The sequence below is a fragment of the Lactuca sativa genome, chromosome 9, assembly GCF_002870075.4.
Source record: "Lactuca sativa cultivar Salinas chromosome 9, Lsat_Salinas_v11, whole genome shotgun sequence".
In the NCBI taxonomy this organism is placed as follows: Eukaryota; Viridiplantae; Streptophyta; class Magnoliopsida; order Asterales; family Asteraceae; genus Lactuca; species Lactuca sativa.
The window spans coordinates 130,925,499-130,997,587 of record NC_056631.2 but is presented as its reverse complement, the minus strand read 5'-3'; the positions used below and the strand labels follow the sequence as shown (position 1 = coordinate 130,997,587).

Below are 72,089 nucleotides of genomic sequence, written 5' to 3'. Positions count from 1 at the left end.
TGGGCTCGCCAAGTCCAGACGCGAACCCGCGTACAAAACCGCGATCCTACTCGACGAGTTTGGACTCCAACTCGCCGAGTCTCTTCACAATCACCCAAAAATAAAGAATAAAATAATACTTGGGAATCCGGGCTGTTACATTCGTCTTATCTCGTGCGTTAAGGCACAGAAGTATCTACAAAAGAAGGACTTGGCGTTTCTGGCTCACATAGTGGATAAGTCCAAGGAAGAGGTCAATATTTGAGACATCCCAGTGGCTTGCGACTTCCTGGATGTCTTTCCTGAAAATCTTCCGAAGGTACCCCCAGAAAGACAAGTCGAGTTCCGAATTGACCTGGTGCTGGGAGCTACGCCCATTGCCAAATCACCCTATAGGTTGGCTCCTGCGGAAATGAAAGAATTGTCAAGCCAACTTAGCGAACTCTTGAGTAAAGGATTCATCCGACCTAGCTTCTCACCCTGGGGAGCTCCGGTCCTTTTTGTTAAGAAAAAGGATAGATCCTTTAGGATGTGTATTGATTACAGAGAATTGAACAAGCTCACTATCAAAAATCGCTACCCACTTCCACAAATCAACGATCTATTCGACCAGCTCCAAGGAGCAAGTTACTTCTCTAAGATAGATCTACAATCCGGATACCACAAACTCAAAGTCCGGGAAGAAGATATCCCCAAAACCGCTTTCCGAACTCGCTATGGACATTATGAATTTGTTGTAAAGCCCTTCAGTTTAACGAATGCCCCTGCCGCATTCATGGACCCGATGAATCGAATTTGCCGACCATTCCTAGACAATTTTGTCATTATTTTCATCGACAATATCCTAGTCTATTATCGAAGCGAAGAGGAGCATGGCCGACATCTCCAGCAAATCTTAGAAACCCTATGAACCAAAACGTTATACGCAAAACTCTCTAAGTGTGAGTTTTGGCTCCGTAGTGTGAACATTTTAGGTCATATTGTCAGTCAAGAAGGGATACATGTGGAACCTTCTTAGGTCAAATCCATTAAAGGATGGGCAGTCCCAACGACCCCCACAGAAATTCGTCAATTTTTAGGTCTCGCAGGCTATTACAGGAGATTCATTCAGAACTTCTCCAAAACAGCCAAGCCACTTGTCACAACTAGAAATTTTGTGTCTTGTAATCACAACACTCAAGTAAAATGTTGAATCAAAAACTTAAGAGCATGTATGATGCTTACTCTATGACAACAAAATTTCAATCCAATACACCATACAAGTATTACAAATGGTCAATAAGCAATTGGAAACCCTAAAAGTTCTTGCTTAGGTCCATTTTGGACTAGGACTTCCTTATTGGGCCCAATGGACCAATAAGCTTCCAATTTGACCATCTTCGGTTTAGAACTCTTAAATGAACTCTAATTGGACCCATTTCCATTTAATTCAATATTTCGGGCCATATTGGGCCTAGAATGAAATAAAATACCCTAATGGACCTTATTGGGTCACAACAAATTTATATAGCCCTAATGGATCATAAAAATCATTCCTTGATTTATTCAGGCCGAAAAATTACATAATTAAGTCATAATATGGGCTTAAACATAAGAAGCCCAATATTCTTCCTTTCCTTTCTCCTCTTCTCGGCCCAATAACCCAACATGGAAGAGGGTTGACTTTCATTTGCCACCTCTTTATTACCTCTTGGATCTCCATGCACTAACTCATGTTTCCATGCACACATCACTTCACTCACTTCTCTTCCCCCTCCCTCTTTTTCCTTTGGCCGAGAGTCTCCCAAACACACACACTTCACCACAAAACTCTCTCTAAATCACTCAAGACTCATCGCTTCTTCTTCATCCAGAAATCTCGGAATTTTGCTTGTGTTTCAAGAGGATTTCACAAGATAATCATCATCCTTTGGTAAGTTTTCACATGTCTAAGTTACAAAACTCCTCTCTCATGTAAGATCACTTATTCTAAACAAGTTTTGGTGATCATACTCCTAGAAAACTCCTTAAGTTCGAGATCTTCCAAGGAGGCTTGCTAGGATCAAGTTTTCTTCATATCTTCCTTCTAAACCGAAAACAACAAGCAAATGTGAGCTTCATACCCCCTATTTTTCAGTTTTTATCAGTTTTGTGGGGGGAGAATACAAGCAAATGTGTAGATCTATGAGTATATGTATGCTTTGTGTGATTTCTATGTTTATTTACATGTTCTTTTGTGATTATGGTGTTGAATCTAGTAAAATAAAAAGGAACTCAAAACTGAGATCTACATTATGTTGAATGAAATAAGTATAAATAATATTATTTCCTACAAATCAACTCTAGAAAAATAACAAAGTTGGGTAATATGAACTCCTTTGGGCTAAAATCCCATTTTAAAAAAATGTATTTTTCTTGAAAATTACTCTTTTGATGGGCTAAAATGGAAAATTTTAAACCTAATGGGCCAAAAATGCACTTTTCGGCCCAATAAGGCCCAAATTGCGAGATTTTCAAACTAGAGGGGCTGAATCTGTATTTTTCTATAAAACAGAGGACTACTAGTGCTCCAAGTCCATTTCCAGGGTCAAAAATGATTTTCATATTCAAAAGGGACTAAAGATGCAAAAAAATTCTATTTTTGGCCAAAAATGTAAAAATTGCGAAAATTGAGGTTTCAGCCGAGAAAACTTCATCTTGAGGGACTAAAACTGTTTTTCAAATAAACTTGAGCTGAAAAATACCCTATCAATAAGTTTTGATATTAAAGTGTCAAGAAAAATGGTTTAAGGACCAAAACGAAAATTCTTTTATGCAAAGGGCCAAAATTGTAAATTTATCCAAAAGAGAGGGGCTGCAAAAGAAAAATTCCAGTGATTTTAAACAATAAATCTGTTAGGATGGAATACTAGTACCACGACTATCGACGAAATATAATACACCTACAACACCAAAAATCGTTATCAAACGAACTGATTCGGTCCCGAATCAATAACGAATCCGAACTTAATAACACGACGCTATTTCAATACACATGCGGAAATTTAGGGAAGTCAATACACACGTGGGGAATACACCAGACGTCGATACACCATCTTTGGGCCCGAAAGTTTCAAATCGTGCTTGTTGGGCCTAGCTAGCCCAATGACATGATCTTTAGGCCCGAAGGAAACTCGCTTACATGTAGTTGGGTCTTATATGACCTAATTCCGTGTAAAAGGACTTTCAATGGCTTTTGTGCTATTGGGCCCCAAGGGTCCTTTGGTACTGCTAGCGAAGTCGAGAATTCACCAATGCGAATCGGGCTAAGGGCCCTTCGCATTCACAATAGCCTTGAACGACTTATGGAAATATCGAGGGCTTCGCACCCTCTTTTCCTCCTCGGTTGTGAGGCTATGAGAAGTCAGGGTGATTGGATTAAGTGAATAGTGCGAACGACACCTAAGGGATCGTTTGTATAGTTGTAAACTAGTCATTTTCATTAATGTGTGTTTATAACAATTCACAATCCACAAATTAATCCAATGTCACCGGGACTCAACGAATACACACGTCGCAACGAAATAACAAAATAAAAAACGCTTGATTCAAAGTATTAGGAAAACATCGGGTTTTCGTAGGGTTTCCAGTTCATACACCTACGAGATGCATACCAAGTTTAACAAATTGTATTTTTACATTTATAGAAACAAACAAGCATACTTACGGATCTTCACACTTTTTATACTATGCTCTTTTCAGAAAATATCAGATTTTCTGGTGGTTTTCAAAACAATACAAAACATTATATTTCAAACATTACTTATGAACTCACCAACATTTCATATGTTGACGTTTTTCAAAATACTTGTATTCTCAGGTAATAGGTAAATCGAAAAGGAAAAATGTACTCAGTAACGTTTTGCTGTTTGTTTAATTAGTATCGCACAATTTACTTTTGGGCATGTAATATTATGGATCAATGTACTGAATGTAAACGCTACCAGTTGTAATATTTCAATGCTTTGTGATGTATAATGTTATGTTTCATGTATATTCATTGTGATGGTATTCAATTGAGTCACAATAACTCTCGGACGTTTCCGTCGTCTGGTTCGGGGGTGTGACAGGTTGGTATCAGAGCTCTATTTATAGTGAACTAGCATATCTAACCATACATTGATATGCAACTATAAACCAAAAGAGGGACTAACACAACTCTGAACAAAACAAGTAAAACACAACAATAAAACACCCTTGCTTGCATTAGGAATAAGAAACATAACGCCGAACCAAACAAGATAATGCTAGTATCTCGGTTAATTCAGGACTGTTCTTAGTGTTACCAAGGAGTGGATGTAGCCTGATCAACTACATTCTCTCCAAAGTATAACTAACACATGTTCCGATGAGATCGCGATAGCTAGGGAACCTAAAAACAAACCCCTTTATCACCAAAAAGAGAACGTCTGTTTAGTATATATCATAGTCATGGGAGTGACGATAGTTTATACTTTCCCCCAGTCGTCATGGAGGGAGATCAACCGGGTATCCAGTTTCATCAAGTCCTAGTGGCTCACGGGATGCTTAAAGATGAACCAGAAGGGAATCTAGAGGAAGCACACGACGTCGGACCTGACGAATACATAGACACCGACTACGAGTTTGGAGAGACCGACGATGACGTCGAGGAAGGGCAAGATCGGGACAAGGATCACGTCACGTCGTGTGTGGACGAGGCACAACCAGACCACCCCGCTCCACCAATGAACCCCCCAAGGGAGAACTGTTCTCCCGAAGCCGAGATCACCGCACTGTGACAACAGCTGTATGCTATGGAGGCCCGGGCAGTGCGAGCTGAGCATGAGAGGGATGAGGTTATTGGAGACATGACGGAGATGGCTCAGTTGCTGGCACAACATTTCGGCATATGACCCCGCCACTACGTAGCACACAGCTCATCGTGGTTAGGGATAGACTTATCTTACTAGGTCATTAAGAACTATGCTATGTACCCTGACTCTATGTTTAAGTGACCACACTACTCATAGAGCCGTTATGCTGTCGAACTAGTGTCACTCATGTATGCTCTGTCACACCCCAAAACCGAGAACGGCGGAAACGTTCTGGGGCGGAGGACGTCATGTATAATATCAACAACAATGTAAAGTAGTAAACAAGCAACAACATCATCCATTGCATTAATAAAATAATTATTATACAATTGTATTCTGACAAATTTTGATAAACACTAAAGCATAAATCAAAATGAAAGATAAGTCTTGAATAAGCTCCATCTTCCGTTTTCCTTGCATCGGTACCTGTCTATGATGACCTGAGGATACAAGTAATTTTGAAAGCGAGTATCAGCTATAAAGCTGGTGAGATCATAAGTATTAAGGTGTCTTAATTTGTGAAAACTTATAATTTCTAAGACTTGACATTACTTTGAAAGAAAACGAGTATAAGTATGAAAATATTTGTAGCTCAACTATATATGTTTGAAAATCCCTAGAAATCCCTATGATTCCTATTAGTAACAAAAGGAGTCTTCTACCAAGACTTAACTGTTCTGTGTGTGTGTGTTTCTTGTAAGAGTATGTATTTTTCCAAAGTATAACTATTATTACTCAAAATATAGATTGTATATTTATGTTTAAGTGAGGTTATCACTGAAATATGTACTGGAAAAATTAACGTAGTACTAAATCGTAGCTCTAAAAGGGCTACTATTTATCAACAGATAGCATCTACATTACCGCACTTCCTATGAAATATTCGCGAAGTGAATGTAATGGGAAGGAGATGGTACTATGGTGTAGTGTCGAACTACAACCGTACCTATTACCTTAAATCTAGGGTAATAATACCAAGTACCACAGTATTTTGGATATATATAGGTATATATATCAATACACCGATACTCAACTTGCCTTATTTGATGGATAAGGTATAATGTGATGTCTAGATCCCAGACTGTTTCGCTCCCCTATCAGAGGGATTTTAGGACCCACACACGACCCCTGCATGAAGGCAAGCCGTGAGCACCACATTACCTGCGATCATGTATACTCGATATAACAATCACAATCGTAGTGTGTTTTATCAGTATAGTTAGATCCTAAACTGGTTCTGAGCTATAGCCCCTAATGACGTCTATCCTATGTATATGAAAGCGTACTCATGTAAGTGTGATCACGTAATTGTACTTATGGTGTACTGAAATGTTCTACGTGTGCTAGCTGTAATGTGTGATCTCTTTATCTAGCAAGTATTGTCATGTAAGTGTTCTAGTATAATTGTATATGTTCTCGTCCTAATATAGATGTATATGCATTGCACAGCAACGTTCTAGAAAGTATTGACTCATGAATGAACTGACTCGTTGTATGATATCGTGTTCTAGTAATAGTTCTAGTATCTTCCTGAACTACCCAAATGGTAGCTTACTAGTAATCTAAGTGGTACGTATGGACGTGGATGTATACCCTTGCTACCCAAGGGCATAGGATGAACTGGAAGAACCTTTTATGACTTTATATGTACACATGATATATAACTAATATTTAAACGACCTTCGGACGAGTATCCAATATCCCACCAGACCACATCTCAAGGCGCAAAAAGGAAATAGGGTGGATAGCCTTCCTAAGTCCTTTAAACATTTTCTTATATAACTATACATATAGAGGCATGCAATTTATAATATAAAAACATAAATAAGTTTGGTAAAACATTTGAAACATAAATATTAGTTTAAGGAAAGATCGACTTGATGTCAATCTATAAAACTATTTTGAAGGCATAAGTTTGATAAAACAATATAAGTATAAGGAACATTTGTTTGAAACACAGTTGTAAATAAGTTTGAAATATGATAAACAGAGTAAGAGGTACAGTGTAATAAGGAGTTTAAAACATATAAAATGTTTATAAAAATCATTTGAAGGAAACTGTTTGGTAAAACGGCTAATGAGTAGCCAAATCTTTTGAATGTTGTATATTAATCACATGTGATTGATGTAACAAGTAATATACTCCTACTTACTAATCACATGCCATTGACATAATAAGTAGCATGATTCTACTTGTATCCCCCCCATAAAGCATTTAAAAGTAGTTTAAAACATTATTTAAGGGGTATGAACTCACATGAAAGCTTGAAGATAGCGAGATGGAAAACCGGGCAGAGTTTCGTCTCGGGAAACGGATTTTCCTCGGGATTCTCGGGAATCTCGGGAGTAAAATCGACCCTCGGGACTTGAGCAAAAAGACCAGAGCTTCGGGTTATAACGGTCACGGAAAACGAAGCAAGATCGAGAGAGAAATGAGAGAATTGAGCAACTTTTTCGGAAAGCCTCGCATCCTATTTATAGGAAGGCTGAACCGCCTCCGTACGCGGGGCGTACGCTCGTACGCAGCGCGTACGCGTACGTCATGCGTGACCGAAGCCTCGACTGCCTCGGTTCGGATAGGACGGGTTGCTGGGTACGCGGGTCGGATGGGACGGCGGGTCGGACGGGACAGCGGGTCGGACGGGTCGGAGCTTCGGACGGGTCGGACGGGTCGGATTCCTCGGATATTGGCGACGTGGACGATCCGAAGCCCTTGATCTCAGTACGCGGGGCGTACGAAGGTACGCAGGGCGTACTTCGGACCTATCCGATGACTCCCCTTCGGATAATACCAGGAATTTACAATTAAATTTATATTTATTTTAATTAAACTTCTAAAATTCATATCTCCCTCATACGAACTCCGTTTTTGACGTTCTTTATATCCACGCGAAGGTGAGACCATGATCTACAACTTTCGTTTAGATTCCGTTGGCAAATTCCGAAATTATTTTTATTATTTATTTATTAAAATGACGTGATTAAGGAATTTCTTCTAAAATTCATAACTTTCACATCCGAAGTCAGATTTGGACGTTCTTTTTATGCACAATCATAGATTGAGGTTGTCTATAACTTCCATTTAGATACTTAAGGCTAAAAACTATTGCATCGAGATTTCGCGTTTTACGATTAATCGCTGATGCCGGTTTTTCCGAGAATCTTCGGTTGGTCATAACTTCTTCATTATAACTCGGATTTTAGGGTTCTTTATATGTACGAAAACCTTGATACGGTTCCTACTACTTTAATTAGCCCAAATAAGATTTTAGGAAAGTTATATTTTGACCTAAATTTGATTGGTTTTACATTACATTGTCTCGAAATATCGGGTTGTCACATCATCCCCCCGTTAAAGGGAATTTCGTCCCGAAATTAGAATTTAAGCAAGGAAGTATGCACGAATAATCGAGTCGTGAGGAGGAAACTTCCTAATCGATTGGTTCTAACGCACCTAAGTGATAACGGGTTCTCGGTTGGCATTCCAACGAACCTTCACTAACTGGCGATGGCGTTTCTTCGTCCGCTTGACCTCTCGGTCGAGGGTCACTACGGTTCTAATACGAAGTTGAGGATCTCGAAGAGTGGACTTGCAAGAGTCCTAACGGAAAGGTATGGTTTCACGATCGAGATGCGAAGAGTAGAAAGTACGTTACTGAGTTCGTGGAGTAGGTCTTGTTTGTGAGAGGCACAGGACCGATTCTGATAAGAATCTCGGAGGTCCTGTCTAACTTGGATTTAGATTTCCACGCTTTACGAAGCGTATTAAGCCATTCCCAGAGTGAGTTATCCTAAAGAACTTGGTCACTCACTTGGAATCTCAAAGGTTCCTTTTCTTACGTAACTTCCCAGTCAAAGGCCACCCCTTGCTGGGTCAAATTCGTACGAGTTTTTGTAGCTTGCGAGGAGTTCCGAATGAACTAATGCGGTGGGTCGGTAAGACCTAGAATCTGGTGAAAAACTGTCGGCGTCTCTGGTGTCGATAATGCTCAACGGTTTTGTCAAATTGAAAGAGTACCCAAAATTTCACACATTACTATCAGTGTGTCCTAGAAATTTTACTCTTCAATTTCAAAACTCGTGCCTAGAGAACTTTGCTAAAAGTTCCACTGTAGGATTGTTACCATGGGCTTTCTTCTTACTACGAGGGTGGATAAGTAAGTCATCTCATGGGGAAAATGACGAATTGATCCAAGTAAGAAAGACGTAACCCTTCATTTAACTCATGAAAACCATGGGCGTATTGGTCCTATCCGAAAGGTATCACTACGAACTCGAAGTGTCCGTATCGGGTTCAGGAGATAGTCTTCCGGACATCCTCCCCTAACACTCGAACTGGTGATATTCGGATTCCAGATCCATTCCTGGAAGTAGATTCTTTCCTTACGTTTGCTCAACCATTTTTTTTTTTTTTTATGTGAGGTAGAGATAACGATTTCTATGAAAATCTTGACGGACTCCTCGATAACCGAGGCACATACGATGCGATCCATCGATCTCTGGAAGAATCTGACCGGGGTTCTCTAGGGTGAGAAACCTAGTCTTCTAATTCTGTTACTGTGTGGTTCGCCAAGTTGCTCGTGCTGTTCTTGTATCTCTGTGGGTGTTTAAACTATAGGGTGATCTGTTTTCGGGAGTTGTACTGGGTTCTAAGTCTATGACGATGTGATTACTCATATACTTAGGCAGTTTCTCCGTCCTGAAGTCCATTTGAGAATTCATACAGGGCTTCACGATCACCATTTCGTGTATACGAGGCGTATATAATTAAGATTGAAAAGGTAGTCGAATAACTGATTCTTCCTTACCCTCACATCCCAAGGAGGAAAAGAGTTAAGGCGAAATCATTAATTCTAAACCTGTAGAACCTTGATTATATAACACTCTTATGTATACCTTCCTCAGTGATAGATCATCCGTATGAATTTTCCTAGATTGCACTTGACGTACTGCACGAGTGGTACATCGAGGATATCTTTGGAAAGAAACTATCTAAGAGGTAATCCTGGAATGAGCACTTCGGCGTTCTGATAAGACGGCTTCGCTGAAAAAGTGATCTAGAAGAAAGAGATGTACGCATGAAGCTGTTTTCGCGTCGATCAAATTGAATCTGATTGTATGATAATGTCGGAATCATACAGAAACTTTAAAGACATTAGAATTAAACATAGACGATTACAGACAAAACACAACTGTGCAACCATGAACAGAGTTACAGTACTTTAGATTTACCACTAGACTATTGCTGCGAATAAGATATACTACAAAAGACAAGTATACGCAGCACGAGAATTCCTATTCAGACAGGATCTCGCAAAAGGTAAGACTCTAGTTGCACTAGTTCTAAATAGTTTATAAGTCTGTTACAACGAAACGCCTTAAATACATTAACGTGGTTCCTGAGCAGGCTCTCCTGCAGCTGTGATCCTGGGAATCTTCCCGTCTGCGCCAGGGTTCTGCGTTATCGGGCAATCCTTCTTGAAGTGCCCTAACTCACCACAGTTATAGCAATTTAGGCTGGCCCTAGTGGTGAAGGTAGCTTTACAGAAACGGGCGATGTGTCCTTTCTTGTTGCAGTTCACGCACTGCAAGACGCGGCACATTCCCTCGTGGTGGAAATTGCACCGGTCGCACTTCGGGAGTGTTCCCTTATATGGTCTGCTCGGTACTGGGATGGCAGAGGTTTGTGGCTGCTGTCTGGCAATTTTCTGAAACCGTTTGCGTTCCACTTTGGCTTGACATTTTCTTTTCTTGTTCTCTGCTTTCTGGCTTTGCGAGTCTGTGGATGTTACTGTTGGATGACTTCCTGGATGGATATTGCGATTGGAAACTTTATTCCCATTAGCAGCATTGACTGTGCTGTTAGCGCTACGGTGCGCCATGACCGCGGTTACGGCCGCCACTACGGCAGCTGTAACTGTCGTTTGAAAGGTGGCGGCGTCCATCGGAAAAGTAGAGGTCTCGTTGCTTGGCTGGTTGTTTCCGGACGACGCCATGATTCTGTAACATGAAAGAGTAAAGATTTGTAAGCGATTATGGTTGACCCTGATGTACTTAGATTGTTCATGAAAAGAGTAAGAGTATGATCTCTAAAGTTTGACCTACATCCCTATGATGCAGTCCTAGTACGGAATGGAAGTATGATCGTAGAATGGTCACAAGACGTTTGTCGTTCGAGCTGAGGTATCGTGGGTTGGTGAATAACAAGATCCAACCACTGAAGGAGACTTGGAAGTGTCTCCTGAATAAATCACCATAGTCCAATGACTTGACTAAAGCACGTTTCAGATAGACTCGAATGAAGGTAAGATAAAAGTACTTGAATGAAGAATGACACAGAAGTTAGCCGGCTGTCAATATCTTTGATATTCACGATGTAAGGGTTTTGGAAAACGGCCTTTTAAAGGTCTCACATCATATCCCCAGAAGATAGTTCCTGACATCATAAAGACCTAACTAAAGCTCGTACTGAACAAGATAATTTCATGGAAAATACCACATCGGGCATAGACAGAAAACACGGTTTCTTGTTATAAGGGAAATAAAGTAAAGCGTCTACTACGGGCGACGGTCATCCCTCTGGTGCACTCTTAGTTCAACCAATTGACGTTCCATTGTCAAGTAGGTGTCTTTCGCACACCATTTGGCGTACTCGGAGTCCTATGACTTCGGCTTGTGATTCAGCTAGTGCTTGTAGCCGGGTTTCATGGTTTCTCTCCGATCTCTCGTGAGCATCCTCTAGAAGAAGGGTGTGGAGGGTATGCATTCTAGCATAGGCGACTTCTTCTGAAATCTGATGTAGGGCTGTCCTGCCTTGAATCTCATTTATGGCCTCTCTGCGGACCAAGATTGGCAAGACTATATCTGCTAAGCCCTCATTGCTCAAGTCGTAAAAGTTTCGGTTGCCAATAAATGGCATGGGCTGATCTTGTTCTTGGCTCCATGTTTCCAAGCATTCCACTTACTCAGGGTCAGGCCATGAAAAGCCGGAAGAGGGTTAGGAATTTGAAACGGGAGCTACTCGGGGTAGGTTCTCAACCTCTGGCTCGGGGTTAGCATCGTACGAAAAGTCTTCATTACGGTGATCATCCAAGGGGATAGGATGATCATTCCCTGGTTCTTCTCCAAACCAACCAGCTATGACTTCATTCGGAAGGTACTGGTTGTCAAGGGAATGGAGTCCAGCTATGATTTTTATGCGAGAATTTAGGGTAAGAGGATAATTATTAGACGAACTATCTAGATAATTATGTAGAAAACCTTCATTAGTTACATCGCTAATTGTGAAGTGCATACCAGCTATGTGTAATCTAAACAGGATAGACCTTCGAATAAGTGACCTTAGTTCCAAATTCACACAGAATAGGGGTAAGGCAAAATTACCACTGATTCTAAGTCTATAACATCCTAATTACATGTAGCCTTAGTGTATCCACTTAGCAACTATCAACTTAGTAATGAGGATTCCGTTTTAATTCTCAAGTATAAAGTACTTATAGTAACACCAAATACTCCTATAGTATTTTAAATTTTTATGTTATGTTCTATTGTTCTCATTGTGGTAGGATTGGTAAGATTTTAGCATTGTTGCAACCACACACTTAAACTTAGGCACATGCTAGTCAACCCTCGGATAATATAGGCGATCAGGCTATATCTTCCCAGTTTTGACCATATGTCTCTAAGCACACTTGTGTTGCCCAACAATCGTAATTCTTTTGTACTGTCCTAGTGACATTGATTTTAGTATGAATGCAGGCACGTATACTTACTTAAATATTTTATTATTTAAAGTATAAACTCTAAATCAGAGTATTTTTAATCCCATTGTATTTATAGTTAGTATATCTTTTATGGGTTGATATACTCAATTCACTATAAACAATGCTCTGATACCAATCTGTCACACCCCAAAACCGAGAACGGCGGAAACGTTCTGGGGCGGAGGACGTCATGTATAATATCAACAACAATGTAAAGTAGTAAACAAGCAACAACATCATCCATTGCATTAATAAAATAATTATTATACAATTGTATTCTGACAAATTTTGATAAACACTAAAGCATAAATCAAAATGAAAGATAAGTCTTGAATAAGCTCCATCTTCCGTTTTCCTTGCATCGGTACCTGTCTATGATGACCTGAGGATACAAGTAATTTTGAAAGCGAGTATCAGCTATAAAGCTGGTGAGATCATAAGTATTAAGGTGTCTTAATTTGTGAAAACTTATAATTTCTAAGACTTGACATTACTTTGAAAGAAAACGAGTATAAGTATGAAAATATTTGTAGCTCAACTATATATGTTTGAAAATCCCTAGAAATCCCTATGATTCCTATTAGTAACAAAAGGAGTCTTCTACCAAGACTTAACTGTTCTGTGTGTGTGTGTTTCTTGTAAGAGTATGTATTTTTCCAAAGTATAACTATTATTACTCAAAATATAGATTGTATATTTATGTTTAAGTGAGGTTATCACTGAAATATGTACTGGAAAAATTAACGTAGTACTAAATCGTAGCTCTAAAAGGGCTACTATTTATCAACAAATAGCATCTACATTACCGCACTTCCTATGAAATATTCGCGAAGTGAATGTAATGGGAAGGAGATGGTACTATGGTGTAGTGTCGAACTACAACCGTACCTATTACCTTAAATCTAGGGTAATAATACCAAGTACCACAGTATTTTGGATATATATAGGTATATATATCAATACACCGATACTCAACTTGCCTTATTTGATGGATAAGGTATAATGTGATGTCTAGATCCCAGACTGTTTCGCTCCCCTATCAGAGGGATTTTAGGACCCACACACGACCCCTGCATGAAGGCAAGCCGTGAGCACCACATTACCTGCGATCATGTATACTCGATATAACAATCACAATCGTAGTGTGTTTTATCAGTATAGTTAGATCCTAAACTGGTTCTGAGCTATAGCCCCTAATGACGTCTATCCTATGTATATGAAAGCGTACTCATGTAAGTGTGATCACGTAATTGTACTTATGGTGTACTGAAATGTTCTACGTGTGCTAGCTGTAATGTGTGATCTCTTTATCTAGAAAGTATTGTCATGTAAGTGTTCTAGTATAATTGTATATGTTCTCGTCCTAATATAGATGTATATGCATTGCACAGCAACGTTCTAGAAAGTATTGACTCATGAATGAACTGACTCGTTGTATGATATCGTGTTCTAGTAATAGTTCTAGTATCTTCCTGAACTACCCAAATGGTAGCTTACTAGTAATCTAAGTGGTACGTATGGACGTGGATGTATACCCTTGCTACCCAAGGGCATAGGATGAACTGGAAGAACCTTTTATGACTTTATATGTACACATGATATATAACTAATATTTAAACGACCTTCGGACGAGTATCCAATATCCCACCAGACCACATCTCAAGGCGCGAAAAGGAAATAGGGTGGATAGCCTTCCTAAGTCCTTTAAACATTTCTTATATAACTATACATATAGAGGCATGCAATTTATAATATAAAAACATAAATAAGTTTGGTAAAACATTTGAAACATAAATATTAGTTTAAGGAAAGATCGACTTGATGTCAATCTATAAAACTATTTTGAAGGCATAAGTTTGATAAAACAATATAAGTATAAGGAACATTTGTTTGAAACACAGTTGTAAATAAGTTTGAAATATGATAAACAGAGTAAGAGGTACAGTGTAATAAGGAGTTTAAAACATATAAAATGTTTATAAAAATCATTTGAAGGAAACTGTTTGGTAAAACGGCTAATGAGTAGCCAAATCTTTTGAATGTTGTATATTAATCACATGTGATTGATGTAATAAGTAATATACTCCTACTTACTAATCACATGCCATTGACATAATAAGTAGCATGATTCTACTTGTATCCCCCCCATAAAGCATTTAAAAGTAGTTTAAAACATTATTTAAGGGGTATGAACTCACATGAAAGCTTGAAGATAGCGAGATGGAAAACCGGGCAGAGTTTCGTCTCGGGAAACGGATTTTCCTCGGGATTCTCGGGAATCTCGGGAGTAAAATCGACCCTCGGGACTTGAGCAAAAAGACCAGAGCTTCGGGTTATAACGGGCACGGAAAACGAAGCAAGATCGAGAGAGAAATGAGAGAATTGAGCAACTTTTTCGGAAAGCCTCGCATCCTATTTATAGGAAGGCTGAACCGCCTCCGTACGCGGGGCGTACGCTCGTACGCAGCGCGTACGCGTACGTCATGCGTGACCGAAGCCTCGACTGCCTCGGTTCGGATGGGACGGGTTGCTGGGTACGCGGGTCGGATGGGACGGCGGGTCGGACGGGACAGCGGGTCGGACGGGTCGGAGCTTCGGACGGGTCGGACGGGTCGGATTCCTCGGATATTGGCGACGTGGACGATCCGAAGCCCTTGATCTCAGTACGCGGGGCGTACGAAGGTACGCAGGGCGTACTTCGGACCTATCCGATGACTCCCCTTCGGATAATACCAGGAATTTACAATTAAATTTATATTTATTTTAATTAAACTTCTAAAATTCATATCTCCCTCATACGAACTCCGTTTTTGACGTTCTTTATATCCACGCGAAGGTGAGACCATGATCTACAACTTTCGTTTAGATTCCGTTGGCAAATTCCGAAATTATTTTTATTATTTATTTATTAAAATGACGTGATTAAGGAATTTCTTCTAAAATTCATAACTTTCACATCCGAAGTCAGATTTGGACGTTCTTTTTATGCACAATCATAGATTGAGGTTGCCTATAACTTCCATTTAGATACTTAAGGCTAAAAACTATTGCATCGAGATTTCGCGTTTTACGATTAATCGCTGATGCCGGTTTTTCCGAGAATCTTCGGTTGGTCATAACTTCTTCATTATAACTCGGATTTTAGGGTTCTTTATATGTACGAAAACCTTGATACGGTTCCTACTACTTTAATTAGCCCAAATAAGATTTTAGGAAAGTTATATTTTGACCTAAATTTGATTGGTTTTACATTACATTGTCTCGAAATATCGGGTTGTCACATGCTCCTACGAGCAAAATTTTCATGTATTAAATTCATATAATATTAGTAAACTTTTGCGTGTTTTATTATGACATTACAAATTGCTATGTGTTGAGAATCTATGATTGTATGCTAAATGGTAGAAGTGTTTAAGTTCGTACCATGCACCTAGTCAGTAGGATCACAACCTCACAGAAACCCCAAACACTCAACATCCTTCTGTTTCATGACAAAAAGATGTCTCGCCGACCTACACGTGGAAACCCTGGACCAACCCCACCCGAAGTTGACTCCACTGCATTCCAGGTGGCCGTGTCTGCTGCGGTCACCGCAGTCATGGCAGAAATTCACCAAGGGAACAACGAAGGAGGCAACAGGCAAGGGGTCGGGAGTTTGAACAACGGGATGAATCAAGGACCCACCAAAACATGTACCTACAAGGACTTCACAAACGCCAAACCACGAACTTTTAACGGAACTGGAGGGGTGATCACTCTGAAGCAATGGATCGAGAAGGTGGAATCGGTATTCGAGATATGCGATTGTCCTGAGGAGATGAAGGTGAAGTTCGCAGCCTGCACTTTTGTTGATCAAGCGCTCACTTGGTGGAACGGACACGTGGAAGCCATGACACTCCCTGTAGCCAACTCCATGCCGTTGTCGGAAATGAAAGAAATGTTGATGGCTGAATACTGCCCACGAGGTGAGATTCAGAAAATGGAGCAAGAGCTGTGGAACCTCACTATGCAGAATGCGAATATCGATGCCTACATATCGAGATTTAGTGAACTATCTCTGTTATGCCCGGGTATGATCACCATGGAAGGAAAGAAGATTGAGCGATTCATCTGGGGACTAACATCACCAATCCAAGGAAATGTGATAGCTGCAAACCCCGAAACATTTGACAGTGCAAAAAGATTGGCGAAGAAGTTGTATGACCATAACAACAAAAAGGGTGAGAAGCCAGCGGAGGCTGAAGGCAAGAAGGAAGGTGATGGCAAGAAAGGGAAGAACAACAAGAGGAAGGGGTTTCAGGGCCCCGAGACCTCTAAGAAGCAGCAGACAGTGGCAGTTAATGCTGCCACCGCACCAGTTCCAGCCACACCACATGCTCCAGCCTCAGCTGCTTCAAATGCTCCCAGACCTTATTCTGGTAATCTTCCCAAGTGCAACAAGTGCGGTTTCCATCACAATGGAGAATGCAAAGGAGTTGCAGTGCACCAGTTGCCATCGAAGGAGACACACGGCGAGGTACTGCAGGACTTACCCTCCCCAGAACCAACAACAAGGAAACAGCAACAACAACAACATCACCACCGGCAGCAACAATGCAGGGCCTAGCCACACCTGCTATGGGTGTGGGAGGACTGGGCATTTCCGCCGAGATTTCCCTAACAACAACAATCCCGGAAATGGAGGAACAGGAAGGATGCTGACCATGGGTCAGGGAGAGGCGATTCAGGACCCCGCTGTTGTTACCGGTACGTTTCTCCTAAACCACACTTATGCATGCATCCTATTTGACACCGGAGCAGAGCGAAGTTTCGTGAGCAATAGATTTAAACATTTATTAAAACAACAACCCCAGAAGCTCAATGAAACCTTTACGGTGGAAATGGCCAATGGGAAAACCGAATCCACCGGGGAAATCTACACCGGATGTACCCTAACCTTAGATCAACACGTCTTTCGAATAGGCTTAATGCCAGTTTCCATTAGGAGTTTCGACGTGATTATCGGCATGGACTGGTTAAGCCCCCACCATGCTGAAATTATGTGCCGCGAGAAGGCCGTTCGCCTTCACCTTCACAATCATGAAACCCTAGTAATTTACGGAGACAAACCTAGCATGAACCTTCGCCTCATCTTGTGCATCCAGGCACGGAAACATCTACGAAAGAACAATTCGGCGTTCTTGGCTCACATAGTGGATAAAACCAAGGAAGATGTTAACGTTCAAGACATTCCCATAGCATGTGAGTTCCCAGACGTGTTTCCTGAAGATCTTCCTGGAGTACCCCCAGAGAGACAAGTGGAGTTCCGAATTGACCTCGTTCCAGGAGCAACTCCTCTTGCTAAATCACCCTATCGGCTAGCTCCTGCTGACATGCAGGAATTGTCCAGCCAACTCAGTGAACTCTTGGACAAGGGATTCATCCGACCTAGTTACTCGCCATGGGGAGCTCCAGTCCTCTTTGTCCAAAAGAAGGATGGATCTTTTAGAATGTGCATCGATTACAAAGAGTTAAATAAACTCACTGTTAAAAATCGCTACCCACTCCCACGAATCGACGATCTATTTGACCAGCTCCAAGGAGCTAGTTACTTTTCTAAGATAGATCTACGGTCCGGATACCATCAACTCAATGTCCGGGAAGAGGATATTCCTAAAACCGTTTTCCGAACTCGTTACGGACATTATGAATTTGTCGTAATGCCCTTCGGTCTAACAAATGCCCCTGCTGCATTTATGGATCTGATGAACCGGATCTGTCGACCATTCCTTGACAACTTTGTCATTGTCTTCATCGACGACATTCTCGTCTATTCCCGAAGCGAAGAAGAGCATGGCCAACATCTCCGACAAATCCTAGAAACACTGCAATCGGAAAAGCTATACGCAAAACTCTCCAAGTGTGAGTTCTGGCTCCGTAGTGTGAACTTCCTAGGTCATGTTGTTAGCCAAGATGGAATTCATGTGGATCCCTCTAAGGTCAAGGCTGTTGAAGGATGGGCAGTCCCGACAACACCCACGGAAATCCGTCAATTCTTGGGTCTAGCAGGCTACTATTAGAGATTCATTCAAAACTTCTCTAAGATCGCCAAGCCACTTACCTCGCTTACACAAAAGGGCGTACCATTCAAATGGATGGACAAACAAGAAGTCGCATTCCGAACACTGAAACAAGCTCTCTGTAGTGCGGTACTATCACTACCGAAGGGAACGGAAGATTTCGTGGTCTACTGTGACGCATCAAATCAGGGCTTAGGTTGCGTTCTCATGCAGCGTGGAAGGGTGATAGATTACACATCCCGCCAACTAAAGACGCACGAAGTGAATTATACGACCCATGACCTAGAATTGGGAGCCGTGGTCTTTGCCCTGAAGATTTGGAGGCATTACCTTTATGGTACGAAGTGCACCATCTTCACGGACCACAAGAGTCTCCAGCACATCTTTAACCAGAAAGAGTTGAACATGAGGCAACGAAGATGGGTTGAATTATTAAACGATTACGAGTGTGAAATCAAGTACCACCAGGGCAAGGCCAACGTGGTGGCTGACGCATTGAGCCGGAAGGAGTACTCTAATCGTCGTACGAAAACTCTCTCAATAACCATTCAATCTTACCTAACCACTCAAATTGCAGTAGCCCAGTCAGAGGCCATGAAGACGGAAAATAGAGCAAGCGAAGCATTGTGCGGAATGGAGAAGAACCTAGAGGCAAAGGAGAATGGAGTATACTATTTCATAAACCGTATTTGGGTCCCTAAACTCGGAGGATTTAGGGAGGTAGTCATGAAGGAAGCTCACAATACGCGATACTCCATCCATCCCGGCTCAGACAAGATGTATTTGGATATCAAACAACACTATTGGTGGCCTAACATAAAGGCGGAAATCGCCACCTATGTTAGTAAGTGCCTTACGTGTGCCAAGGTAAAGGTGGAGTACCAGAAGCCCTCAGGGTTATTGCGGCAACCAGTAATCCCTGAGTGGAAATGGGAAGGAATTTCTATGGATTTCGTGACCAAACTACCTAAAACGTCGGATGGACTAGACACCATATGGGTATTAGTCGACCGACTGACGAAATCTGCCCATTTCCTGCCAATAAAAGAATCCTACAAGATGGAGAGATTGACACGTTTATACATTCACAAAATCGTGAGACTCCATGGAGTGCCAGTGTCTATTATCTTGGACAGAGACAGTAGGTTCACTTCACGTTTTTGGCAATCACTCCAGAAAACACTGGGAACTCATCTCGACATGAGCACCGCTTATCATCCACAAACGGATGGTTAAAGTGAACGACCCTTTCAAACGCTCGAGGACATGCTTCGCGCATGTGTGATAGACTTTGGGAAGTCTTGGGATACCCATTTACCTGTAGTCGAATTCTCGTATAACAACAGTTACCATTCGAGCATTAAGGTCGCTCCTTTCGAAGCATTATACGGTCGTAAGTGTAGATCACCGTTATGTTGGGCTGAAGTAGGCGACACCCAACTAGCAAGAGCAATCACGTCGGACAAGACGCTAACGGGACCGGAGATCATTCGTGAAACCATGGAAAAGATCATTCAAATCAGAGCTCGATTACAAGCATCGCGCGACCGACAAAAGAGCTACGTCGATAAACGGCGAAAGCCCTTAGAATTTCAGGTTGGGGATCGAGTACTGTTAAAAGTCTCACCCTGGAAAGGAGTTATTCGTTTTGGGAAAAAAGGAAAACTGAACCCACGATACATTGGACCTTTCGAAATCGTCGCCCGAATAGGTCCAGTGGCATACAAACTGCAAATACCCGCAGAGCTAAACAGTGTACACCCCGTGTTCCATGTCTCTAATCTAAAGAAGTGACTATCAAATGAAACACTCGTCATTCCCCTTGACGAGATCGAAATCAACGAGAATCTCCTGTTCATGGAAGAGCCGAATGAAATCATGGACAGGGAGGTGAAGCGTACTAACAAAAATCGCATCCCGATCATGAAAGTACGGTGGAACGCAAAGCGTGGACCAGAATTCACGTGGGAACGCGAAGACCAAATGAAGCAAAAGTACCCTCACCTATTCTAGCATTCTCAAATCTAGCTTTCAAACAGAATTTCGGGACGAAATTCCCTCTAACGGGTGGATGATGTCACAACTAGAAATTTTGTGTCTTGTAATCACAACACTCAAGTAAAATGTTGAATCAAAAACTTAAGAGCATGTATGATGCTTACTCTATGACAACAAAATTTCAATCCAATACACCATACAAGTATTACAAATGGTCAATAAGCAATTGGAAACCCTAAAAGTTCTTGCTTAGGTCCATTTTGGACTAGGACTTCCTTATTGGGCCCAATGGACCAATAAGCTTCCAATTTGACCATCTTCGGTTTAGAACTCTTAAATGAACTCTAATTGGACCCATTTCCATTTAATTCAATATTTCGGGCCATATTGGGCCTAGAATGAAATAAAATACCCTAATGGACCTTATTGGGTCACAACAAATTTATATAGCCCTAATGGATCATAAAAATCATTCCTTGATTTATTTAGGCCGAAAAATTACATAATTAAGTCATAATATGGGTTTAAACATAAGAAGCCCAATATTCTTCCTTTCCTTTCTCCTCTTCTCGGCCCAACAACCCAACATGGAAGAGGGTTGACTTTCATTTGCCACCTCTTTATTACCTCTTGGATCTCCATGCACTAACTCATGTTTCCATGCACACATCACTTCACTCACTTCTCTTCCCCCTCCCTCTTTTTCCTTTGGCCGAGAGTCTCCCAAACACACACACTTCACCACAAAACTCTCTCTAAATCACTCAAGACTCATCGCTTCTTCTTCATCCAAAAATCTCGGAATTTTGCTTGTGTTTCAAGAGGATTTCACAAGATAATCATCATCCTTTGGTAAGTTTTCACATGTCTAAGTTACAAAACTCCTCTCTCATGTAAGATCACTTATTCTAAACAAGTTTTGGTGATCATACTCCTAGAAAACTCCTTAAGTTCGAGATCTTCCAAGGAGGCTTGCTAGGATCAAGTTTTCTTCATATCTTCCTTCTAAACCGAAAACAACAAGCAAAGGTGAGCTTCATACCCCCTATTTTTCGGTTTTTATAAGTTTTGTGGGGGGAGAATACAAGAAAATGTGTAGATCTATGAGTATATGTATGCTTTGTGTGATTTCTATGTTTATTTACATGTTCTTATGTGATTATGGTGTTGAATCTAGTCAAAAAAAAAAGGAACACAAAACTGAGATCTACATTATGTTGAATGAAATAAGTATAAATCATATTATTTCCTACAAATCAACTCTAGAAAAATAACAAAGTTGGGTAATATGAACTCCTTTGGGCTAAAATCCCATTTTTGGACTTTAAATGTTAAAAATATAAAGTTAAAGGGCCCAAAATGACAAAATACAAATTCTGATGGTTGAGATGAGTTAAAACAGTTTCAAAAATGTATTTTCTTGAAAATTACTCTTTTGATGGGCTAAAATGGAAAATTTTAAACCTAATGGGCCAAAAATGCACTTTTCGGCCCAATAAGGCTTAAATTGCGAGATTTTCAAACTAGAGGGGCTGAATCTGTATTTTTCTGTAAAACAGAGGACTACTAGTGCTCCAAGTCCATTTCCAGGGTCAAAAATGATTTTCATATTCAAAAGGGACTAAAGATGCAAAAAATTTCTATTTTGGGCCAAAAATGTAAAAATTGCGAAAAATGAGGTTTCAGCCGAGAAAACTTCATCTTGAGGGACTAAAACTGTTTTTCAAATAAACTTGAGCTGAAAAATACCCTTTCGATAAGTTTTGATATTAAAGTGTCAAGAAAAATGGTTTAAGGACTAAAACGAAAATTCTTTTATGCAAAGGGCCAAAATTGTAAATTTATCCAAAAGAGAGGGGCTGCAAAAGAAAAACTCCAGTGATTTTAAACAATAAATCTGTTAGGATGGAATACTAGTACCACGACTATCGACGAAATATAATACACCTACAACACCAAAAATCGTTATCAAACGAACTGATTCAGTCTCGAATCAATAACGAATCCGAACTTAATAACACGACGCTATTTCAATACGCACGTCGAAATTTCGGGAAGTCAATACACACGTGGGGAATACACCAGACGTCGATACACCATCTTTGGGCCTGAAAGTTTCAAATCGTGCTTGTTGGGCCTAGCTAGCCCAATGACATGATCTTTAGGCCCGAAGGAAACTCGCTTACATGTAGTTGGGTCTTATATGACCTAATTTCGTATAAAAGGACTTTCAATGGCTTTTGTGCTATTGGGCCCCAAGGGTCCTTTGGTACTGCTAGCGAAGTCGAGAATTCACCAATGCGAGTCGGGCTAAGGGCCCTTCGCATTCACGATAGCCTTGAACGACTTATGGAAATATCAGGGGCTTCGCACCCTCTTTTCCTCCTCGGTTGTGGGGCTATGCGAAGTCGGGGTGATTGGATTAAGTGAATAGTGCGAACGACGCTTAAGGGATCGTTTGTATAGTTGTAAACTAGTCATTTTCATTAATGTGTGTTTATAACAATTCACAATCCATAATTAATCCAATGTCACCGGGACTCAACGAATACACACGTCGCAACGAAATAACAAAATATAAAACGTTTGATTCAAAGTATTAGGAAAACATCGGGTTTTCCTAGGGTTTCCAATTCATACACCTACGAGATGCATACCAAGTTTAACAAATTGTATTTTTACATTTATAGAAACAAACAAGCATACTTGCGGATCTTCACACTTTTTATACTATGCTCTTTTCAGAAAATATCGGATTTTCTGGTGGTTTTCAAAACAATACAAAACATTATATTTCAAACATTACTTATGAACTCACCAACATTTCATATGTTGACGTTTTTCAAAATACTTGAATTCTCAGGTAACAGGTAAATCGAAAAGGAAAAATGTACTCAGTTTCGTCTTGCTGTTTGTTTAATTAGTATCGCACAATTTACTTTTGGGCATGTAATATTATGGATCAATGTACTGAATGTAAACGCTACCAGTTGTAATATTTCAATGCTTTGTGATGTATAATGTTATGTTTCATGTATATTCATTGTGATGGTATTCAATTGAGTCATAATAGCCCTCGGACGTTTCCGCCGTCTGGTTCGGGGGTGTGACACCACTTACCATGCTTACACAAAATGGTGTGCCATTTGAATGGACAGAAAAGAAGGAGGTTGCTTTCTGAACTCTGAAGCGAGCACTCTGTAGTGCACCAGTACTATCACTACCAGAGGGAACAGAGGACTTCGTAGTTTACTGCGATGCTTCGAATCAGGGTTTAGGTTGTGTACTCATGCAGCGTGGAAAGGTGATAGCTTATGCATCCCGACAACTAAAGACACATGAGGTGAATTATACCACCCATGATCTCTAATTGGGAGTTGTGGTCTTCGCATAGAAAATTTGGTGACACTATCTTTATGGTACCAAGTGCACCATTTTCACTGACCACAAGCGTCTCTAACACATTTTAAATCAAAAGGAGTTAAACATGAGACAACGAAGATGGGTTGAGATGCTAAACGATTATGAGTAAGAAATCAAGTACCACCCAGGCAAGGCTAACATGGTAGCTGATGCCTTGAGTCGGAAAGAATACTCAAATCATCGTGTGAAGACTCTTTCAATAACCATTAAATCTCATTTGTCCTCACAAATCAAAGCAGCCCAGTTCGATGCCATGAGGATAGAAAACAGAACGAGCGAAGCGTTACGTGGAATGGAAAAGAACTTCGATGTCAAGGAGGATGGAGCATATTATTTCATGAATCGAATTTGGATCCCTAAATTTGGGGGATTTAGAGAAGTAGTCATGAATGAAGCCCACAAGACACGATACTCCATCCATCCCTGTTCAGATGAAACGTACTTGGATATCAAGCAGCAGTATTGGTGGCCTAACATGAATGTAGAAATTGCCACTTACGTTAGCAAGTGCCTCACTTGTGCTAAAGTGAAGGTAGAATATCAGAAACCCCCGGGACTATTACAACAACCAGTAATACCCGAGTAGAAATGGGAAACGATTACTATGGACTTTGTGACCAATTTACCGAAGACAACAGATAGATTGGATGCCATATGGGTAATAGTCGACAGATTGACAAAATCTGCTCATTTCCTGCCAATAAAGGAGTCGTACAAGATGGAACGATTGACGAGAATCTACATCAAGGAAATTGTGAGACTCCATGGAGTAGCAATATCTATCATCTCAGATCGAGATAGTAGATTTACTTCACGCTTTTGGCAATTGCTTCAGAAAGCTATGGGAACACAACTCGACATGAGCACTGCCTACCACCCACAAACCGATGGTCAAAGTGATCAAACCATTCAAACGCTTGAAGATATACTTCGTGATAGAATTTGGAAGATCATGGGATACCCACTTGCCTTTAATTGAGTTTTCATACAACAACAGTTATCGCTCAAGCATCAAAGTTGCTCCTTTTAAAGCCTTATATGGACGTAAATGTAGATCACCGTTGTGTTGGGATGAGGTAGGTGACACTCAGCTAGCAAGAGAATAGACACTAAGCAATGCATTAATAGGACTGGAAATCATACGCGAAAGGACAGAAAATATAGTTCAAATCAAAGCTCGACTTCAAGCATCACGAGACCGACAGAAGAGCTACACTGATAAACGGCGAAAGCCCTTGGAGTTCCGAGTCGGGGATTGGGTGTTGCTAAGAGTCTCTCCCTGGAAAGGAGTGATTCGTTTTAGGAAACGGGGAAAACTAAACCCACGATACATTGGACCATTCGAGATTCTTGCCCGAATCGGTCCAGTAGCTTATAAATTGCAGCTACCTACCGAACTTAGCAGTGTACACCCCGTGTCACATGTTTCAAATTTTGAAAAGTGCTTATCCGACGAGACTCTCGTCATCCTATTGGAAGAAGTTGAAATCAACGAGAATCTCCTGTTCGTGGAAGAACCCGTCGAGATCATGGACAGGGAGGTGAAGCGTACTAAGCAAAGTCACATTCCAATAGTGAAGGTTCAATGGAACACAAAGTGTGGACCAAAATTCACTTGGGAAAGCAAAGACCAGATGAAATAGAAGTACCCTCACTTATTTTTGCATTCTTGAACTCTAGCTTCAAAAAGAATTTCGGGACGAAATTCCCTCTAACGGGGGGGGGGGGGGGGGGGTGGTGATGTCACAACTAGCATTCTAGCTAGGAAATTTTGTACTCTTGTAAACATTATCTACTATAAAATCGTAACCCTAATTCATGTTATGCTTGAAGTTCAACCTATGGAAACACATTCAAACCTAGATTCATCAAGTAAAGTTGAAAAACCCTAGAAATCCCGGTTTAAGTCCTATATGGACTAGGAATTCCTTATTGGGCCTAATGGGCCAATAAGCTTCCAATTTGACTATTTTGGACTTAGAAATCTTAAATGGGCTCTCATTGTACCCACTCTCACAAGACTTAACCTTTTTGGGCCTTATAAGCCTAAAATGGACTAGTTTATCTTTAATGGGCCTTATTGGGCCATAACAAATCCATTTAGCTTTAATGGACTAGAATCCATTCTCTTATACAAAGATTGGGCCGTGAGCTACCCTAAGGGCCCAATGGGCCATAAGTTTTCCTTATGGGCCTCATGAACTCGAGCCAAGGAAAGAATGGGCCAAAGTGATTCCTTCCTCCTTCCTTAGCCCATTGCGGCCCAAGTAAAAAAAAATAATAAAAGAAAGGATGAAATGAGGGTTGACATTTGTGGTGCCACCTCATAAATATACATATGATATCCATGCACCATTCTCATATCTCCATGCATGTCAACTGTCACACCCCAAAACCAAGAACGGCGGAAACGTTCTGGGGCGGAGGACGTCATGTAAGGTAATCACAACACAGTAAATGTAAATAGGCAAACAACATCATCCATTGCATTAAATATATAAATTTAATACATGCGTGTTCTGTACAGTTTTAGACACCAAAAATATAACGTAAATCAAAATAATAAAATGATGAGTCTTGAGTACGCTCCATCATCTCAAAAGCTGGCATCGGTACCTGTCTACTGATGACCTGAGAATACAAGTTATTTTGAAAGATTTTATCAGCATTAAGCTGGTGAGTTCATAAGTATTTTTGTGTCAATGTTCGTTGTCAAAAACGTTTGAACCTGTCTCAATGTATAAGTTTGTAAAAGTTTGAATCTCTCAGAAAATCCCATATTTTCTATAAAAGTAGCCTTCTACCAAGGCTTAACAGTTTTGTAAACTCGTCTGTTGTAAAAGTGTGTGATTACCCAAGTATAACTATCATTTGATAAAATATAGTTTGTACATTAATGCTTAAGTGAGATTATCACCAAAATATGTAATGGGTAAATCATTGTAGTACTGTAGTTTTGTATAATAAGAACTACTGTTGTACTAATTACTACTACCTTAAACCGGATTTATATTAAGGTATAATGTGATAATTGCACCATACTATCGACTGATAACAACGACATAAAGAACGGTCGTAATAACGGAATGACGTTTGGCACCCGCAGACCTGCAGGTCCGGCTGTAGCTAGCAGCAAGGTGTAGGATAGTCAATCCAGTATAGATCTATACGCAAACTCAACGCTCTCCCTCCAAGAGAATTCTGGCTACAACTCGGGCCATGACATTTAAGGCATGCTCCGATACAGTGGATCACATTTGCTATCGTGTTCTTGCATGTGTGATGAAATGTTTCTTGTTCTAGTATAGTTGTATATGTTCTCGTCCTAGTATAGACTCATGAATGAACTGACTCATTTATCTAGCAGTTGTAATAGTATGATTCTGTGTTACCCCGATGGTAACTTGTTAACAGTGTGTTTAGTACGTATGATTATGGAAGTACTTTTATGTCTATATATGTATATTTGGTATATAATTAATATGGAAACGACCTTCGGATGGTCACCCAAAATCCTATCAGACCACATCCAAATCGAGGAAAAGGAAACAAGGTGGATAGCCTTCCTAAGCCCTTTAAACATTATTTATACGTCTATACATATACGGGCATGCAATTTGTAATTTAAAAACATAAATAAGTGTTTATAAGACATTTGAAACATAAGTATATTTTATTAAAGAAAGATTGACTTGATGTCAATCTATAAAACAATTTGAAGGCGTAGATTTGATTAAAACAGTTTAAGTATAAGGAACATTTGCTTAAATCATAGTTGCAGTGTAAATTCGAAAAGTAAATGGGTTTGGAAAACATTTAGAAGTAAAACAGTTTGATATATAGTTTGAATAGTGATAAAACCACTGATTTCCCTAGTTATTAATCACATGTGATTAGAGCAATCATATGTGATTGAAACAATAACTATAAGTATTTAACTTGTATTCCCCCCCTTTGAAAGCATATAAACGCATTTAGAATATTTAACAGGTTGATTAAGGGGTATGAAACTCACTTGATTGATTGAAGAAAGCGAGATGGAAAACCGGGCAGAGTTTCGTCTCAGGAAACGGATTTTTCTCGGGATTCTCGGGAATCTCGGGAGCAAAATCGACCCTTGGGACTTGAGCAAAAAGACCAGAGCTTCGGGTTATAACGGGCACGGAAAACGAGACAAAGTTGTGAGAGAGAGGAGAGAAATGAGCAACATTTTCGGAAAGCCTCGCATCCTATTTATAGGAAGGCTGAACCGCCTCCGAACGCGGGGCGTACGCTCGTCCGCAGCGCGTACGCGTACGTCATGCATGACCGAAGCCTCGACTGCCTCGGTTCGGATGGGACGGGTTGCTGGGTACGCGGGTCGGATGGGACGCCGGGTCGGATGGGACGTCGGGTCGGACAGGTCGGAGCTTCGGACGGGTCGGACGGGTTAGAACTCTTCGGATAGTGCGACGTGGACGATCCGAGACCCTCGATCTCAGTACGCGGGGCGTACGAAGGTACGCAGGGCGTACTTCGGTCCAATCCGATGACTCCCCTTCGGATAATACCGGGAATTTATAAATAAATTCTTATTTATTTTAAATAAACTTCAAAAATTCATATCTCTCTCATACGAACTCCGTTTTTGACGTTCTTTATATCCACGCGAAGGTGAGACCATGATCTACGACTTTCGTTTAGATTCCGTTGGCAAATTCCGAACTTATTTTTATTATTTATTTATTAAAATGACGTGATTAAGGAATTTCTTCAAAATTTCATAACTTCCTCATCCGGAGTCAGATTTGGACGTTCTTTTTATGTACGCAAACCTTGATATGATTTCTATTACTTTAATTAATCCGAATAAGATTTTAGGAAGGTTACATTTTGACCTAAATTTGATCGGTTTTACATTACATTGACTCGAAATATCGGGTTGTCACATTATCCCCCCGTTAGAAGGAATTTCGTCCCGAAATTAGAATCTTAAGCAATCTAGAATTTACAAATAACTAAGCAAAAAGGTGAGGGTATTTCAGTTTCATCTGATCCTCACGTTCCCAAGTGAATTCCGGTCCTCGCTTGGCATTCCAGCGAACCTTCACGATAGGGATACGGCTTTGCTTCGTCTGCTTGACCTCACGGTCCATGATCTCTATAGGTTCTTCCACGAAGTTGAGGCTTTCGTTTATTTCGATCTCGTCGAGTGGGATTACGAGAGTCTCGTCGGATAGACACTTTTTCAAGTTAGATACGTGGAATGTAGAATGTACGTTACGAAGTGCGTCTGGTAGTTCGAGTTTGTAAGCTACGGGGCCGACTCTTGCAAGAATCTCGAAAGGCCCTATGTATCTCGGATTAAGCTTTCCACGCTTGCCGAAACGTATCAAGCCCTTCCAGGGTGAGACCTTGAGGAGGACTCGGTCTCCCACCTGAAATTCCAAAGGTTTCCTTCGCTTATCGGCGTAGCTCTTCTGTCGGTCTCTAGAGGCTTTCAATCGTTCACGGATCTGAACGATTTTCTCTGTTGTTTCCCGAATGATCTCCGGACCGGTGAGAGTACTGTCGGAAGTTTGCCCCCTGGCTAATTGGGTATCACCCACCTCAGCCCAGCACAGAGGGGATCTGCACTTACGGCCGTAGAGAGCTTCAAATGGAGCAGCCTTGATGCTTGTGTGATAACTGTTATTATAGGAAAACTCGACAAGGGGTAAATGAGTATCCCATGCCTTCCCAAAGTCAATCACGCAGGCTCGCAACATATCTTCTAGAGTTTGGATGGTCCTCTCACTCTGTCCGTCGGTCTGAGGATGGTAGGCTGTGCTCATGTCCAGCCTCGTTCCTAGGGAATGTTGTAGTGATTGCCAAAATCTTGAGGTGAACCTACTATCTCTATCGGAGATAATGGACATAGGTACACCATGTAGCCGTACGATTTCCCTAATGTATGTTCTCGTAAGCTTCTCCATCTTGTCGGTTTCTTTGATGGGCAGGAAGTGTGCAGACTTGGTCAATCTATCAACGATGACCCATATGGTGTCAAGTCCACCCGTTGTCTTGGGCAACTTGGTTATGAAATCCATAGTGATCCGCTCCCACTTCCATTCCGGGATCTCTGGTTGCTGCAATAAACCAGAGGGCTTCTGGTACTCGACCTTAACCTTTGCGCAAGTAAGGCATTTACTTACGAAGGTAGCAATCTCTGCTTTCATATTAGGCCACCAGTATAGCTTCTTAAGATCCAGATACATCTTATCTGAACCTGGGTGGACGGAATACCGAGTGTTGTGCGCCTCGGTCATGACCAAGTCTCGGAAGCCACCATGCTTCGGTGTCCAGATCCGGTTCATGAAATATAAAGCTCCGTCACCCTTGGCTTCTAAATTCTTGTCCATTCCTCTCAGGGATTCACTTGACACATTTTCAGATTTCATGGCCTCAAGTTGAGCCGCCTGAATTTGCTTAGTCAGGTGTGAATGGATGGTTATCGATAATGACTTGACTTTGCGACCAGAGTATTCCTTCCGACTTAGGGCGTCTGCTACTACGTTGGCTTTACCCGGATGATAACGAATATCGCATTCGTAATCACTGAGTAGCTCGACCCATCGTCGTTGTCTCATGTTGAGCTCCTTCTGATCGAAAATGTGTTGTAAACTTTTGTGGTCGGTAAAGATAGTGCTCTTCGTTCCATACAAGTAATGTCTCCAGATCTTCAGAGCAAACACTACTGCTCCTAGTTCAAGATCGTGGGTCGTGTAGTTAACCTCGTGTGTCTTCAATTGTCTTGAGGCGTAGGCGATGACCTTACCTCGCTGCATCAGAACACATCCGAGTCCTTGGTTTGATGCATCGCAATAAACTACGAAGTCTTCTATTCCTTCGGGAAGGGATAGTATTGGTGCGGTGCACAAGGCTCGTTTGAGCGTTTGGAATGCTCTTTCTTGTTTCTCTTCCCAGTCAAAGGCCACACCTTTCTGGGTTAGGGTTGTAAGAGGCTTCGCTATTCGTGAGAAGTTCTGAATGAACCTGCGGTAGTAGCCAGCGAGACCTAGAAATTGACGAATTTCTGTAGGAGTCTTCGGTGCTGACCAGTTCTCAATGGCCTTAATTTTGGATGGGTCCACGTGGATTCCCTCTTCGCTTACCACGTGTCCTAAGAATTCGACTCTTCGGATCCAAAATTCACATTTCGAGAACTTCGCATAAAGTTTCTCTTTTCGTAATGTCCCTAGAACTTGTCGCAGATGATCGCCATGTTCTTTCTTACTTCGGGAGTAGATTAGGATGTCGTCAATGAAAACGATGACGAACTGATCCAAGTAGGGTCGGCATACTCTATTCATCAGATCCATGAAGACTGCGGGCGCATTGGTCAATCCGAATGGCATCACCACGAACTCGTAATGTCCGTAACGAGTTCGGAAGGCGGTCTTCGGCACATCCTCCTCTAGCACTCGTAACTGGTGATATCCGGATCTCAGATCAATCTTAGAAAAATAGTTCGCCCCTTGCAGTTGGTCGAATAGATCATCTATGCGTGGCAGAGGGTAACGATTCTTGACCGTCAGTTTGTTGAGTTCCCTGTAGTCAATACACATACGGAAGGATCCGTCCTTCTTCTTAACAAACAAGACTGGTGCTCCCCAAGGTGAGAAACTTGGCCTTATAAAGCCCTTGCTGAGCAGTTCGTTAAGTTGACCAGAGAGTTCTTGCATCTCGGCTGGTGCTAAACGGTAGGGCGACTTGGCTACTGGGGTAGCTCCTGGGACTAAGTCGATTCTGAACTCGACTTGTCGTTGCGGAGGTAATCCGGGTAGTTCTTCTGGGAAAATGTTGGGGAAGTCGCTCACTACTGGGAGGTCCTTTAGTTCTTTCGTTTCTAGGTTCGTGTCGACGACGTGAGCAAGGAATGAGTGGTATTCCTTACGCAGGTATTTCTGTGCTTGAATACTGGATATGATGCAAAGACTTGCACCGGGTTTGTCGCCATAGACTATAAGAGTTTCGCTAGACGGAAGGTTTAGACGGACTGCTTTCTCGAAGCACATGATGTCGGCACGATGAAGGCTTAACCAGTCCATGCCAACGATGACGTCGAAACTTTTTATTGAGACTGGCATGAGGTCGATTGGAAATGAATGGTTGTCTAGGGTTAGGGTACAACCTAAGTATATGCTACTCGTATTTTCAGTTTTTCCATTAGCCATTTCTACTGTGAATAGTTCTTTGAGTGCGTGCGGTGGTTGATTAAGCATGCGAGCAAATTTATGGTTTACGAAGCTTCGCTCCGCTCCACTATCGAATAGAATGCATGCATAGGAGTTATCGAGGAGGAACGTACCGGTTACTACTGTCGGGTCAGCAACTGCTTCCCCGTGGCCAATAGCTAGTACCCTCCCTGCTCCTCCAGCATTCCTCGCTTTGGGGCAATCCCTCTTAAAGTGGCCTGCTTCGCCACATCCATAGCAGGTTGGGCTCGCGCCAGAGCCAGGGACTTGGTTGATAGGTTGTGCCGGGAACTTACAGAATCGGACGGTGTGTCCTTTCCTGTTGCAGTTAGAGCACTGCAATTCACGGCAGGGGCCGTTGTGGTGGTAGCTGCATTTGGTGCACTTGGGAGAACTTCCAGCATACCGACTCACCGGAGCAGTTGTAGCAGCAGTAGGGGTTACTGCGGCATGAATTGCCACCAATTGCTGCTTTTTGGCAGCCTGATGCTTCTTCCTTTCATCCCAGAATTTCCGCTTAGTATCGGCGGGTTTGGAGGGTTCCGGGATGGCTAGGGTGGTTGTGGTTGCGGAGGTTTTGACTCCATGGTCAATGAGTCGTTGTGCCAATCGTTTGGCACTGTCGAAGGTAGCGGGGTTTGACGCTAGCACATTCCCCTGATACGGAGGCACTAGTCCCCATATGTACCTTTCGATCTTCTTCCCCTCGGTGGGAACCATATTGGGGCAGAGGGCCACCAGCTCGCTGAATCGGGCAGTATAAGCGACCACATTGGTGCCCTTCATTGACAGGTTCCAGAGTTCCTGCTCCAGTTTCTGGATCTCGCCCCTCGGACAGTATTCCTCAGTCATGAGGTCTTTCATTGTTTCCCAGCCCATGTCGTTAGCTACGACGAGAGTTAGGGCTTTGACGTGGCCGTTCCACCACGTTAGGGCTTTACCCTCAAAGGTGCAGGCGGCATATTTCACCTTGCACGCAGCAGGGCATGAACAAATTTCGAAGACTGATTCAGTCTTCTCGAACCATTGCGAGAGGGCAATGACTCCGCCGGTGCCATAGAAAGGCTTCGGCTTGCAGTTTGTAAAATCCTTGTAAGAGCACTCCCTTGAGCGCACAGGGATTTCGATCGGAATAGATTCTACAGGGGTTCCACCTCTGCTGGCATCAGAAGAGTGATACTGAGCCATGGCGGTTGCCACTGCTGCAGCTACGACAGCATTCAGGGCTACAGTATCGATGACCGGAGGCGGAGGAGGTGGTGGAGGTGCAGGATTATTCCTATTCCTGGGAGACTTGCGAGGAGGCATCCTTCAGCTGAAAGTTTAAAAAGATAAGAAAGATGGTAAGAATCAATTTGTAAGCAACGCGAGAGTGACACATGGACTAACTAAACATAGTCCAACAGTTGAAAGGGTGCTTGAAACCACAACAAGCATTATTAGAAAGCACAAGTGTATAGATTTTTCCCCAGATAGATAGATCTCAAAAATTTACTGGTATTACTGATGTAATAAGCTCAGGGAAAATCGACCTAACAGTAGGTCATACATCATACCATATAGAAAAGTTTGACAGTCCTTAGATTTCAAATTTGAGTACGGAAAGTTAGAAATATTTTACACACAAGTGCTACTTGGAGCACAGATGTTAAAGGCTATTCTTTAATTAAAAGACGGAGATGTACTAGACATCAACCAACGGCGATGGGAAAATCCCGGGCGAGTACTGCGGTCGGATACTTGACGAAACACCTCTTGAATGGGTCGATCCTAAGTCCTCTGACGAGCTCGAAGTTCCAATATTTCAGCTCGTGAGGCAGCCAACTGCTACTGCAGGGTTTTATTTGTCCTCCGGGTCCGTTCCATGTCTTCTTCAAGACGGCGGATACTGACTGTGTTGACACCTGAGTCGGCATCAATCTCTATGACCCGGTCGACGGCTGCTCCACCTTGCTCGACAATACGAGCTATTCTGCGGATAATGACAGGCAGAGCTCGGTCAGTAGAGCCACCATCGCTGACGTTGTAGAAGGTTCGGTCTCCAAAGTATTGTAAGGGTTGACCCTGATCATTACTTCAGCGGTTCAGGTTGTTTGCCCACATGGGTGTAGGACCTGGAAACGCTGGTCGAGGGTTGTTGTTCGGGGCTTGACCTACAATCGGTAGGTTGTTGACTTCAGGCTCGGAGTCGGACCCATCTGAAAAGCCTTCTGCGAGGTGATCATCCAAAGGGGTTGGATGATCAACTTCGGGCTCTTCATAGATCCACCCGACATTGCCTTCATTGGGAAAGTACGGGTCGCCATGATGGATATCTAGCCATCAAGATCTATGCGAGAAATAGAGGTATAAGAATATAGTATACGTGTAACTAGTAGCGCAAAATACTCCTATAGTATTTTAAGTTTAAGTTCTATTGATCTCCTTGTGGTATTGTTGGTAAGTTTTTAGACTTGCTAACCTATCACAACCATTCTAAGGCATGTGCTAATCACTCCTAGGATCAGCATAGTTGATCAGGCTATGCCATTTCCAGGACTGACCATACATCCCCGAGCTCACTTGTGATATTTAACAATCGTAATACTTTTATTCTTGTCATTGTGACACTTATTTTAGTATGAATGCAGACTAGTATACTTAGTTAAATATTTTATTATTTAAAGTATAGACTCTTGGTCAGAGTTTAATCCCTAATGGGTTTATAGTTTAGTATATCTTTTATGGGTTGATATACTCAATTCACTATAAACAATGCTCTGATACCAATCTGTCACACCCCAAAACCAAGAACGGCGGAAACGTTCTGGGGCGGAGGACGTCATGTAAGGTAATCACAACACAGTAAATGTAAATAGGCAAACAACATCATCCATTGCATTAAATATATAAATTTAATACATGCGTGTTCTGTACAGTTTTAGACACCAAAAATATAACGTAAATCAAAATAATAAAATGATGAGTCTTGAGTACGCTCCATCATCTCAAAAGCTGGCATCGGTACCTGTCTACTGATGACCTGAGAATACAAGTTATTTTGAAAGAGTTTATCAGCATTAAGCTGGTGAGTTCATAAGTATTTTTGTGTCAATGTTCGTTGTCAAAAACGTTTGAACCTGTCTCAATGTATAAGTTTGTAAAAGTTTGAATCTCTCAGAAAATCCCATATTTTCTATAAAAGTAGCCTTCTACCAAGGCTTAACAGTTTTGTAAACTCGTCTGTTGTAAAAGTGTGTGATTACCCAAGTATAACTATCATTTGATAAAATATAGTTTGTACATTAATGCTTAAGTGAGATTATCACCAAAATATGTAATGGGTAAATCATTGTAGTACTGTAGTTTTGTATAATAAGAACTACTGTTGTACTAATTACTACTACCTTAAACCGGATTTATATTAAGGTATAATGTGATAATTGCACCATACTATCGACTGATAACAACGACATAAAGAACGGTCGTAATAACGGAATGACGTTTGGCACCCGCAGACCTGCAGGTCCGGCTGTAGCTAGCAGCAAGGTGTAGGATAGTCAATCCAGTATAGATCTATACGCAAACTCAACGCTCTCCCTCCAAGAGAATTCTGGCTACAACTCGGGCCATGACATTTAAGGCATGCTCCGATACAGTGGATCACATTTGCTATCGTGTTCTTGCATGTGTGATGAAATGTTTCTTGTTCTAGTATAGTTGTATATGTTCTCGTCTTAGTATAGACTCATGAATGAACTGACTCATTTATCTAGCAGTTGTAATAGTATGATTCTGTGTTACCCCGATGGTAACTTGTTAACAGTGTGTTTAGTACGTATGATTATGGAAGTACTTTTATGTCTATATATGTATATTTGGTATATAATTAATATGGAAACGACCTTCGGATGGTCACCCAAAATCCTATCAGACCACATCCAAATCGAGGAAAAGGAAACAAGGTGGATAGCCTTCCTAAGCCCTTTAAACATTATTTATACGTCTATACATATACGGGCATGCAATTTGTAATTTAAAAACATAAATAAGTGTTTATAAGACATTTGAAACATAAGTATATTTTATTAAAGAAAGATTGACTTGATGTCAATCTATAAAACAATTTGAAGGCGTAGATTTGATTAAAACAGTTTAAGTATAAGGAACATTTGCTTAAATCACAGTTGCAGTGTAAATTCGAAAAGTAAATGGGTTTGGAAAACATTTAGAAGTAAAACAGTTTGATATATAGTTTGAATAGTGATAAAACCACTGATTTCCCTAGTTATTAATCACATGTGATTAGAGCAATCATATGTGATTGAAACAATAACTATAAGTATTTAACTTGTATTCCCCCCCTTTGAAAGCATATAAACGCATTTAGAATATTTAACAGGTTGATTAAGGGGTATGAAACTCACTTGATTGATTGAAGAAAGCGAGATGGAAAACCGGGCAGAGTTTCGTCTCAGGAAACGGATTTTTCTCGGGATTCTCGGGAATCTCGGGAGCAAAATCGACCCTTGGGACTTGAGCAAAAAGACCAGAGCTTCGGGTTATAACGGGCACGGAAAACGAGACAAAGTTGTGAGAGAGAGGAGAGAAATGAGCAACATTTTCGGAAAGCCTCGCATCCTATTTATAGGAAGGCTGAACCGCCTCCGAACGCGGGGCGTACGCTCGTACGCAGCGCGTACGCGTACGTCATGCATGACCGAAGCCTCGACTGCCTCGGTTCGGATGGGACGGGTTGCTGGGTACGCGGGTCGGATGGGACGCCGGGTCGGATGGGACGTCGGGTCGGACGGGTCGGACGGGTTAGAACTCTTCGGATAGTGCGACGTGGACGATCCGAGACCCTCGATCTCAGTACGCGGGGCGTACGAAGGTACGCAGGGCGTACTTCGGTCCAATCCGATGACTCCCCTTCGGATAATACCGGGAATTTATAAATAAATTCTTATTTATTTTAAATAAACTTCAAAAATTCATATCTCTCTCATACGAACTCCGTTTTTGACGTTCTTTATATCCACGCGAAGGTGAGACCATGATCTACGAATTTCGTTTAGATTCCGTTGGCAAATTCCGAAATTATTTTTATTATTTATTTATTAAAATGACGTGATTAAGGAATTTCTTCAAAATTTCATAACTTCCTCATCCGGAGTCAGATTTGGACGTTCTTTTTATGTACGCAAACCTTGATATGATTTCTATTACTTTAATTAATCCGAATAAGATTTTAGGAAGGTTACATTTTGACCTAAATTTGATCGGTTTTACATTACATTGACTCGAAATATCGGGTTGTCACATCAACTCATCTCACTCTCTCCCCTTTCTTTCTGCTCTCAGTCGAGGATCGGCAAACACACACACACACACACTTAATTCACTTCCAAATCCTCTCAAGAACTCCTTCATTCCTCCTTCAAAATTTTCGAGATTAAGGGCATTCAAGAAGGTTTTCATCCAAGAATCACTCCAAGATACATACTTGTGGTAAGATCTTGACAACATACTTGCTTTTTATAACTTAATCACTCTTCTTACCACCTGAAATTCTTAATCATACTCCTAGAACTCTTCTTGAGTTTGAGATCTACTCAAGGGAGTTGCTAGGGCCGAAAAATCACTTTATCTTTCCACATCTTCTTCAAAACCAAATCCACAAACTCAAGGTGAGTTCATACCCCTCTATTTTTGGTTTTCATATGATTTATGTGGGAGAATACAAGTAAAATTGTGAAGATCTATGTGTATTTGTATGTTATGTGTGATTTCTTGTGTTTATGTGGTAAATATGTGCTAAAAATGAGAAATATTTTGAGATCTATTGTTCAAGAAGGAAAAATATGTGATCTAGGTTATATTTCACTTAACATGTCAAGATAAACTACCATACAAGCTTTATAATAAACACACTACAACATAAAATTTGTTATTTGTCCATTTTTGATAAATAAACAAAAGTTGGGGAAAAAGATATCATTCACGGTTTCTACAAGGATCAAAAGGTCAAAAAAAAAGCTAAAATAAGATTTATTATAAATATTAGGCTTTCTAAAGGACTAAAAATCTAAAATTTTAGTTTAATGGGCTAAAATTTGGGCTTTTCGGCAATTTAGGCCCAAAAATGCGAAAAAACCAAATTTAAGGGGGCTGAAATGGAAAGTTTTCTCCAAACATGGGCTATAAACGTAAATAAACCCATTTCAGGGATTAAAATGGCCTTATTTATCAAAAGGGACTAAAAATGCAAAGATTTTAGATTTTGGGGTAAAACTGTAAAATTTGCGAAAAGTGTGGATTTAAATGCAAATCTTTTAACTAAGGGGCTGAAACTGTCCTAAACAAAATTTTGGGCTTAAAACATCATTTAACTAAGTGTTTAGGTAAAAAATGTCAAGAAAAATGGTTCAAGGACCTAATATGTCATTTTTCATAAAAAGGGCTAAAAATTACCAACTTTATCAAACTAAGGGGCTGAAATGATCAAACTAATATTTTTAGTCAATTATGTTAATAATGAAATAATTGGGTCAAGATATATGAAACTTTATAACTTATGGGTTAAATAGAAAAATATCAATTTTTTTTTAAATCTAGGAATCGTTATAAAACAAATTGGTGATTTTTATGACATATCAATTAAACAATTTCACAACACTAATACTATACAAAACAAGTAAACATCCTAATTAATGGGCTTGAAAGATTCTAATCATGTTTATTGGGCCTTCGTGACCCATTGACATGACTTTTGGGCCTAACATAAATAATACATGTTATTGGGCCTCCTGTGACCCAATTACATGCTTAAGGGACCCTCAATGGCTTTTACATCCTATTTGGCCTCGGTGGCCCATTAGCATTGCTAGTAAGGTCCAAATAAATCTTATGCGAACTGGGCCAACATGTCTTTCGTATACTCGATAGCCTTAAATAACATACGTAATTAGTAGGGCCTAGTAGTTCTCTTCTCCTCGTCTGTTCGGCTTACTTCCTATCCAAGTAAACAAAAATCAGGTCGTTAATTAAGGTTAATCATATTCATTTGGAATAATTGAGTAATAATGGGCGACACTAATAAGTGTCGGTCGTAGTCTGTAGTTATAATCAAAGTCTCCTGGAGGGAGAGCGAGAGTTTGTGTATAGATCTATACGGGGGTGACTCCCCCACGCCTAAGCTGTTCGCTACAGTTAGACTCGGCCAGTCTAGGGCGATAAAATCTTAAGATCAATTCCAGTGTTCATTAGAATGCCAAGACAGTAGAACTAGTCATTATCATGCATGGTTACAATGACTCACATAGAGATCCAATTCCATCTAAGTAATCATGGGAAATCATATTCATTCACTGTGATGATACGATAATACAAAACAATCATAATATTTTATCGGAAAACATCAGGTTTTCCGGGGAAACCAATTTTGTTCACTTGTACTTGTTGGAATAGTGTCTAAGGCTGTAACTATATTAGGCAAGTATTTGACCCGGTTGTGCATGGTCCTTTTGGGTTGCCTTCACCATAGCAACTTGATAGGATGATGTATTAAGAGAGAGTAAATATTATTAATATATTATGGGAATAATATAAAGAATAATATATTGTTATTTGATTAATATAAGTCATAGAATTAATTGGAATTAATTTGGTGACTTAAAGAGATTAATTAAATAAAGGGGTATAAACTGTCAATTGTTTGATAGTTAAGCTTAAGATTATAAATCCTTATAGATATATAGTGGACGAATTCTAGAAGCTAGGATAGCTTCAAAATCGTCCAATGAGTTATCTAAGGAAAGGATTTGGATAGCCTTAAGAGAAGATTATCCAATTAGGGTTTAGGTTGTAACCCTTAAGGAATCTACAAGTACAAATAGACCCCATGGGCAAGGGAAATCGGCACCTCACCTAAAGTAAGAGAACCCTGGCCGATTTCCTCCCCTCTCCTCTCTCCTAAATCATCTTCCTTGCTATTAGTGTTTGTAAGCCATTAGAGGAGTGACAATTGTGACTCTAGAAGCTCCAAGACTACAAGATCAACAAGGAATTCAAAGGTATGGTTCTAGATCTGTTTCGATGTTGTTATTTAACCTAATTAGCCATTAGAAGTCTTGGATTCAAAGCATGTTTAATTAGAAAGCCTAGATCCAAGCATTAGGGTTTTGCATGCGCACATAGGAAAGTTCTTATGGCTAAAACCCATCAGTGGTATCAGAGCCTAGCTTGGTTTTCATTAAATTGTTGCTTATTTGTTTGAAACTTGTTTGCAAAATTTGAATTTTGGGTTTCTGAGTCGTAAACTCGACGAGTCCCATGGTGGACTCGACGAGTTGGCCTAACTCGACGAGTCCAGTTGGGAACTCGACGAGTTCAAGCGTCAGGAAAGGCCAGATTCGGGATTTTTTCATACTTATCTTATGGAAACTTACCTTTATCATATTAGATCAATCCTAATCCGATTTTTTTGATATATATGACTATTATCTTGATCTAATTAAAGATATTTATCAACTAATAAAATATTTAATTTCCTTATATGATAATTAATTAATTATTTTATTTATTTTGGTAATTATCTTTCAAAGAAATATTGAATAAAATCAAATATAGATAATTAGGATATTGATTGTTAATTGGAATTATTTGTTATTTGATCCTCTATGTTTTAAATGTTTAAAACTTGCCCTCAAGTTTTGAAATTTATATTTGTGATTAAAAGTTTTAATTTAGACAACTTAAATTTCAAACCCTAGATTTTAAAAGGTTTAAAATACAACCCTATACTAATATAATATTACTAGAATAATATATATATATATATATATATATATATATATATATATATATATATATATATGTATAACTAAATGCTAGTCTTACCGTTAGTAGGCCTCATTCACGAAGCCGATCTATAAGGTAGGTATAAGGTTGCGGCCTATAAAATGGCGCTTAATGGGTGTACACTCACACCCACCGCTTGCTTGATTGGTGGAGGGTCGTTAGCCGAACGGGTAGGATAGGGCAACCTCATCCTCTCATTAAAAGTATAATAAGTAATACAAAGTAACTACACATTTTTTAAAAAAAAAATTTCCCAATCTTAGTTACTTTAGGAAAAGTGAATTGATGCAATCCCATGAAATTACACTTTGCACCCTTGCTAAGAAGTTAGTGGAGCGTGTATGGTTTACCGGCACACTAATTGGTTCTAAGCAAAGGTGGCAAAGGGTGATTCATTGTTTATCATAGTTCGATGGAGCGTGTGTGGTTTACCGGCACATCAAATAGATGATTGTAACAATGAAGGCACCATGTGAATTTGCATGGTAATTCACACCCGCTTTGTGATCCTCGGTATCCCAGTCACAAACAAGAGGGGCATATCGAGATTTAAACATGCCATTGAATAGTTTCAATGAATCTCATTCGAACCTAGGAATTCTCAATACACTTAGGACTAATAGTTAAGTTTTGTGATGGAGAATTAGTGAATCGTCATTCACTTACCTTCAATTTATTTGCATGTTAGATTACGGCATCCCTTTTCTAGTATGTAAATGTTATTGTTGGATCCTAGCCCTAATTTTCTTATTGGGTGATAATTAGGGATTCTTATTCTAATCTATCTTTGTCCTTTTTCTTTTGTAGATGTCGAACGCAAACAACATTGCTGCTAGTTCTTTCACGTTGATGAGCCTTTGCCAAAAGGTCACCTTCGATGGAACGAACTTTAGCGAATGGATAAGGTACATTCGCACCATTGCTCGCTATGAGGATAAGGAGTATGTCCTCGATGAGAAGCTCGAGAAAATCAACCCCGAAATCGCTAATCCGGCTGAAATAACCGCTTTTGAAACTCATGAGCGAGATGCAATGAAGGTACATTGCATCATGATTGCCACCATGAACTCCGAATTCCAAAAGTCCTACAAGGACATGTACCCGTACGAGATGCACCAAGACTTATTGGAGAGATACCACCAAAACGCGAGACAAGAGCGTTATGATATTTTCACTAACATGATTTCCGCTAAGATGGGTCATGGAGAATCTCTTACCGTGCACTTGCAAAAGATGCAAAGGTATGTCGACCGCCTTCGTAAGTTAAATGTTGACTTTGGAGAAGACTTGGCGATCGACATGGTGCTTCACTCTTTGCCTCCGATGTACAACCAATTTAGGATGACCTACCACATGAACAAAGAAGAGGTCACCCTAAGCAAACTCCAAGGTCTCTTGAGGGTTGCTGAGAGCAACTTCAAAGACAAGTTTGTTGCACCGACTCCCAATCCGCCTGCTGCTCCTGTCTTGGCTATTGGTCAAGGAAAGGGAAAGAAGAGGAAGGCTTCATCGAAAAACTATCGCAAGGTCAAAGCCCGAGATGGTGCCTCTTCTAGTTGATCCCGCTAAGCCCTGTCCTAACCCGAAGGAGGCAGAGTGCCACCACTGCCATAAGATAGGACATTGGAAGAGAAGCTGCCCAGAGTATCTGCAAGCAATCAAAGAAGGAAAGATCAAGCCATCTTTCGCAGGTATATACACAATTAAATCTAACGATTCTAATCATGCTATTTCTTGGGTTCTTGATACCGGTTGTGGTTACCACATTTGTTCTAATGTGCAGGGACTAAGAAGAAGTATGGATGTGGAGCAAGTAAGGATCAATCTAATCAGGGGAACAGAAGATCGTCGCCTGTGACCAAGATTGGAGTGTATTCTTTAGTGCTTAGGAATCATTTGTGTTTAGATTTGAACAATTGTTGCTATTCGCCAGAAATGGCTAGAAACATCATTTCATTTCATGGTTTATATAGACAAAGATTTAGATTTTCTTTTAATAATGAGAATGGTTCTATTTTGGCTTATCTAAATGGTGTCTTTTACTTTGAAGCTATACCATGTAATGGAATATATGAAACTGTTATGATTGTTGATAACTTAGGAAATGATGTTTTGAATATAGATTCTTCCACTAGTATGGATAAAGCATCCTTGTGGCATTGTCGTCTTGGACATGTCAACAAGAAACACATAGCCCAACTCCAAAAGGATGGAGTGTTGGAGTCATTCGACCTTAGGGAAGATGACACATGCGAGTCTTGTTTACTTGGAAAGATGACTAAATCACCCTTCACAAGTACGTGTGAAAGGGGTGAAGGTCTATTGGACCTAATACATACCGATGTATGTGGACCGTTTAGATCAACCACGAAGGATGGGAACCGCTTCTACGTGACTTTTACCGATGATTATAGTAGATATGGGTATATCTATTTAATCAAGCAAAAGTCAGAAACCTTTGAAAAGTTTAAAGAGTTCAAGAATGAAGTGGAGAATCAATTGGGCAGGAAAATCAAGATGCTTCGATACGATCGAGGAGGAGAGTACCTAAGTCTTGAATTCCACGAATATCTCAAGGAGTGTGGAATAGTTTCGCAATTGACGCCTCTTAGGACACCGCAGTTGAATGGTGTGATAGAAAGGCGTAATCGAACCTTATTGGATATGGTTCGCTCTATGATGAGTCGTTCTTCACTACCTATCTCTTTTTGGGGGGTATGCCTTAGATCTAGACTGCTGTTCATATCCTTAACCAAGTCCCCACTAAGAAGGTTGCCAAAACACCTCACGAGATGTGGACAGGGAAAGCTCCCTCGTTGGCACATATCAAGGTTTGGGGTTGCGAGGCTTTCGTAAGACGAGATACTCACGACAAGCTTGAACCTCGAAGTGAGCGATGTATTTTCATCGGCTACCCGCAAACATCCTTTGGATATCTCTTCTATAGACCGAAGGACAATGTTGTCTTCGTTGCGAGGAGAGGAGTTTTCCGAGAGCAAGAACTCATAAGCCAAGGAGACAGTGGGAGGAAAATCGAACTTGAAGAGATTCAAGAGTCGATAGATGAAGGAACCTCTACCGCTGGCACTCAAACCGAGGAGGAAACTCCAGTTGAACCGATTAACGAATCCTTACCTCTTAGACGTTCCGATAGAGTTAGAGTTCATCCCCAGTTTTATGGTTTTCATATTACTACCGAAGGGGACACGTATATTAGTGATGGTACACTAATAAATCTTGATGAACCTAATAGCTATAAGGAAGCCATGGCAGGCCCGGAGTCTGCAAAATGGAAAGAGGCAATGGATAGCGAGATCCAATCCATGTATGATAACCAAGTTTGGAATTTGGTTGATAATGTGCCCGGACGTAAGACCGTTGGGTGCAAGTGGATCTTCAAGAAGAAGACCGACGTGGATGGAAAGGTACACACATATAAAGCACGATTGGTTGCGAAGGGCTTTACTCAAACTCCCGGAGTTGACTATGATGAGACCTTCTCACCAGTTGCGAAGATTAAATCTATTAGAGTGATGCTAGCAATTGCCGCATTTCATGATTATGAGATTTGGCAAATGGATGTCAAGACCGTTTTCCTTAACGGAAAGTTGGCTGAGGATGTTTACATGGCTCAGCCAGAGGGGTTTGTGGATCCGAAGCATCCAAATAGAGTGTGTAAGCTTGAGAAGTCCATTTATGGACTTAAACAGGGATCTCGCAGATGGAATCTCTGCTTCGATGAGAAAGTCAAAGAGTTTGGATTTGTACGAAGCAAAGAGGAATCATGTGTATATGTCAAAGCCAGTGGGAGTATAGTAAGCTTCCTCGTTCTATATGTCGATGACATATTACTCATAGGAAACGACATCCCGACTCTGCAGGAGGTTAAGTCCTGGCTCGGGAAGTGCTTCGCTATGAAGGACCTCGGAGAGGCTTCTTACATTTTGGGAATAAGGATAGTAAGAGAAAGAAGTAAGAGACTAATTGGACTTAGTTAGAATACTTACTTGGATAAAGTACTAAAATGATTTAGTATGGAAAACTCGAAGAAGGGAGAATTACCGATACAGAGTAATGCCAAATTGAGTAAGACTCAAAGTCCGAGTACCGAAGTTGAGATAGCAGAAATGAGCCGAGTACTATACGCTTCCGCAGTTGGCTCAATCATGTACGCTATGACTTGTACTCGCCCTGATGTAGCCTTCGCTTTGAGCATGGTTAGCAGATATCAAGGGAACCCTGGCAGAGCACATTGGATTGCGGTGAAGAATATCCTTAAGTACCTTCGGAGGACGAAGGAATGGTTCTTAGTCCTCGGAGGGAGTGATAACTTGAAGGTGCGAGGGTATAGTGACGCCAGTTTTCAGACCGACAGGGACAACTACCGTTCGCAGTCGGGCTGGGTTTTTACCCTAAATGGAGGAGCAGTGACATGGAAGCGTTCCAAACAGGAGACCGTAGCTGATTCAACGTGCGAATTAGAGTACATTGCAGCGAGCGAAGCGTCGAAGGAGGCAATATGGCTAAAGAACTTCATCGAAGATCTTGGAGTTGTACCTGCCATAAAGGAGCCCATGGAGATTTTCTGTGATAACGAAGGAGCGGTTGCCTTAACCAAGGAACCGAGGGATCATGGTAGATCAAGACATATCGACAGAAAATATCACTTCATAAGACATCGTGTAGAAGAAGGACAACTCGTAGTGAAGAGGATATCATCAGAAGATAACCCAACAGATCTGCTTACGAAGGGACTGAGAAGGGTTAAGCACTTGCAGCATGCTAGGAGTATTGGGCTGAAGGATGATATTAGCATATATGAGATAGTATTAGAAACGTGTAATAGATAAATGTAGTTAACATTTGATGATTAAATAAAGGAGTTTTATTTATGAGTAATGTTACTGTCTTATGTTAATTGTTTAACTATTGTTTCACTTTGCATGTTTTGACTTCCAGAATAATAGAGTTTATTAGGAATAATCGAATTGTTCAAATTGTCCACAATCGTTCATATGTTGGAAGTAGATATGAATGAAGATTGTCATGAATTGGTGTGTAGGATGTCTAAATGGTTTTAGACATAGCAAAGGGTTGCTGCAACGTTCATGAGTGCTTATGAACTAGTTTTGAGCATTGGAACAAACCCGCGCTTGCTGGAATCACCTTATGGAATATGATATAAAAGGATGATCGCAAGACGATAATATCATATAGTCTTAAAACCTAGATATATGGTTTGTTATTTGTTAATTGATTGTACATTGATAATGCGAAAACGCATCAGTAACTCGGTGTTATAAAACGCGTTGTTGTGTATAGTTGATTAATGAATAAGTAAATGCATATAAGTCGAAGTTTATCTGTAACTTTTATCTAAGAAGGTAAAAGTGATATCTCGGCCGCTCGATGATTTGATTTGACTTATGTGCCGGGCCCGGTCAGAACTGAATTAATGTGTTCGATTAAGTTCTATGTCAAATAAATCAGAGATCGAGAAACCTAAATGCTTGACTAACTATTCCATAGGATTGTCAGCATGATATCTAACAGAGGACTGTACGATCCCTTATCTAAAGGACAAGATTGATTAGATCAGAGTTTGACAGCGTCTTTGAGAGCTACGATTGCAAACCGAATTGTACTTGTGCATATAGTTACTAGACTTATCCAAGTGGGAGACTGTTGGAATAGTGTCTAAGGCTGCAACTATATTAGGCAACTATTTGACCCGTTTGTGCATGGTCCTTTTGGGTTGCCTTCACCATAGCAACTTGATAGGATGATTTATTAAGAGAGAGTAAATATTATTAATATATTATGGAAATAATATAAAGAATAATATATTGTTATTTGATTAATATAAGTCATAGAATTAATTGGAATTAATTTGGTGACTTAAATAGATTAATTAAATAAAGGGGTATAAACTGTCAATTGTTTGATAGTTAAGCTTAAGACTATAAATCCTTATAGATATATAGTGGACGAATTCTAGAAGCTAGGATAGCTTCAAAATCGTCCAATGAGTTATCTAAGGAAAGGATTTGGATAGCCTTAAGAGAAGATTATCCAATTAGGGTTTAGGTTGTAACCCTTAAGGAATCTACAAGTATAAATAGACCCCATGGGCAAGGGAAATTGGCACCTCACCTAAAGTAAGAGAACCCTGGCCGATTTCCTCCCCTATCATCTCTCCTAAATCATCTTCCTTGCTATTGGTGTTTGTAAGCCATTAGAGGAGTGACAATTGTGACTCTAGAAGCTCCAAGACTACAAGATCAACAAGGAATTCAAAGGTATGGTTCTAGATCTGTTTCAATGTTGTTATTTAACCTAATTAGCCATTAGAAGTCTCGTATTCAAAGCATGTTTAATTAGAAAGCCTAGATCTAAGCATTAGGGTTTTGCATGCGCACATAGGAAAGTTCTTATGGCTAAAACCCATCAGTACTTTCAATAACTATAATGAAAAACTTCTCATTTATACACGTTTTGAAATCATTCACGCGTATACTTATAGGATCATCACAACATTTTCATGAGAAGTCTTATTACAGAAAATATCGGATTTTCTGGATTTTACAAACGACATAAACTATTTTACATCAAACATACTTATGAACTCACCAAACACTTTATATTTTGGGATCATGTAATTTAAACAATGTACTTGATGTAAACAATGTTAGTTGTACTATGTAATGTTTTGGTGATGAATGTGTTATGTTTCATATATACTTATTGCGATGCTATTTCAATTTAAGTCACGCGAGCCCTCGGACATTTTCGGCGTCTGGTTCGGAGGTGTGACAAATAATGAAGCTAGAGAATAAAATATCTTTGAATAAATTATCACTTTCAGTTTTAGATCCTCGTTCAAGTTAACGTGAACTTGAAGTGAAAAAGATAATTCATTTACAAAATGTAGCAAATCAATTGGCAGATGCATTTACTGACCCTAAGAGAGTAACAAAGTCTCATGTACCAGCTGCAAATGCTCTAGTTAGAATTGATATCCTAGAAGGAAAAAATAAAACTACGCATGAATCTAAGGCACGCCTGAAGCGTGGAAGACCAACCAGTTCTAAAGACAAAAATCCTCGAAAACGAAAGGGAGCAAATATAATTAATGGTCCAAAATAGAAAACTAAATCTCTTTAAAAGATTAAAGAAGCTCTAGAAGAGCCCAATGACATAACAAAAGAAACTAAGGTACCTGAAAATTATGAAAATAAAGAGATCTCAATAAATTATGCCATGACATGAATAAGATGGAACATAAATAAGATAGACGTCGAGGATAATTTTTCATATCATGTTGCGCGCAAGATTATGGAAGAAAATGAGGATCTTGAATATGAATCTGTAGATGAATGTAGAATTGAAAAGATTGGCCAAAATGGAAAGATGTAATCATTAAAGAGCTTAATTTACTTACTCAATGAAAAGTTTTAGGACCTGTAGTCCGTACACCAAATGGAGTAAGACCCGTGGGACACAAATGGGTATTCATGCACAAAAGAAACGAGAAAAATGAAGTTGTGAGATATAAAACAAGACTTGTTGCACAAGTTTTTACCCAAAGTCCCAAAATTGATTATGAAGAAACGTATTATCTGGTAGTTGATGCAATTACATTCAGTTATTTTATAAGTTCGACAACATATGCAAAACTAGAGATATGTCTAATGGATGTATTTACCACCTATTTATATGGTTCACTTGAGAATGATATTTATATGAAAATCCCAAAAGGGTTTAAGGTGCCAGAAGCACAAATGTTTAATTTCCGAGAAGTATATCCAGTAAAATTAAATAAATCTTTGTATGGATTGAAACAATCTGGCTATATGTTATCTACAAAAATGATCCAATTAGCCCATGTGTATTCATAAAAAGATTCAAATCATAATATGTGATAATTAATGTTATTGTAGATGATTTGAACATAATTGGAACTCCTAAAAAATTGGAAAAGGCCACTTCTTTTTTTAAAGAAATATTTATGAATGATCTTGGTAAGATGACATTCTGTTTGGGTCTTCAAATTAAGCACACAAAAATGAAGTTTTTGTACATTAATATCTAGAAAAGGTGCTTAAAATGTTTTATAGGAATAACTCACATCCATGTGTAACCCGATGGTGGTAAGGCACTTAGTTGCCAAAAAGGACCAATTTCAACATCATAAAAAAACATGAAAATCTTCTTGTTCCCGAAGAACCATATCTTAGTGCTATTGGTGCACTAATATATCTTACTATTAATACAAGAGCTAATATATCTTTTGTTGTAAAGTTATTAGCAAGATATAGTTCTTGTCCAACAAGAAGACATTGGAATGGAGTCAAACATATTCTTTGGTATCTTCGAGGTATAGTGGATATGAATTTATACTAATCAAATTCTTCAAATGCAAAGTTAATTGGTTATGCAGATGCTGGATATTTATCTGATCCATATAAAGCTCGAACTCAAACAGGTTACTTATTCAATTATGGAGGTAAGAAAATTTCTTGACATTACATTAAACAAACTTCAGTTGATGCTTATTCTAACCATGCAGAGATTATAGCAATTCATAAGGCCAGTTAACTCAACATAAACGCAAGAATTATGGTCTAACTTCTAACATGGATGTTCCAACCATACTATATGAAGATAATACGACTTTTATAGCTCCATTCAAGGAAAAATTTATCAAAGGAGACAGAACCAAGCATATATTACCGAAGTTCTTTTTCACTTATGATCTTCAAATTAAAAGAGTGTGGCATCAACATCCAGAAAATTCAATCAAGTACCAACATTCCCCATTTTTTCACTAAAGCATTTCCTACATCCATTTTTGAAAAGATGATACGAAACATTGTTATGCGATGCTTCAAGGAAATCAAGTGATGTGTTGATCAGGGGGAGTCGGAAACATATTGTATTCTTTTCCTTTGCTATGTTTTTCTCATTGGGTTTTCTTCGCAAGGTTTTTAACGAGGCAATTGTTTTCAATATCTATTATTAATCATGTACTCTTTTTCCTTAATAAAGAGTTTTTCCCATGAGGTTTTACATATTAAGGTTTTAATGAGGCATGATACAATCGTCATTCAATGGGGAGTGTTATGAAATATTAGTTTGTCAATGACCATTGGATTCCCCATTTCTCCCAAAACTCTCTATCATTATTTAACATTGGTAACAACCATTTCAATGTGTTTTATGAGTACAATAATGCACAATCATAATGTGCATTCATCTTTGATCTTATTTTATTTGTATAAATAGTGAGCCATATATATTAGAAAGTTGATGATTTCATCACAAGTATTGGAATAAAAGTTCTCTTTATTCTCATATCTTTCTTTATCTATAATTTATCTTGTTATTTGATCATTTTTTATAACAATTCTTAATATATATATATATATATATATATATATATATATATATATATATATATATAGTAGGTTCAAAATAATAGTCCATTCTGACAAAAATTTAATCAAGTTTAACAAAAAAGTAGTCAAATTTACCCAAAAAGTAGCCAAATAAATAAAATTAGTCAACAAATTCTAAAATGTAATTTACATTTTAGCAATATATATATATATATATATATATATATATATATATATATATATATATATATATATATATATATATATATATATATATATTGTTTAAAATATTTCGATTTTAATTAATAACACTTGAATTCAATACATATCGATTGAAGGCAAACGGGTAACAAGTTGCGCCGCTAGCCCTTTAATTGTTAACAAATATTTTATATTTTACAAAAAAAATTAACAAAATAATTGTCAAAAAACAACTCTTCATTTTATAAACAATCTTTTTAATCAAAATAATTCTCAAAAAATACTCTCTATTTAAAAAAGAAAAAGATGAAAAAAATTAAAACCGTAGTTTTTTTTTTTTGACAAAACCGTAGATTATATCGCAAAACCATAACTTTAAATAAAAAAAAACATATTTTTTCCTAAAATCATAGGCTACGGTTTGAGAAACCGTATTTTATACAGTGCAAATCGTAGGTTATAGCAAAACCTACGATTTTGTATCTTGAAAATGAAAAAAAAAATTTTATACAAAACACGAAACAATAAACAAATATAAATAACTACTATTTTGTTATCTTGAAAATAAAAAAAAAAAAACAAAAAAATTTATACAAAACAGGAAATAGACAAATATAAATCACTACTTTGAGCTAATTTGGGACAATACCTAATTTTTAAAAATTGTTAATTTCCTCTCCTTTGGTAGTTTAGTAATAGCCCCATTTTAACACTGGAGTAACCATCATCGGTGCAATGACATTGCATGTGACAAATTTTTGGGTGTGATAGTTCTAAGGGACTCAGGGCATAGTGAAGGAAGGTTTGGACTTCAGGTAAACCGAGGAGGGAGCATATCGCCATTAAATTCGTTACTCTTGCTCGGCTACTGAGAGGATAACAGCGAAGATGATCGGAGTAGGGAAGATTAAGCAGTACACGAATGTTCTGGATAAACCCCTTAGTAAAGGCAGACAAGAGGTAAGATTTGATCGATCCACCCAATTTCTTTCTGTTAACTAAGATCCCAAAATTCAATATTCCGACAGCGATCCCTATGCAATTCAGCGCGTTTAGGATTCTCAGAGAAATTCCAAAAGGGGAAATTGGGAACTGATCAGAAAAATAACTTTTACTTTCTGTTGCCCAAACGGTAGAACTTCTGGACAAATCTGGGCGTACCTTTTTCTGATTATTTGTCTTAGTTAAAAGGAAAGATATACATCGGAACTTTGAATCGCGTTTTTTAATGCAAAATTGATAAAGTATTTGTGAGATAAATTAAATACCGGTGTTACTGTATTTGAGTTGCTTGTTACAAAGTTTGAACATGGATATTTCATCTTTATCGCAAAGGCTTACAAATTCTTCCAGTTTTGAAGTTGGAATGCAACAGATTTGACCTAGAAAGTCAAAGTATATATGTTGAGGGGCTGTACAGTTCTGTATTACAATATGCAGGTCACTTTAAGTGGATTTGCTTACTTATTCTCAGAGCTTGTTCAGTACAACCAAACTCAGGTTGACAACATTGGGGAACTAGAAAGGAGGTAACCACATGCTGTTTTTAGTTAAACCTATTAAAATAGTAAATAATTTCAGCTGGTAGAATTAGATTTTTGACATGCAGCATAAACAAAAAAGATTTAGTATTTGTGGTATTTTGAAATCCCTCTCTTTGAGAAAACAAGAGCTACATTTTGACTTTGATCCTAGGATGTAGTACACTTAACATCTAATTTAACATGGATTTTGTAATTACTTATATATATATATATATATATATATATATATATATATATATATATATATATATATATATATATATATATATATATATATATATATTAATCTTTTAGTTGTTTTCGATAACCCCATCACTTGTTTCCTTATCGAGTTGATCTGTTGATGCTCATATTTCCCGATTCATGTTTGCTCAGTTGTTCACTTCAGCTTCTTCCAAAATACTTGATTTGCAAGTACAAATATATGATAAATAAGCAAGCATTTAAGGGATGTATGTATAAACTAGAATGTAGTTACATTGATCATAGAATCTTGTTAGTCATTTGTTATGACTTGTTCAACTACAAAGTACAAAGAAAAGAAATGTTTATATACTACATGTGAGCTAATAATAATTAATTAATAAGTTTGAGTTATGAATGTTTTGTAACATAATTCTCATCTGATGTTGGATCAGATTGGAGGATGCTGGTTATGCTGTTGGAGTACGAGTTCTGGAATTACTTTGCCATAGGGAAAAGGTAAAAAATTCATCTTCTTGGCAGTTGATGAATTAATTATTCTATAATCAATAAAATTATTTTATGTGTGTATTTCCAGGTTTTTTTTTTAGTTAATAATAGATGGCAGCAACACGATTTATTTTGAATTCTTGTTTTAATGTCTCTCAGGGTAACAGAAGAGAGACACGTTTGTTGGGAATTTTATCTTTCGTGCATAGCACAGTATGGAAGGTGCTATTTGGAAAGGTAATAATATACTAGATGTCCTGAAGGTTTTTTTTTTTTTTTTTTTTTTTTTAAATTTTGTTTGGTACTTTCCAAATATGCCCCTATGGTATACAAAAGTTGTTTCCTAATTCTACATTTGTTACATGAGACAAGACTGGAGGATTGGACTAGACTAGACAGGTGAAGGTTTGTAGGCTTAATTAATGCCTTCTGCTTAGTCAAGAGATCAATATTGAGTCTGTGTCCCAAACACACACAAACAGAGTGAAGATTTTGTGTTTTCAAGTTTGAGTTTCGACTGTCTTACTCCAAACCAACAACACAATAAATAGGTAGCGGACTCTCTTGAGAAAGGTACTGAACATGAAGATGAATATATGATTAGTGAAAAGGAGCTCCTGGTCAATAGGTACGCTACCTACATATACAGTTATATGCACACTTATTTTTTGCTATATATATATATATATATATATATATATATATATATATATATATATATATATATATATATATATATATATTTCTGTCTAGTCTAGTTATTTATACCTCTGTGTTTTTGAGTTATAGATTTATTTCGGTACCCAAAGACATGGGGTCTTTTAACTGTGGTGCTTTCGTTGCTGGGATAGTCAGGGTATGTATGTATGTATGTATGTGTTAGAATTGGCTATAAATGCAATATTTCCATGTTTGGAATTGGAAACTTGACGGGTGGTGTTGTTGTTGTTTCACTTTGAAGGGCGTTTTAGACAATGCAGGTTTCCCGGCTGTTGTGACTGCTCATTTTGTTCCGGTGGATGGTCAACAACTCCCCCGGACAACCATTTTGATAAAATTTGCCGAGGAGGTAACATCATGAATACATTTATTCTCTTTTTACTTCAATTTCTGTTCCATGTGTTTCTTTCTCAAATATTTTTACCCATTGTAGTCGGTAACCATATTTTTTATTGACATGCAACCATAATAATAATAATAATAATAATAATAATAATAATAGCAATGTAGTCAACACTTTTGGTTGCGACATCTTGGATGCTAAAAAGTGTTTTTCGGTGCAGGTATTACGAAGGGAAGCAAGGTTAGGATGATTATTATTGGTATAAGTAACTTGTCTGCCTTTGTATTTTGGTCATGGACTGATTGCAATTTTCTATGTCCTTTGAAGAATCAAATTAATTTTAATTTTGTAGTAACCACCCAACTCACAACTATTTTTCTTGTGTATTTTTCACACATACATTTTACCTCAATCTTCTCTTTTGTTAAATGTATTTTCTTTAACAAAATGGAAAATACTTTTATTTTATTTTGTCTTATCAAGGACATTTTTCATCCATTATACCAAGATTATGGGATGTGGTCATTTTTTTTTCTTTTTGAAAACATGTAATCTTTTAAAAAAATATACAATGCACACACAATGGTGTGTTTGATAAAAATAGCTGGTAGCGTTTAACGCTACGTAAGATAGCTTTTAGATTTGTGGTGTTTTATTTAAACTAAACACTTAAAGCTTGTAGTGCAAAACAAAGTTTTTTGTTTAAAACTGAGTATGTTGTTAAACGTTAGAAGTTAGAAGCTTTCAAACGTTTTATGCCAAACATGCTCAATATCATTTACCATTAAAATATGTCTAATACTACATGTTTGTTAAAAACAAAAGTATGTTGTTTTTAGTAAAGTAAAAGTATATTGTTTTGGTCTAAAAGTATGTTGCGTTGTTGTTTTAGGTTTAAAAATACAAGTACATATCTACTCTATGTTAAAAGAATTATAATCCAATATTTTCTAGGAAAATGATTTACAGGGGTAATCATTTTCTTTTTTATTTTGTTCACATTTAAACTTTTTATTTCATATACATTTCTATCATTTAACTTGTTAAATATGTGAATATATTTAACAAGTTAAATGGTCAAATGTGTAAAAAAAAAAAAACAAAAATTGTCTAAAGGTGAATAAAACGAAAAGTCAATTCCCTTGATAAGTCATTTTTCTCACTTTTAAATTATCGATAATGATTTGTTATTTATCCCATTTATTGTCTTTTAATTTTGACAAATCAATTTTCTATTAATTTATTTTTAGCAAAAATTTATTATCATATATATTAATTAAATGTTGATCAATTTTAAACTCTATTTTTTATTTAATAAATATGTTTGTGCGAAATTATTTTATATAGCCTCTTAGACCAAGTCCAATCGCATAGTAAAATGGTGGAACAGTTTTTTTGGGATAATGACTTGAAAGGGTAACGAACTTTCAACTTTTTTCACATTTAGTCACTAAACTTTTTTTCATTATTTATTTGTCATTGAACTATTGAAACTGTTCACATTTTACCCTTATGACCGGTAACAAATTCACTAAACTTTTTTTCATTATCTATTTGCCATTGAACTATTGAAACTGTTCACATTTTACCCTTATGACCGGCTGTTACCGGTCATAAGGGTAAAATGTGAACAGTTTCAATAGTTCAATGACAAATAGATAATAAATAAAAATTTAGTGACTAAATGTGAACAAAATCGAAAGTTCGTTTCCCTCTAAAAAGTTCAATGACTAAATGTGAACAAACTTTCTATTGTATTATGTTTTAGCAAATTATTTATTTTTGTTTAATTGTAGCAGCATTTGTTGATGAAGAAATCTATAAAATAAAAAAATAACAAAACCCTGAAAATATATTAAAAAAAATAAAAAACCGAAACCGAAATAAAAAAGCAATGGTTTGACATTTTCCAAAATAAAAAATCAAAATTTCCAATCTGATTTTGGTTTTACAAAAAAATGAACTATTCTCACTGATGTGAATTATGACCATTGGTTTGGCATGCGAAATTTGTGACATCCCATGAATACGTAGTTACAACATCGTCTGAACTCGTAATTCATAGTAAAGGATTAGAGTATCATCGCATGAATGCGTAGTTACAACATCGCCTGAACTTGTAATTCATCACATACAGGTTATGGGTCTGTTGGTGTTTCCACTAGGTTGTCTAGAATAGTCCGTGGTCGCCATCTATACTCTGGTAGATGACTACATCGCCACATTTTCGGTTAAGGTTATGGTATCTCCTTTCATCCTATATCACCTATTCATCATCATCTATTTACCTAATTATCATCACCTTTCTATCATCACCTATCTCTCATCGTTTTATTTCATCACACGCCAACTATTTCATCTACCCATGTTTCATCCGCAACATATTTGTAGATATAAAATAAATATACTGTTTAAATCTTTTAAAACATGTATAAAATCGTTCATCCAGCATAGACAACAAGTATTCAAATAATATGCACACATAGCACGTAATTTATATAAAATACTTCATATCTATGTGTAAGATGAAAGTAACTATATATACCATAAAAATCCCATAAATGCTTCCTAACTTCAAACCCCAAGGTTTACTCTACTAAAGCTTCATATTCTCGGCTCTCTGGACTGTCACACCCCCAAACCAGAATGGCGGAAACATTCGGGGGTGGATGACTTCACGTAGTACCATAACAATTGAATATTGTAAAGAAAGTGACACAACCATCACATATATAATAAAAACGTACATTGTTGCGTTATACATGATTCCAAAAGAATATTACAATATGATGATTTAAAATGTTTGATAATAAACGCCTTACTGTTCCTTCTTCAAAAGCTGGTAGTTACCTGTATTACTGATTCCCTGAGAAATACAAGTGGTTTCGAAAAAGTGTCAACAATAAAGTTGGTGAGTTCATAAGTGTTTTTGTACTGAAAAAGTATGTCTTTTTGGAAGAAAATAGATGAACGTAGTTTCCAGAAAATCCAATATTTTCCCCCATATAGTTTGAAAAGTTCCCATAGTTGGAGGGCGTTAGTATCTTTCGTACTTAAATGTTAAAGATAAATATTGTACTCAAAATAATGTAAATACTGAATGCATATATGAGTCTCGTAAATCAAGCTTGTTTTTATACTTTCGTGTGAGCCTTATAACCATACTATTAACACAGACTGCTTGCAACAACATTCTTCAGGTGTTGTAGTGTTATGATATTTGTCACCCCAGACTTGCCGGTCTAACTGTAGCTAACAGTTTAGGTGTGGGATTGTCAATCCCGTATAGATCTATACACAAGTATCACGCTCTCCCTCTAAGAGATTATGGCTTATAATGCAGGACTTGAAATGCATACTTAAGAGTACGTTGAAGTTGAATATCTCACATCACTTAGTATAAATAGATTTACGATAAGAAAGTCTTTGTTACACTTTAGGTGAAAGTATTTCGTTTTAAAGATGTATACGTAAGAATGAATGAATAACTCGCAAAACTATACCCATTATAGTTTTTCAGAAAATGTGTTCCATTTGGTGAAAATAACTTGGTGAAATACTAAACTTTATACGTAAAGTAAGGTGTTGGTATTGGATAATAACAAGATAGATGTTGTATTTATATTTATATAAAACGATACGTTTTCTTGTATTGTACTTGTATTCCCCCCTAAAACATGAAAAGACTTGAAAAGTAGGGGTATGAACTCACTTGTTCGGTTTGAAGAGGGTGAGACTAGAGTCGAGCAGAACTTCAACTACGGAAAGCTGCGTCTTCGAGCTTCTCGAGGATCTCGGTAGCGTAGAACCTTCGTCGGGGGCTCGGGGGTGGAACCAAGGGTGTCGGGATGGCCTCTGGTTCTTAAAAGTGTGTGAAAGTGAGTGAGAGTTTGAGAGAAGTGTGCCAAAATCCGGAGTTCATGCCCTCTATTTATAGGGTTGAAAATGTGAGTACACTGGACGTACCACCGGAGTACGTTGGGCGTACGCGTTACGCTGGGTGTACTTCGGTTACGATGGGCGTAACTTTGCGTCATGGCTTACGACTTGAGTCTAGCTAGGCGTAGTGCCTTCAGCCGATGGGACTCGACCCAGCACCTGAGTACGCTGGGCGTACGCTTGAATTACGCTGGGCGTAATTCTGGCTTCAAACTTCTAAATTCCGTAACTTTCGCGTACGGGCTCCGTTTTTCGCGTTCTTTATATCCACACGTAGGTGAGACTATGCTCTACAACTTTCATTTAAACTCTGTCGGCTAGTTTTGACTTTATTTTTGAGGTTAATTCCGTTGATTCCAAATAGTTTCGTTGTATTTGACTTTTGAGTGTTACAAAGCATTGGAAAAATATAGGGTTGTCACATGGACCTAGTGTCACACCCCAAAACCAAGAACGACAGAAACGTTCTGGGGCGGAGGACGTCATGTAAAGTATCACAACACAGTCATAGTAAACAAGCAAACAACATCATCCATTGCATTAAATATATAATTCTAATACAAGTGTGTTCTGTACAGTTATAGACACCAAAAAAATAATGTAAGTCAAAATAAAGCGATGAGTTATTTTGAAAAAATAATGTAAGTCAAAAAAATAATGTAAGTCAAAATAAATGCGCTCCATCTTCTCAAAAGCTGGTCTCGGTACCTGTCTACTGATGACCTGAGAATACAAGTTATTTTGAAAGAGTTTATTAGCATTAAGCTGGTGAGTTCATAAGTATTTTAGTGTCGGTGTTTGTTATCAAAAGGTTTGAACATGTCTCCATTGTAGGTTTGTAAAATGTATGTAAATGTTTGTAAGTGTTTGTAAAATTTTGAATCTCTCAGAAAAACCTATATTTTCTATTAAAAGTAGACTTCTCCCAAGGCGTAACTGTTTTGTATGTTTGTTTATCGTAAAAGTGGGAAATTTTCCAAGTGTAACTATCATTATCAAAATATAGTTTATACATTATTATTTAAGTGAAATAGTCACTAAATGTATATAAAGGATAAATTACTGTAGTACTTGTAGTATTGTATTATAATAACTACTGTTGTACTATCTACCTTAAACCGGATTTATATTAAGGTATCATGTGATAAATTGTACCATACTATCGACTGAGTAACAACGACAAATGTAGGTCGTAAAAAGGTATGACGTTTGGCACCCGCAGACCTGCAGGTCCGGCTGTAGCTAGCAGCAAGGTGTAGGATAGTCAATCCAGTATAGATCTATACGCAAACTCACGCTTTCTCTCCAAGAGACTCTGGTTACAACTCGGGCCATGACATTTAAGGCATGCTCCGATACAGTGGATCACATTTATGTAAGTGTATGTATGTATATGTAATGTATTGTTCCTGTTCTAGTACCGTTGTATATGTTATCTTCCTTAGTATAGTTGTATATGTTCTCTTTCTAGTATAGTTGTATATGTTCTCTTTCTAGTATAGTTGTATATGTTCTCTTTCTAGTATAGTTGTATGTGTACTCATAGTAATGTAATGTATATGTTCTCATAGTAATAAGTATTGACTCATGAATGAACTGACTCATTGATCTAGCAATAGTATAAGTGTAATCCTGTGTTACCCTGATGGTAACTTACTAATGATGTAACTGATACGCATGAATATGGAAGTACTTTTATGTCTATATATGCACATATGATATATAGTTAATATTGAAACGACCCTCGGACGGCTACCTGACATCCCACCAGACCACATCCAAATCGAGGAAAAGGAAATAAGGCAGATGGCCTTCCTAAGCCTTTTAAACATATCTTATATATCTGTGCATATATGGACATGCAATTTATAAGAAGTATAATAAAGTTTAAATAAAAGTATTTGATAAGTAAAAGAGTTTGTAAAACATTTTGAAGTAAAACAGTTTGATGAACATTTTGAAACAGTGATGAAATCATTGGTTTTGTAGTTATTAATCACATGTGATTAATGTAATAACTATAAGTATTCAACTTGTATTCCCCTCATAAAAGCATTTAAAACATTTAAAAGTATTTCAAAGGTTAATTAAAGGGGTATAAACTCACCTGTAGTGAGTGGTTCTGATGACAACGTTGGATTAGACGCTAGGTGTCAAGTGGTGACTTGAGTACACGCGCGAATCCTATTTAGCATATATTGGCACATATATGGATTTAATTAGTGTTATGAACAACTAATTGATGATTTTGGGACCACCTTAGGGACTAGTAAACACTTATAATGAAGTGTTATAATCATATATGTGTGTATGAGGGTAGTTAAGGCTATACAAGAGGGTGTATGGCCAAAATACACACTTTATGTGTGTGTGCGGCCTAGTGTGCTGCCAGCACTTGTGTGCGGCCCTGTGTGCGGCCATGTGTGCTGCCAGGTGGTGTGTGCTGCCATGTGTGCGGCCAGACGATGATCTTGGTGTTCTTGGTGCTCTTGGTACCTTTTATGAAGATCTTCAAGGAGAATGGATGATACTTGAGAGGATTTTCGTGTTCTATGCTTAAAGAAGTGAAGGAAGTGTTCAAGAATGATCTAAGTGTGGCATATATAGGTGGAGTGTGCGGCTGGGAAGGTGTGAGGCCGCAAACAAGAGTGTGTGGCCGCACACTCAAGTGTGTGGCCGCACACTCCATGTGTTGGAGCTTTTGGCCCGGTTTTGATTCCTACACTTCGAGTTAACCCTTTTAACACTCCTACCTTAATTATATCACATTTAGAACGCTTCATTAGACTCTAAAGGGGTACTACCATATACTAAAATAAGTCTAATATTGGAAAGAATTGAAGAGTGCATGCAAGAAGTTTTTCGGGTTGTCACATCATCCCCCTGTTAAGGGAATTTCGTCCCGAAATTTGAGTTTAAGTTACTAGATTATTACAAATAACTAAGTAAAAAGATGAGGATATTTCAGTTTCATCTGATCCTCGCGTTCCCAAGTGAATTCCGGCCCGCGCTTGGCGTTCCAGCGAATCTTCACAATAGGGATACGACTTTGCTTCGTCTGCTTGACCTCACGGTCCATGACTTCTAAGGGTTCTTCCACGAAGTTGAGGCTCTCGTTGATCTCGATCTTGTCGAGTGGGATTACAAGAGTCTCGTCGGATAGACACTTTTTCAAATTGGAAACGTGGAAGGTAGAATGTACGTTATGAAGTTCGTTCGGTAGATTAAGTTTGTAAGCCACTGGGCCGATTCTTGCGAGAATCTCGAAAGGCCCAATGTACCTTGGATTTAGCTTTCCACGCTTTCCGAAGCGTATCAAGCCCTTCCAGGGTGAGACTTTGAGAAGGACTCGGTCTCCCACCTGAAATTCTAAAGGTTTTCTTCGTTTATCAGCGTAGCTCTTCTATCGGTCTCTAGAGGCTTTCAATCGTTCATGGATCTGTACAATTTTCTCTGTCGTTTCCCGAATGATTTCCGGGCCTGTGAGAGTACTATCAGAAGTTTGCCCCCTAGCTAATTGAGTATCACCTACCTCAGCCTAGCACAGAGGGGATCTGCACTTTCGGCCGTAGAGGGCTTCAAATAGGGCAGCCTTGATGCTCGTGTGATACTATTGTTGTAGGAAAACTCGACAAGGGGTAAATGAGTATCCCATGCCTTTCCAAATTTGATCACACAGGCTCTCAACATATCTTCCAGTGTTTGGATGGTCCTTTCACTTTGCCCGTCAGTCTGAGGGTGGTAGGTTGTGTTCATGTCTAGCCTTGTTCCTAGGGAATGTTGCAACGATTGCCAGAATCTTGAGGTGAACCTACTATCTCTATCAGAGATAATGGATATAGGAACACCATGTAGTCGCACGATTTCCCTAATGTATGTTCTCGTAAGTTTCTCCATCTTATCGGTTTCCTTGATAGGTAGGAAGTGTGCAGACTTGGTCAATCTATCGACGATGACCCATATGGTATCAAGTCCACCCGTTGTCTTGGGCAACTTGGTTATGAAATCCGTAGTGATCCACTCCCACTTCCATTCTGGGATCTCTGGTTGTTGTAGTAAACCAGAGGGTTTTTGGTACTCGACCTTGACCTTTGCGTAAGTAAGGCATTTACTTACGAAGGTAGCAATCTCTGCTTTCATATTAGGCCACCAGTATAGCTTTTTAAGATCCAGATACATCTTATCTAAACCTAGGTGGACGGAATACCGAGTGTTGTGTGCCTCGGTCATGACCAAGTCTCAGAAACCACCGTGCTTCGGGGTCCAGATTCGGTTCATGAAATATAGGGCTCCGCTAGCCTTGGCTTCTAAGTTCTTATCCATTCCTCTGAGGGATTCACTCGCCACATGTTCAGGTTTCATAGCTTCAAGTTGGGCCGCCTGAATTTGTCTAGACAAGTGCGAATGGATAGTTATTGTCAACGACTTGACTCTTCGACCAGAATATTCCTTCCGACTTAGGGCGTCCGCTACTACGTTGGCTTTACCCAGATGATAACGAATGTCGCATTCATAGTCATTGAGTAGCTCGACCCACCGTCGTTGTCTCATGTTGAGCTCCTTCTAATCGAATATGTGTTGTAAACTCTTGTGGTCGGTAAAAATAATGCTTTTTGTGCCATACAAGTAATGTTTCCAGATCTTCAGGGCAAACACAACTGCCCCCAGCTTAAGATCATGGGTGGTGTAGTTGACTTCGTGTGTCTTCAGCTGTCTTGAGGCGTAGGCGATGACCTTACCCCGTTGCATCAGGAGACAACCGAGCCCTTGGTTTGACGCATCGTAATAGACCACAAAGTCTTCTATCCCTTCGGGTAGGGATAGTATTGGTGCGGTGCACAAGGCTCGTTTGAGCGTTTGAAATGCTCTCTCTTGTTTCTCTTCCCAGTCGAAGGCCACGCCCTTCTGAGTCAGTGTTGTAAGAGGTTTCGCAATACTGAAGAAGTTCTGTATGAATCTGCGGTAGTATCCAGCAAGACCTAGAAATTGACGAATTTCTGTAGGCGTCTTTGGTGCTGACCAGTTCTCAATAGCCTTAATTTTGGATGGATCCACGTGGATTCCCTCTTCGCTTACCACGTGTCCTAAGAATTCGACTCTTCGAATCCAAAGTTCACAATCCGAGAACTTCGCATAGAGCTTCTCCGTTCGTAAAGTCCTTAAAACTTGTCGTAGGTGATTGCCATGCTCTTCCTTACTCCGGGAGTAGATCAAAATGTCGTCGATGAACACAATTATGAACTGATCCAAGTAAGGTCAGTATACTCGATTCATCAGATCCATGAAAACCGCAGGCGCATTGCTCAGTCCGAATGGCATCACCACGAACTCGTAGTGTCCGTAACGAGTCCGGAAGGCTGGCTTTGGAACATCCTCCTCTAGCACTCGTAATTGGTGATATCCGGATCTCAGATCAATTTTTAAAAAGTAGTTCGCCCCTTGCAGTTGGTCAAATAGATCGTCTATGTGAGGCAGAGGGTAACGATTTTTTACCGTCAGTTTGTTGAGTTCCCTGTAGTCGATACACATACGGAATGATCCGTCTTTCTTCTTAACAAACAAGACTGGTGCTCCCCAAGGCGAGAAGCTTGGTCTTATGAAGCTCTTGCTGAGCAGTTCGTTAAGCTGACCAGATAATTCCTGCATCTCAGCTGGTGCTAATCGGTATGGCGACTTAGCTACAGGGGTAGTTCCTGGAATTAAGTCGATTCTGAACTCGATATGTCGTTGCAGAGGTAAACCTGGTAGCTCTTCTGGGAAAATGTCGGGGAAGTCGCTCGCTACTGGAATGTCCTTTAGTTCTTTCGTTTCAAGGCTTGTATCGACAACGTGAGCAAGGAATGCGCGATATTCCTTACGTAGGTATTTATGTGCTTGGATACTGGAGATAATATGAAGACTTGTACTGGGTTTGTCACCGTAGACTATGAGAGTTTCGTTAGATGGGAGGTTTAGACGGATTGCTTTCTCGAAGCACATGATGTCGGCGCGATGAAGACTCAACCAATCCATGCCAATGATAACGTCGAAACTTTTAATGGAAACTGGCATGAGGTCGATTGGAAATGAATGGTTATCTAGAGTTAAGGTACAACCTAAGTATATGCTCTTGGTGCTTTCGGTTTTCCCATTAGCCATTTCTACCGTGAATTGTTCTTTAAGTGCGTGTGGTTGATGTTTAAGTATGTGAGCAAATTTATGGTTCACAAAGCTTCGCTCCGCTCCACTATCGAACATAATGCATGCATAGGAGTTATCGAGAAGGAACATACCAGTCACCACCGTCGGGTCAGCAACTGCTGCCCCATGGCTTATTGCCAGTACTCTCCCCGATCCACCTGCATTCTTTGCTTTGGGGCAGTCCCTCTTGTAGTGGCCTGCTTCACCACATCCATAGCAGGTTGGGCTCGCGCCTGAGCCAGGGACTTGAGTGATCGGTCTTGCCGGAGACTTACAGAAATGGACAGTGTGTCCTTGGTTGTCGCAGTTGGAACACTGCATTTCATGGTAGGGGCCGTTGTGGTGGAAGTTGCATTTGTTGCACTTAGGCAAACTTCCTGCATACTGCTTCACCGGAGCAGTAGCAGCAGTAGGGGTTATTGCAGCATGTACAACCACAATTTGCTGCTTTTTGGCAGCCCGCTGCTTCTTCTTGTCATCCCAGAACTTCCGCTTAGAGTCAGCGGGTTTGGAGGGCTCTGAGACGGCTTGAGTTGTTGTCGCTGTTGGGGATTGGATTCCATGGTCGATGAGTCGCTGTGCCAGCCGCTTGGCACTGTCGAAAGTAGTGGGGTTTGATGATAGAACATTTCCTTGGTACGGAGGCACCAGCCCCCAGATGTACCTCTCGATCTTCTTCCCTTCAGTGGGAACCATATTGGGGCAGAGAGCCACCAGTTCGCTAAATCTGGTGGTGTAAGCGACCACGTCGGTGCCCTTCATGGTCAGGCTCCGAAGTTCCTGTTCCAATTTGTGGATTTCGCCCCTCGGGCAATACTCCTCAATCATGAGGTCTTTCATTGTTTCCCAACCCATGTCGTTGGCTCTGACGAGAGTTAGAGCTTTAACGTGGCCGTTCCACCACGTCAGAGCTTTTCCTTCAAAGGTGCAGGCGGCATATTTAACCTTGCTCGCCGCAGGGCATGAACAAATTTCGAAGACCGATTCAGTCTTCTCGAACCATTGCGAGAGGGCAATGACTCCGCCGGTTCCATAAAAGGACTTTGGCTTACAGTTGGTGAAATCCTTGTAGGAGCATTCTCTAGTGCGCACATGGATCTCAACATGAGTAGATTCAACAGGGGTTCCACCTTGGCTGTTGTTAGTTGAGTGATATTAAGCCTTGGCAGTTGCCACTGCCGCAGCTACCGCAGCATTCAGGGCTGCAGTATCGATGACCGGAGGAGGAGGTAGTGGAGGCGCAGGGTTATTCTGGGGAGATTTGCGAGGAGGCATCTTTCAGCTATAAGTTTATAAAGACAGATATAATGGTAAGAATCAATTGTAAGCAAGTTGAGAGTGAGACATGGACTAACTAACCATAGCCCGATAGTTGAATGTATGTACGAATTGAATTCACAATAGGGAAGAATAGTAGGAAAACGTAAGTATAAATATTTTCTCACAGATTAGCTAGCGGTCAATATTACTGGTATTATTGATGTAATGGGTTCAGGGGAAAAATTGACCTAACAGTAGATCTTACATCATACCATACGGAAAAGTTTGACAGTTACTAGATTCCTAGTTAGCGTACTGAGAGTTAGGAATATTTTACAGACAAACGTTACCGAAAGCCCAGATACTGAAGGCTATTCCTTAATCAAAATACAAAGATGTACTAGACATCTTCAAACGACGACGAGAATTCCTAGGGCGAATCCTCATATTTGCCAATTGACGAACTACTTCTCGGAGGTGTCGTTCGTGAGCTCTTTGGCGAACTCGAAGTTGTGTGACTTCGGTGGTTAATTGCTGTCGCAGTGCGTCATTGGTTCTCCTCGTCCCTTCGAGTGCTTCTTTTAGATGTTGAATGCGGACGGTATTAATGCCTGAGTTGGCATCAATTTCCATGACTCGGTCTATGGCTGCTCGACCTTGCTCGACATTTCGAGCAATTCTACGCACCATGACAGGAAGAGCTCTATCCGCAGAACCACCTTCGCTAACGTTGTAAAAGCTTCGGTCCCCAAAGTAAGGTAAGGGTTGACCTTGTTCGTCGCTCCAACGATTCAAGTTGTTCACCCACTAGGGAGTGGGACCTGGAAATGCTGGTCGGGGATCGTTGTTTAGGGCTTGACCTATGGGAGGTAGATTGTTGACTTCTGGCTCGGAGTCGGATCCATCAGAAAAGCCTTCTGCGAGGTGATCATCCAAAGGGATTGGATGCTCATCTTCGGGCTCTTCTCCTTTGATCCACCTTGCATTGCCTTCATCTGGAAGGTACGGGTCGCCGTGATGGAATCCATCCATGATATCTATGCGAGAAAAGAGGTATAAGAATATAGTATATATGTAGCTAGTAGTACAAAATACACCTATAATATTTTAAGTTTAGGTTCTACTGATCTTCTTGTGGTATTGTTGGTAAGTTTTTAGACTTGTTAACATATCACAACCATTCTAGGGCATATAATAATCACTCCTTGGACCAGCATAGTTGATCAGGCTATGCCATTCCCAAGACTGACCATACATCCCCGAGATTACCTGTGTTATTTAACAATCGTAATACTTTTGTTCTTGTCATTGTGACACTGATTTTAGTATGAATGCAGCCTAGTATACTTAATTAAATATTTTTGGTATTTAATGTATAGACTCTCGGTCAGAGTGTTTTAATCCCAAACGGGTTTATAGTTTAGTATATCTTTTAAGGGTTGATATACTCAATTCACTATAAACAATGCTCTGATACCAATCTGTCACACCCCAAAACCAAGAACGGCGTAAACGTTCTGGGGTGGAGGACGTCATGTAAAGTATCACAACACAGTAATAGTAAACAAGCAAATAACATCATCAATTGCATTAAATATATAATTCTAATACAAGTGTGTTCTGTACAGTTATAGACAACAAAAAAATAATGTAAGTCAAAATAAAGCGATGAGTCCTGAATGCGCTCCATCTTCTCAAAAGCTGGTCTCGGTACCTGTCTACTGATGACCTGAGAATACAAGTTATTTTGAAAGAGTTTATCAGCATTAATCTGGTGAGTTCATAAGTATTTTAGTGTCGGTGTTTGTTATCAAAACGTTTGAACATGTCTCCATTGTAGGTTTGTAAAATGTATGTAAATGTTTGTAAGTGTTTGTAAAAGTTTGAATCTCTCAGAAAAACCTATATTTTCTATTAAAAGTAGCCTTCTCCCAAGGCGTAACTGTTTTGTATGTTTGTTTATCGTAAAAGTGGTAAATTTTCCAAGTGTAACTATCATTATCAAAATATAGTTTATACATTATTATTTAAGTGAAATAGTCACTAAATGTATATAAAGGATAAATTACTGTAGTACTTGTAGTATTGTATTATAATAACTACTGTTGTACTATCTACCTTAAACCGGATTTATATTAAGGTATCATGTGATAAATTGTACCATACTATCGACTGAGTAACAACGACAAATGTAGGTCGTAAAAAGGTATGACGTTTGGCACCCGCAGACCTGCAGGTCCGGCTGTAGCTAGCAGCAAGGTGTATGATAGTCAATCCAGTATAGATCTATACGCAAACTCACGCTCTCTCTCTACAAGAGACTCTGGTTACAACTCGGGCCATGACATTTAAGGCATGCTCCGATACAGTGGATCACATTTATGTAAGTGTATGTATGTATATGTAATGTATTGTTCCTGTTCTAGTACCGTTGTATATGTTCTCTTCCTTAGTATAGTCGGATATGTTCCCTTTCTAGTATAGTTGTATATGTTCTCTTTCTAGTATAGTTGTATATGTTCTCTTTCTAGTATAGTTGTATATGTTCTCTTTCTAGTATAGTTGTATGTGTACTCATAGTAATGTAATGTATATGTTCTCATAGTAATAAGTATTGACTCATGAATGAACTGACTCATTGATCTAGCAATAGTATAAGTGTAATCCTGTGTTACCCCGATGGTAACTTACTAATGATGTAACTGATACGCATGAATATGGAAGTACTTTTATGTCTATATATGCACATATGATATATAGTTAATATTGAAACGACCCTCGGACGGCTACCCGACATCCCACCAGACCACATCCAAATCGAGGAAAAGGAAATAGGGCGGATGACCTTCCTAAGCCTTTTAAACATTTCTTATATATATGTGCATATATGGACATGCAATTTATAAGAAGTATAATAAAGTTTAAATAAAAGTATTTGATAAGTAAAAGAGTTTGTAAAACATTTTGAAGTAAAACAATTTGATGAACATTTTGAAAAAGTGATGAAATCATTGGTTTTGTAGTTATTAATCACATGTGATTGATGTAATAACTATAAGTATTCAACTTGTATTCCCCCCATAAAAGCATTTAAAACATTTAAAAGTATTTCAAAGGTTAATTAAAGGGGTATAAAATCACCTGTAGTGAGTGGTTCTGATGACAACGTTGGATTAGACGCTAGGTGTCAAGTGGTGACTTGAGTACACGCGCGAATCCTATTTAGCATATATTGGCACATATATGGATTTAATTAGTGTTATGAACAACTAATTGATGATTTGGGACCACCTTAGGGACTAGTAAACACTTATAATGAAGTGTTATGATCATATATGTGTGTATGAGGGTATATAAGGCTATACAAGAGGGTGTATGGCCAAAATACACACTTTATGTGTGTGTGCGGCCAGGTGTGCGGCCTAGTGTGCTGCCAGCACTTGTGTGCGGCCCTGTGTGCGGCAATATGTGCTGCCAGGTGGTGTGTGCTGCCATGTGTGCGGCCAAATGATGATCTTGGTATTCTTGGTACCTTTTATGAAGATCTTCAAGGAGAATAGATGATACTTGAGAGGATTTTCGTGTTCTATGCTTGAAGAAGTGAAGGAAGTGTTCAAGAATGATCTAAGTGTGGCATATATAGGTGGAGTGTGCGGTTGGGAAGGTGTGAGGCCGCAAACAAGAGTGTGTGGCCGCACACTCCATGTGTTGGAGTGTTTGGCCCGGTTTTGATTCCTACACTTCGAGTTAACCCTTTTTAACACTCCTACCTTAATTATATCACATTTAGAACGCTTCATTAGACTCTAAAGGGGTACTACCATATAGTAAAATAAATCTAATATTGGAAAGAATTGAAGAGTGCATGCGAGAAGTTTTTTGGGTTGTCACACCTAGAAGGGTCCAGATCAAAAACACAAACTTGCAAGAGGGGTTTGAGGCATTCAAACCCCCAAAGATGAAGTGATTCAAGCCCTAACCCCAAAATGGAATCTACACAATAGGGAAGGAAAAGGGTTCATTTTTGTACCTCAGAATGAAGCTCCTTGCTTGAATAACTCAGAACAATAACTTTCCTTGGTCCCTCTTGCTGGAACTCTTATCCTTTATTGCAAAATCACACCAAAAAGCTCAACATAGCTCTTCCTCTCATTCTACACACTCAAGCTCGCTAGGTTTCTCACTTATGGGAAAGGTAGTCGCAGTTGAAGGCCATAAAGTGCCATTAAATATGGCTCGGGCCCATAGATTTAGGGTTTCTGCCAATAGTGCGGACTCATCGAGTCGCCTCACCGACTCGTCGAGTCCATTCATTAATCCGAGTCATCAGTCGTGACCTTACTCGACGAGTTGAGATGTCAACTCGTCGAGTCTCTTTTCTTAACTCAAAAGAAAAATACTTAAATTATGATACCTGGAAATCTAGATGTTACATTTTGTTTTTTTATTTCATAGAATTCTTCATCAACAAATGTTGCTACAATTAAACAAAAATAAATAATTTAATAAAACATAATACAATAGGAAGTTTGTTCACATTTAGTTATTGAACTTTTTAGAGGAAAATGAACTTTCGATTTTGTTCACATTTAGTCACTAAACTTTTTTTCGTTATCTATTTGCCACTAAACTATTGAAACTATTCACATTTTACCCTTATGACCGGTAACAGCCGGTCATAAGGGTAAAATGTGAACAGTTTCAATAGTTCAAAGGCAAATAGAAAATGAAAAAAAGTTTAGTGACTAAATGTGAACAAATTCGAAAGTTCGTTACCCTTTCAAGTCATTATACCTTTTTTATTTTCCAATCGTCCGACATAATAGCCGCTATTATTGTGGGATAAATTTTGGCAGCCATATTTGACGGTGCTTCTCTCCAACACCAAATCACTTTTATATTAAATTAAATTTTTAATCATTTAATTAATTAATTACTAATATTATTAATGTTATTTTATATTTTATAACAAGTAAGTTAAATAGAATTATATAATAATAATAAAAATGTTGATTTATTATAATATTATTAGAATATGTTTTTAGTGTATGATTGGAATGGAAACTCTATTTTTATGTTAAAAGATATCATTTTAGTGCATTTTAGTGTTTTGTGATAATTGCCCTTATGTATTTTTTCTTTTGTTTTTAAGTATATGCTATATTTTACAGTAAATAATAACTAACAATAAAATAAATTTGTAATAATATGTATGAAAAGTCTTTTAAAAAACAAAAATTACGTAGAAAAAAAAACAAACTATATAATATAAATGTTTTAAAATTATTAAAACTTTTTTATACTTTTTAATTATAAGTTTATAAACTTTTTAATTTTTTAATATAACGTTTTAAACTAGTATTTAAGGAAAATATTTTAAATGTTATAAAAAAGTATTAAATTGTCATACAAAATCTATGAAACACTTTAAAAAATATTGTAAATTTTTTTTTGAAATAGTTGTATGAAAGTTATAAAAAAATGTATTAAAATAATAAAAAAAACTAAAAACAGGTAAAAATAATTTAAAACATTTAGAAAATATTTGGTTTAAAAGCACATATATGAAAATTATATGAAAGTATAAAAAAATAAAAAAAATTAGAAAGTTATAAACAAAAGCTAATACATTGTATTAGAAAAAACTATATGAAAAAATATTATAAAAATATTGTAAGAAATTATTAAAAAGTCTTAAGAAATTTATAAAAAAAAATTATTCACATTTAAGCAACTTCTTTTTGTATACATTTAACCATTTAACTTGTTAAACGTGTTTACATGTTATCAATGTTACACCCGACAACTTCTGTATCAGTTAAATAAGAAAATTTTTATTTATAATTTGCTATGTACCAATTTTAATTTACTTCACTTATTGTGATTCTTTTATTTTTATAATCAATTTAATATTTCATTATATAATATCATTATTTTTTTTCAATAGTTCACAAATAAAAATTGTCCCGTATATGTTGAAAAATATTTTCATATATTTATTTAAATCAATGATTATGATTTTATTTAAATAAAAAACATAAATCTTTTAATTAATAATCTTTTAAATAATTGATTAATAACTGAGTTTTTTACTATACAACTTTAATTATTTTTCTAACTGTGGTTTTCTACAACCTAGCTTAAAATAAAAATATGTTGCTTTTGTTTATACAATGGAATTATGAGTATTTTAACAACCTTTTTTTTGTTATTTAATAGATGTAAGGAACTAAAAACACACACACACACAAAAAAAAAGACAACTAACTTCAAGCCGTTATAATTTCTTTTTGTTTAGATTTTTTTTCAAGTTTATATTAAATCTAGACTACTCTTCATAAATGATTCTTCTGGTTTTGTAAAACATCAAATTTAATCTTTAATTTTTTCGATATAAAAAAGTCTATGATCATAATTTTTTTCGTGGTTGATCCTATACTCATATTACTCATACAAAAAGACTTCTATACCATTTTGAATTTGTTTTATTTATTTATTTATTCCTATATAATTTCTATTGATATTAAAATGCTAAGGACATCCACAATGAGAGTTCAATGAGATTCGAATAAACTATTATTGACTATAATGTTAAAGAGAGAGAAAGTGGTGTTACATGGTCATTTGAACTACATCATAGAATTTACAATGTAAAATTGTGGGGGTTTTAAGAAATTAT

The 72,089-nt window shown here is 38.7% G+C and overlaps 1 protein-coding gene across 3 annotated transcripts; it reads left to right on the top strand.

The window, feature by feature from the left end:
* The first annotated feature begins 51,415 nt into the window (after window positions 1-51,415).
* Window positions 51,416-54,443, top strand: LOC111875877 (uncharacterized). Of its 3 annotated transcripts, none has more exons than XM_023872405.3 (8): window positions 51,416-51,691; window positions 52,172-52,260; window positions 52,914-52,977; window positions 53,128-53,205; window positions 53,520-53,596; window positions 53,758-53,824; window positions 53,930-54,037; window positions 54,252-54,443. In XM_023872405.3, exons 1-8 carry the CDS (start codon window positions 51,620-51,622, stop codon window positions 54,279-54,281), a joined length of 585 nt encoding a protein of 194 aa, XP_023728173.1. In that variant the 5' UTR covers window positions 51,416-51,619; the 3' UTR covers window positions 54,282-54,443. The 3 variants fall into 3 exon arrangements, with proteins under 3 accessions (XP_023728173.1, XP_042754054.1, XP_042754053.1); XM_042898120.2 differs by having other exon boundaries at window positions 51,779-52,260; XM_042898119.2 differs by having other exon boundaries at window positions 51,760-52,260.
* The last annotated feature ends 17,646 nt before the right edge of the window (window positions 54,444-72,089 follow it).

Coding starts and splice junctions, on each gene's coding strand:
- LOC111875877 (XM_023872405.3), top strand. CDS start 51,620: ATGATCGGAGTAGGGAAGATTAAGCAGTACACGAATGTTCTGGATAAA. Junction 53,825..53,929: donor TCGTTGCTGGGATAGTCAGG/GTATGTATGTAT, acceptor TTCACTTTGAAG/GGCGTTTTAGACAATGCAGG. Junction 54,038..54,251: donor TGATAAAATTTGCCGAGGAG/GTAACATCATGA, acceptor TTTTCGGTGCAG/GTATTACGAAGGGAAGCAAG.